Below are 72089 nucleotides of genomic sequence, written 5' to 3' on the forward strand. Positions count from 1 at the left end.
AGGGGATGAAGAAGAAGAATGGTTGAAATTAAAAGATAGATAGAAAGACTCTTACTTCTACTAAGTGATTAACAAAAGATATTGTATCAAACCATCAATCACACCTCACCAATAGAAGCTCAAACCTTCCTCTTAGGTGGACCAAGGGAATTCACACTCCTTACAACCCACCTTTCTTGCCAATTTATCAACACAAGTGAAATCCATTAATTGTGCTAACCCTAATTTGGTTTCTCTCTCTTAAGGAGAAGGGGAATACTACAAGCTAACACTAATATTACAATCTAAAAATTCACTTAATTCATTATGTCAAAAACTAAGGAAATAAGAGCTAAGGTGCCTATTTATACTATTACAAAATAAAGACTAAAATACCCTTAATGAAGGGTGCTCCTTTGGAGTGTAAAAAGAAAGTCTTAAAGGACCATAATAGCACTAACAATGGGCGCCTCTTGAGTGTCCAATTATAGTGTGCAAGGTCCATTTTGTCTTTCAAGTAAGGCGTCTCTTGAGTGTAATGGTTCCCTTCTCCTCCTTCAACTTGCCAAGGCTTTAAAAGGCTCCAAACACTTGCCAATTTTGAAGCTTGAACCTTTGACAATACCTTGTACTCTTTTATGCTCTTCATGCTTGTATCATCCTCTCCATCTTGAAAGGAATTTGTCCTCGAATTCGCACCTTGCAAAATAAAAGAGAAGTAAAGACAAGCACACAATCCTCGTGATAGGAGGTTTAGCATTAGTACCACAAATTAGGTGAACATGCCAGGGGGTACACTTTTGGAATATTACCAACTATCCCTCTTTATGATCATAAAACACCTACCACAAGCATAAAAAAGGACACGGCTAAGGCAAACATCAAGAGGTACGACAACTACAAAGGTCCACAAAAGCCATATAGCATTGTAACTCCAAGTGGACTAATAAACAAATATCCTACCCCTACATAAATCAAATCCAAGAACAGCATGGATATCATCATAAGCAAAGCGGTAGTATAAGAACGCATCAAGTGTAAAGGCATTATCCAAGGTGCTATCATCTATAAGAATACCAATTGGTTCAATAGTTTTAGCGCATAAGCTTGGAATCAAGTCATTTAAACACATATGGCTTCCTTCTTTCAAGTAAAACATCAACTTGGCATCCACAAGTTGGGATTCATTCAATTCAAGCACAAGTGTGTCAAGCAAGGATGCACATTTAGAAGCATTATCCCAAGACGACAATGACATATTTACCCTCGGGTTTTCAAGAATAATACCTTGCTTGTCATGTAGACCAAGCAACAAGTTAGGTGTGCCAGGATCGTCATATCCACATTTGGCACCAGGGTTAAATGGAAAGAGTGGCCTTAGACATGGATCTAGACAACACTCTTTTTCCCTATAGGCTTCGCCCCATCTAAAAGACATACTCTCTATAATAGCATACATATCATCAAATCCAAATAGAGAGTAGAGAAAGTTGTCACACAAATCAACTTCAACTATGGTGCCCTTATGCAAGTACTCACTAGTTCTAAGTTCATCACCACTAGGATGCTCAACATAAGAAACACACAAAGAAGAAATAGATAGAATCTCTAAGCATGCCCCACTTCCTATTTCAAGAGAGTAATTTTTCCATAGATATAAGTCACCATGAGCAGCAAAGGGATCACACATAAAAACATGTTCACAAGAACAATCACAATTCGAGTCTCTTACATATTCAAGCAATTCAAGGTCACCTTCATCCGATTATGCCTTTTCTTGGTTTCTTTGAGCAAATCTATCAATATGGATTTCATAATACAATATACTTAAAGAATCATCTCCAATCCTATGATCAAATCTATCAACATCATTACTAACTTGAGACTTATTAAACACACCACACATATGCTCAAGTAGTGGACTACACTCGGGAGTAGGTTGATCATTATTCACATCCCCACTAGTTGTTGGCAACTCACATACCAGCGTAGACTCACCTCGGCTTTTACAAGGGTTAACTAGTGTGTGAATACTCTTGTCACTTGGTAAGGGAAACTCATTCAAGTCATAAGTTCTAGCACTAGATGGATACAAATCATTCTTACAAAAAGAATTGATTTTGTCATCTAAAGGATCAACTAGTGCTTGCATACTCACAATAAGAGTTTGGCCCTTATGCAACCTAAAAACACCAAGAGTATCACAAAAGGAATATTCACACACTTCTTCATTAAGCAAATCCGAAACTACACCACTTTGGCTACTACTAGCCACATCACAATAATTCAAGTTTCTAGGTGTGTAGAAGATAGCTTTGTTACCTTGTAGATCATGGGAAGTGTGTTCTTCACTTGGTTTTGCATTAGGGCAGCCTTCATGCTCCATATTACAAGGGAATATGTCAAGGTTTCCCTTTGGACTCACTTTTCAAAATTGGGATTTAGTGCACTAAGCATTTGGCGCATATCTTCAATGAAGCTATCACAATCGTCCTTGATGCGATCAAACGTGGCATCAAAACTATAGGCGGCCATGGTACCTAAAAGAAATAAACAAGCCTACAAAACTAACAAACAAGTTAGTTCAAAAAGAGCCTCACCACCCTCCTCTCATTTCTTACCTTATGCTTGGTTTCACAAGTGTTGAAAGCTTGGCTTCTTGACAAGTGAATTGAGTGGTGAATATGCCTTGGTCTGGAATTGATTTTTGTTTGATAAGATTAAAAAAAAATATATACGGACTTGAACCAACAAGTTACTATGACTTAAAAACGATAAAAGCACAAAAGGTACGTAGACACGAAACAAAGAACTCTAGACTAATTATCAACCTAGTAGGTAATTACTATTTTGGTAATTAGTGGTAGAATCAACACAAACGCAACTATAAACAACAAATAGAAACTTAGAAATCTAATTTAGAACTCAATTTGGTCGTTTGTATAAGTGATGATGTGGCAGCTTGTGATTGGACGTCACTTTTCAAAATTTTTAAATCCCAATTCACTTATTTCGGCCAAAAATACTTAGAAGAAGAAGAAATTTTTTTTTGGAGGGAAAAATTCTTGGAGCCCTTTTGGAGCTTCAAATGAATTCAAAATGGATTGGTCCCCCCTTGTACTTTCAATTGTACTTGATTATTCCCTTTGTCTCTTCTTTCTTTTGGATGACAATGAATATGCCAAGGAATATTCTTTCATAAACACCAACTACACTATCTTCTTCTCCTTTTTTGGATCAAACACACTCTTTGAATATTCTTCTTCAACAAGCTATGAAGATGGTGAAGAACAATATGAATATTCAAGAGTTGACCGAAGTTTGACCACAAGGCAAATGAACTCTAACTTCAATTTTTCTTTTGGATCTAGGTTCCTTGGGCTAAGACAAGCTCAAATAACACAAAATCAGCCACAAACACACCACAAAATGATATGCACCACGAGATCCCACCTTAAAAAGCTTCAAACAAAGCACAACAATGGTGGATCTAGCTCAAAAACAACCAAATCTTGTTCCAAATGTAGATATAGACTCCCTAGGTTCTAGGGAACAAGAATCTAGCACTTGAACCAACACAAAAACACAAAACATGAAGATCTAAGACTTTAAAATCTGCCCAAACACAAAAACGGGTTTACATTTTTTTTTTTTGTGAAATTTTCGATTTTCTACACTATTTTTTGTTGAGATTTTCTTAGATCCAAGACTTAGGGTTGTAGGAACAACCTTAAAACATGGCTCTGATACCATATGATACAAGATAAGACTAGGAATTCACGAAATGGACATATAAGATGCAAAAATCAGCAAGCACATAAAGAGAATAACAACACAAAGAAAGGGGATGAAGAAGAAGAATGCTTGAAATTAAAGGATAGATAGAAAGACCCTTACTTCTACCAAGTGATTAACAAAAGATGGTCTATCAAACCATCAATCACACCTCACCAATAGAAGCTCAAACCTTTCTCTTAGGTGGACCAAGGGAATTCACACTCCTCATAACCCACCTTTCTTGCCAATTTGTCAACACAAGTGAAATCTATCAATTGTGCTAACCCTAATTTGGTTTCTCTCTCTTAAGGAGAAGGATAATACTACAAGCTAACACTAATATTACAATCTAAAAATTCACTCAATTCATTATGTCAAAAACTAAGGAAAATAAGAGCTAAGGTGTCTATTTATACTATTACAAAACAAAGACTAAAATACCCTTAATGAAGGGTGCTCCTTTGGAGTGTAAAAAAAAAGTCTTAAAGGACCATAATAGCCCTAACAATGGGCGCCTCTTGAGTGTCCAATTATAGTGTGCAAGGTCCATCTTGTCTTTCAAGTAAGACGTGTCTTGAGTGTAATGGTTCCCCTCTCCTCCTTTAACTTGCCAAGGCTTTAAAAGGCTCCAAACACTTGCCAATTCCGAAGCTTGAACCTTTGAAAATACCTTGTACTCTTTTATGCTCTTCATGCTTGTATCAAAACGAATCCTGAAATATTTGCCAAGTCATGGGAGTTGTATTCTTCCCTCTACTTTTCTTCCACATCACCACCCAATCGTATGCAGCATTCTTCAGCCTATAGGATGCGAGTTCTACACTCTTTTATTTGGAAACATGATTAATTCGGGTGATTTTCTTCAACTCATCTAGATACAAATATGGGTCCTCACCTGTCTTCAACCCAAAGAACTCTGGCGGGTTCATTCTCCTAAATTCTTAAATTCTGGCTGTGGCTAAGTCCCCATCTTGCTAAAGTGGGGCTGCAGCCTGACGGTTATCCTGAACATTAGCTATCACAGCTTGGGCTAGTGCTTAAAAGGTAGCCCGAAACTCTGCTATGACACATTCTCATTCAAAGGATCTACGGGCTGAGATGGCTGGTTATCGTTTCTACGTGCTCAACTAGGAGGCATTTTTTGTCACATAAATGCATGAGTTAGAAGCAGATAGAGACACTGAATGCACGATAGATCATGAAAGAATAGATGATTTTCTAAAATGCTCCATAGCCTCTAGCTCATAGATGTGGCGTATTTCACACCGATAATCAAGACTCTACGTTACGCAGCTTGTCTGACTCCCTAGGACTCTCTAAACCTTAGGCTCTGATACCAAGTTTGTAATGCCCTAAAATCTAATTTTTGGGATGCCACACAGTGCTCTGAACTACAAGTAGTCCTGAGCTAACCCTAGCTGCTTTCTACTATATCTGAATGTCAATATAGGGGAAGTATGAATATGAAAACATAATAAATGCGAAAATCTTATCTGAAACATACTGATCTCACAAGTCTCGATAGAACAATACTGAAAAATCTGAATACTAAATCAAAATTCTAAAACTAAATCTAGTAGTCCACAAGCCTCTACTAACCGAATCTAGAGAGTCGCTGGGACAAGCCTCAACTGACTAAAACTGTCTGAAATGAATAATAAAGCGTCTACTAATAACTAAAAATATGACTAACTAAGTCCCCGAACTATACAGACTTACCAACTGTAGAGATATAGATGAGATGCTCGAAAATCACTCACGCTGCTTAGACTGAGCACCTGAGCCTACATTATGAAACAATGTAGCACATAGATGTATATGTGGATCAGTACTTTGATGATGTACTGAGTATATAGGGGTGAATGTAATAAGTAAGCAATGTCATCACAATTTATAAAATCATGCATGCTAAATGTAAATGACTCACATAGGCTTGAGAAATCTGAAAATTGAAGATCATAATTCATAAACGATAAAGCATATAGTATAGATTGTGAGCCATTACATTCAGTTCTAAAATCTGTTCCTTTCTGAAGAATACTACATTATCTTATCAATTGTAAGGGGAATAATTCATCTCAAGACTTTAAGAATCTTAAAACCATAGTTTACAAAACACATGCTTTTATCTTAAGGCTTTAAGCCAATCGACAGTTTTAAGAGTAAGGGATATCTTTTGGGAGGTTCTTCTAATGACATACACCTTGGGAGCATTCATGGAGTCCCACGTCTTGCCCCCGTTGGGTAGGGTTGTTCTACCCTTGCCATCGGAATGACCAAAGTACCCTCCCTTAATCTTTGAAATGGAACTGAAAAAATAAACTTTTTGCAAACTGGCTGACCACTGTGATGCGCCACTATCGCGGTGGATCACTAGAAATGGATGAGCAGGAACTAGGCTTTCACCGCAATGTGCCACAATCATGGAGCCCCTTTAGTTTGTCATTTTGGTCACTGGCGCAACGCGCCAGTATTGCAAGGTCTCACTAGAAATTTCCTAACGGAAAACATGGCCTCTCCACAATGCCCCAAAATCATAGAGTCTCACTCAAAATTGACAATTATTATTTTATTCTTCTCTGTGATGCGCTAAGGGCCCAAATCATGGTGTTTTATGACTGGAACTTAAAATAGCCATAACTCTTTCACCGAGTGTCAGATTTAGACGAATTTGGTATCAATGGAAAGCTTATTCGATTTCCCACGCAATGGGAAGTCTGAATCTTAAGAATTCCACACTAAATAAATAGTATTCATTTTGGAAGCTATCCCTTAACATTCTAAGGACGAATTCAAGCTAGGAAAAATCTGGGGGTATTACAATATATGAGTATAATATATATTTACGTATGTGAGTATAATATCGTGTGAAAAGTATCTTAAACCATGATTTTAAATTAGAACATGAGCCATGGAAAAATCATAGAAAATAACTTAAATAGATAAAAATATGAGGTAAATCACAATGGCTAAAATAGACATAAAAAGTTTTTCATGAGTACATAGATAATAATTTCATAAGGTTTACACATGTGGGGAGTTTTTTATAACTGAAAATCACCATGTGAGGTCATGATGTCCAATATCTTACATCCACGCTAGACGAGTTGTCCCAACCTGCCAAAATAAAGAACCATGAACATGCGGATAAACTAAGCCTCTTGGACTAATCCGATGGTGGTAATTTATTATGGGGCATGTGCTATATGAAATTATACCCTCTTGATGCTAAATAATTCTCCCAAAACTATATATGTTTATATCATATCATGTGACATAGCTGAAATTAAAGTTTGTCTTTACTTAACATGTATGTAAAATTATGTTGAGGTTACCCAATGCTCAACCTTATATAATAAATCATATGTTGAATTGTAACATCAAAAACATAGATATTCTTTGATATACATAATTTCATAAAGAAATCTTAAATATAAATAAATTTTGAATCATAAATTAGGAAGTAACATAATATTCATACGATTTTAAAATCAATATAAAAATTCTTTCATAAGAATCAAGCTAAACATATAAAGGAATTAACTGTATTGATCTGGGCCATAAACCTTAGCTTCAAACATAATTGAAATAACGTTAAAAATACTTGGATGTGAGCATAAAATGAATCTATCACTGAATTTTTGCATACTTAAAAAGAATGGATGAACTTGGTGGAGAATCTAAAATGGCCTTGCTTGAAATCCTAGGCACTTGATTTGCTTAAAGGACATGTCCTTGACTTAATCGGAGAAATAACAGGATAATTAACTTAACGATATGATATTTATACCTTTTATAAATTAAAACATCATGGGATGTGGTTATAAGATAAAGAAAATATGAAAACACCCTTTCAAATATGTTCTTGAAAATTTTAGGACTACCATCCATGGACCATTTCATGAACCATAGTTTCACCCCCATGTCGTGGTTTGACCTGTAGTGTCCTAGAAGCTTTTTTAAGGTTTTAGGAATGAACTCATGGGTTGATGCAATAATGGATAGAACCAATTATGATGCCCATTTTGATCTCACAATAAGGATACGAAGAGAAGTTTGGATAGATCTTGTTGAGAAACAAAGGAATGGCTTCCACATATGGATGATTGCTTAGAACGCGGAAAAAGCTATGTTCATAGAAGAGAAGCATAGGAGAGTGATGGACATATTGCCTACTTTGGTAATGACGAAGACCATCACCAAAGTGAACATCATCTCGCCCCATGTTTGGTGACCAAGGGAAAGATTTTTAAAAGAATCTTTCTTTCTCTCTTTTTTTCTTTCTACCAAGTTTGGTGAGCAAGAGTCCATATTGGCGATCCAACGACACTATGGTGATCAACAATGACCCTTGGAGGGTTATATTTTAAATAGACACCTTGGGGTTATGTATGTAAAGGCAATACTATAAATACATGCCTTAGTCTTATCATCCTTTAGTTTTTGAATATTGAATTGAGAATTGTCATGAAAGATTTGTAGTTGATAATTTAGCTTGAGCTTTGGGTGGGTTGCCAGTTACCTTAGATTAGTTGGTAGATTCCTAATTTGGTAGATTATTCTATTAGGTGAATTCCTAATAGTACTATTGGGTGTAATCTAATAGTTTAGTTAAGCCATTTGTGGTGGATTCTCTTAATTGCATGCTAACTTATTTTTCTAGATTAATCATATAGATTCATCCTCGATTTTGATTCTAATTTGTCCAAATAGGATCTAATCATTAGGTATGAAAGCTAAGGCTTAAAAGTTGTTCCAACAAGGCCCCCACGCCGATAAATGAGGTTTCTAGTATCGGTCCCCTGGGACCTCCACCTTCCATGATGAGATACACAACCCCCTTTAAGCCCAAATTAAAACATTTACACAAAACCCATCCATTTAACCAAGGATTCATCTATTTAGGCATTTACCGAATGGTATCATCATACCAATTATATTTTGCATGCAAGCCAATTCCATTATGCCATACAAAACCAATTAGCCATAAGACTCCAAAATTCTAATTTAAAATTGATCCATGGCCGCCAAATCCCTTTAAAACCATTTATATTCCTTTAGCCTTTTTATGCAATGCAATAGTTTTAAAAGGGGTTAAATTATGCTTATGGCCATGTTTCAAAGCCAACTTCACAAGGTGGGTTGAGGTTATTACCAATTCCAATACCAAATTCCATAAGTTTGGGAGAATCTACGACCCCCATTCTATTTACCATGCCCATGCACCCAATGAGTCCTAAAATCCATCAATAAAGCATAAACAAATGCATGTAAACCATAGAAATACCATTTAGACAATAACCATCCAAAACCCTCAACCCAAATTCCATTACCAAACATGAAAACCACGTGACTATCAAACCATTGCATACCATGATAAAATACAAGTTTAGGAAAGAGATACATACCTGAAAATATCAAGAATTTGGAGAAGAAACCATACTTTGAGCTCTAGATGACCAAACCTTAGAAACCCTAGCTTTCTTGATTTGGGAATTTGAGAGAGAAGAGAGTGTTTATGTTATGTTTAATGGGTGGAAGTAGGGCTAAGGAAATGTTTTATGTCATGCAAATAGTGTAAGAGAAGGGAAAAGACCGAATTACCCTTAATGAAAAACATGTAGGAAAATAACTACCAATCGCTACGGGTCAGGTAACGACTCGTGGTCACTAGTCATGAGTCATCACCAAGACTCGTCTCCTGGGTAGAAACTTGGGGCCTTCTTACTGGTTTGGTCACGTGTCCCACCCTATGACTCGTGACCTCACCCTACGGCTCATGGAGTCTAGTCATTACCAAGACATCAACCTTGGGAAATCTCACTATTAAGGTCACGAGTACCTCACCATTACTCGTGACATTATCTTACACTCGTAAGGTCCCAATCGTACTCAAGGTAGAAATATTCGACCATCTCACTAGTTAGACCATGATTCACAATCATTGAGAAAAAATTAGAATCCAAAACTTAGGGTATTACATTACCCCCTCCCCCACTCCGAGGATTATTCGTCCCTAAATGAGGAGTTAAGACACCCTTTTGCATGAATACAAGACAGAAAGCAACCACAAAACCATGAACAACACCTGAAAATCAATTAGAATAAGAGAAGCACATACCTTAAGAATGATCATCCAACCTAAAGAACAAAAATGAATACTTGACCCTCATATCCTCTTTAGCTTCCTAAGTAGCTTTCTCTATCTTTTGATTTATCCAAAGAACCTTCATCGAAGCCACATCCTGAGTCCTCAACTGACGGACTTGCCTATCCAATATCTCCAGAGGGACCTCCTCATATGATAAGGAATCCAAAATACCAACATTCTCAATAGGCACAATTAAAGAAGGATCACCCACCCTAGAAATGGAAGGAGAAATGGAAGAATTAGTGAGGTTAGTGTTAAAACAATAAGCCAAAAGTAACATAGGCGTGTCCTCATCATGATCCACGAAGATTTCCTTCTTTCTAACCAACATCACCATGTTTTCCTTCCCCTTTGATATTGAGGCAGCCTTGGATACCCCTACTGCCCCACCTACGGGTTCCCCCTTTTTTTTCTTCCTTTTCAGATTTTTTTCCCTTTTTCCTTCAATTCTCTCATCTTTTGATGCCACTCATTTACTTGAGAAGGCAAAAGAGGATGAAGTGTGACCTTTCAGCCATCCTTCTCTAGTGTATATCTATTGGACCTCCCATAGTGTTTGGTATACCTATCATATTGCCAAGGTCTACCTAACAACAAGTGACATGCTTGCATTGGTATCACATCACAAAGCACTTCATCGTGGTAGTTTCCCACCTTAAACCGTATCACACATTGCCTTGTGACCTTTAATTCACCACATTCATTCAACCAGTGCAACTTGTAAGGACTAGTATGCGGTGTAGTTGGCAACTTTAAAAAGTTTACCATAGCAACACTAACAATATTTGCACAACTACCACTATCGATCACCAAAGTGCAAACACTCCCCTTTATAAGACATTTAGTATGGAATAGATTTTGCCTTTGACTTGGGTCATCTATTGCCTTACTAATCATGACGCGCCTAACTACAAAGTTTGGAGCCACACACTCCCCTTCTTGCAGATAAACATCTTCACCAACATCATCATCATCATCAGGAGGTCCATTCTCGGGTTCCTCTCTATCTTAAGACTCGACCTCATCCTCCTCTTTTTTAAGACCCACCTCTTCACCAAGGTAATACAATCTCCCTTCCCATAGAATTACGTTGCGTCGGTTTGGACATTCATTGGCTTTATGTCCCCAACCTTGGAACTTGAAACATTGGAATCCCTTTGGGTTAGGATACTTATGAACTTCTTGCTTTGGAGAAATTTTGTGGACTGTTTTAGGCTCGGGCAGCCTTGTAGTGGTGGTTTGGTCCTTGTTTTTAGGCCAACCCAAAGAGTATTGAGCCATCTCCTTGCTTCTAGGCCAACCCGAGGTAGATTTTCCCCTTGCCTTGAACGACGACCTCTCTTTAAGTTCCCTTTTAATCTCAAGAGCTGCTTGAAAAAAACTCTCAATGGTATCAAACTTGTGAAGTGTTAAATGAGTGGAGATCTCTTTGTTCAACCCATACTTGAACCGGATGATGTCATGACTGATTTGTTCCCCACTATGATCAAGCTTCAATATGAGTTGTTGAAACTCACCATAATACGCCATCACACTTTTGTTACCTTGATGCAAGTTTTACAATCTAGCAAGCAACTCATGGAGATAACGCTCGGGAAGGTACCATTGTCTCATCAAGTTTCTCAACCGAAACCAAGATTGTGGCTGCCCATCAACTAATTCATTACTAAACCGCTTGACGTACTCCCACCAAGTGTTAGCATAACCCTCAAAATGAGCTATGGCATAACAACTTTTCTTTTCTTCTGAGATATCATTAACCTGGAAAACTTTATCACAAGCCGATTCCCAAGCTAAGTAGACCTCGGGGTCACTTTCACCTTTAAAGATTGGTAGGCTCAACTTGATGGTGTTGATGCCTAAATCTCTCTCTTGGTGTCAGTTTTCCCTTTCTCTATACCCTTGATATCTTCTTTGATCTCCACGACCTCCTCTCATCTCTTCCTCCCTCATGTAAGCATCCTCAAAGGCTCCATATCCTTTATCCCTCTCTACCATATTCCTCAAAGTGGGCTGGACAGTTTTGGACATTTTGAACTTGATTTGGAGGATTTGGATTTTATGGAGGTGGTGGTCTTTGGTTTAATAGAGCTTGGAAGGGAGGGTTCGGATTTAACAGAAGTACTTGACGTCCAAGTCCCTCTTGGGGAACTTGAGAAGTTTGGAAATGTATTGGTCTAGTGGGGTCATGGTTTAGAGGGAAAGAAGTAGTTTGGCTTACAGAATTTAGTAGAGCTTGGGGTAGGTTTAGCATTTGGTGCACTATTTCGGGAGTGATGGTTGTGGATGAAGTTCTATCATGCCCACTTGAAGAAACATGTAGAGGAGTAGAAGGGCAAAAGTTTCTTTGACCCTCCACTTGTTCTAATCTCCCACTAATAGCCGACACATCTCCCTTTATTGTTGTCAAATCCCCTCTCACAGCGCAACTTCCATATTCAACCTTTCAAGTGCTCGGGTAATGGCCTCAAGAGTGGCCCTCATAGAGTCAAGAGCATTAGTATCCATATTTTGGGATGTAGTCCCCTCCATTGTCAAGGTATTACCTACAAAATCAGCAAACAAGTTAGTGAAAAAAAAATCCTCTCTTCACTTACACTCTTTGGATCACCTTACACTTTAGTTCCACAAGTGTTGTAGATTGGCTAGTAACCCGTGAATCCTAAGGTATAAGTAAGCTCTTATCCGGAGTGGATTCATTTTTGAAGACTTAAATAATTCTCGTTGGACTAGAACCAAGAAGAAGCAACGTATTCAAAAGATAAAAGCACCCAAGTGATCATTTACACGAACAAACGAATTCAAAGGACTAATTGACAACCTAGTAAGAGTGTACTAGTTTGTTAATTTGTTCTAGAACCAAGAAAGGAAACCAAGAATCAACAATAGAAACTAGAAAATATCCAAATTTGAGCTTATTAGTGATGTGGCAGTAGCAATGGTGACGTGGCAGCATGTAATTCGTCTTGGTCCCACACAATAATTTTTTGCGACAATTCTGAAATTTCAATATTCACATAACTTGTAATGGATGACAGTTGGTTTTGGAAAGAAAGTCAAAGTCTTGTACTCTTTTTAACTTTTTAAACTCAAAAAGGTGAGATTTGACTATACTAATCCCACAAAACAAGGTCCCTTGATTTAAGGAAAAGTGGTTGTCAAGTCTAGGAAGTGATGTGTGCAAGTCTTCTTACCAAAAACTTTATAACTTTTGTCTTACAACCTTTTGGATCTATTCTACACCTTTGTTGTCTTAAGTTGTAAGAATAGATGAAGAAAAAGATGAACACCACAACAACCTTCAAGAAAATAATATCAACTTCTTCAAGAACACAACACAAACCACTAATTGTCATCAACAAGGTACAACCTACAGCCCACTTCAAGTTGCCACAACAATGGTCAATATTATAAGCTTAACTTTAGATCTAGACACTTTTAGTGTTGGTGAGAAAGAAACCAACACTAGAAACACACTAAACAAGTAAAATAACACCTAGATCTAAACACACAAACACCAATCTAGGCCAAGACAACAAGATGGATAACACCTAGATCTAAACAAACAAACACCAATCTTGGCCAAGACATCAAGATGGACAGATTTTTTTTTTCTTTTTTTCTGGAATTTTCAGATTTCAACAATTTTTTTTTATTTTTTTTTTCGAATTTTCGTCCAAGAGAGCCCAATATTGATAGTGTAGGAAAACAACCAGACTTGCTTTGATACCAAATGATAAAATATCAAGTCCACAATGCAAGAATCCAGTAAGAACAACAAAATGAACAAACTAACAACAAAAATAACAAGTTGAACAACAAGTCCTAGTGAATCGAAATAGGCCACACATGGCTTCACAAGGCTTTAAGAATCACGTTTTTAGAACAAGATGATGAAGTTTTCAACAAGAACCAGCAAGTCAACAAGGTGCTAGTGAATCAAAAAAGCCCCACACGGCTTCACTAGACTTCAAGATTACAAAACATAATCTTAACAAGATTACAAGAAGATTGTAACTTAACATGTAATATTCAAGAGTCTAAAAACCCTAACAACAAGAGAGGACCCTAAGACTAAATAATATTAACATCAAGTTCTTACTTGGACCAAGAGGAACTCTATGACCTCAAGATCCTTGTTTCTAGCCAAGATACACCACAAGTATCACTCTACTTGTGAGTTTTCAGATTTGGGGCTTCTCTAATGGAAGAGTGAGAAGTTCCTCAATATTACAAGTGTTTATGTCCCAAAAAATTATGAAAGAACTAGCTGCCGAATAACCCTAATATTGTCTATTTATATTACACCATAAATAAAGTAGAAAATGACCAGATTGCCCTTTTCATGGGGTGGCCTTGGTGTGTAAGTTTATTACACTTCAAGACCCTTTTTCACACTTAAAAACATTTAGAACATTAGGTGGATCAATTACCAACTCACAAACGGCCATTTGCATGACCAAGGCTTGGAGTTTTTATAACTCTCGAGCTTGGCTACGTGTGAATGGTCATGAACTTATTGGACAACTCGCTACACCCGTATCATTATATGTGCCAGATGTGGATGGATTATAGAAAAAAATCCTTGATGAGTCTCACACTTCAAGGTATGTTGTTCACCTAGGCTCTACTAAGATGTACCATAATCTTAAAACTATATATTGGTGAAATAATATGAAGCGTGATATGGATGACTTTGTTTCCAAGTGTTTGAATTGCCAACAAGTTAAAGTGGAACATTTGAGGCCAGGAGGTACTTCCCAAGAGATAGCTTTGCCTTTATAAAAATGGGAGATGATTAATATGGATTCCATCATAGGACTTTCAAAGTTCCAAGACCAGTATAATTCAATTTTGATAATTATTGACCGGCTGACCAAGCCAGCCCACTTTTTGCTTGTGAGGACTAACAATTTGGGAGATGATTATGTTTAGCTGTACATTGAAAAAATAGTTCGTTTTTATGGAGTACCGGTAACTATTATATCCGATCTACCTACACAATTCTCATCATAGTTTTGGAGATCTTTTTAGAGGGGTTTAGGTACCCAAGTAAACCTGAGCACTACATTCCACCCCCAGATGGATGGACAAGTTGAATGTACCATTTAGACCCTTGAGGACATGATAAGAGCCTGTGTAATTGACTTCAAGGGTAGTTGGATAGACTACTTGCCATTGATAGAGTTTGCTTACAATAATAACTACCATGCCATTATTATGATAGCTCCTTTTGAAGCACTTTATGGGAGAAGATATAGATCACCAATTGGATGGTATAAAGTGGGTGAGACATGGTTGGTTGAGCCTGATCTTATTCATTAGGCAATGGAGAAGGTGAAAATCATTAAAGAACAACTCAAGATAGCTCAGAGCCATCAGAGGTCCTATGCCGATGTTAGAAGAAGGGAGTTGGAATTTGAAATTGGTGATTGGGTGTTTCTAAAAATCTCCCCTATGAAGGGAGTCATGCGATTCAGAAAGAAAGGGAAGATAAGTCCTTGCTATATTAGACCATATCAGATTGTGATAAGGATAGGAGGGGTCGCTTATGAGTTAGAGTTACCCGAAAGTCTAGATTCTGTCCATTCCGTATTTTATGTGTCCATATTAAAGAAGTGTATTGGAGATCATTCCCTAGTATTGCCTGTAGATAAGATCAAGGTGACAAACTCCTTATCATATGAAGAAGAGCCTATTGCAATCTTGGATCACCAAGTTAGAAAGTTGAGGAGTAAGAAATAATTTTGGTCAAGGTATTGTGGAAGAATCAAAAGGAAGAGGAAGCTACTTGGGAATTAGAAGATGACATGCGAACTAGATACCCAGACCTTTTTGAGTTGGGGGTGACGACATGGAAGGTGCCACTCTTGTACTCTCTCTATATCCCTTTTCCTTTGCTTTTCTTGGTATATTCTAAATAGTGTTTGTCTGTATTCTAACCCATCATTTGGGGATGAATGGTCCCAAAAGGGGGATAATGTAACACCCGGTGATGTCCTCGACCAAATACCTCATTTCGTAGTATGTTAAGTGGGTTAATGATCTAAAAATATTCTAAGTATAAAAAGGGACTTAGTCACTTTTGAACTCCTAAACTTGGATGTTTTTATTTTTAACCTTCTTAACCTCGAAAAGTTAATTTGTAAGTTGATTCATGATCGGGGGTATCAAGGGTACAACCCGAGTAAGTTTTGAAACTTTTGAACTAGCGTAAGGGTAAGTTTGGATGTCCAAAATAGTAAGGTCTTATGATAGGCTCATGTCGCGAGGGCCAATTAACCCAGATAGGTGTCACATTGCAAGGGTGATTCGAGATTGGTGAGACTAGGTTGATGGTCCTGATTTGGTTCACCAAGCCATGAAAAAGGTAAAGGTGATTAGAGAGACTTAAGACTGCTCAGAGTCACCAAAAGTCCTATCTAGATATAAGGCAAAGGGAGTTAAGGTTTGAAGTAGTTTATTGGGTGTTCTTGAAAGTCTCTCTTATGAAAGGTGTGAAGAGGTTTGAGAAGGAAAGCTCAATTTCTGTTATGTTGGTCTGTATTAGATTTTGAGATGAATTGGAAATATTGCTTATGATTTGGATTTGCCTCTGAGCCTGGGTTCCATTCATCCAATTTTCCATGTGTCGACGTTGAAGAAGTGTGTGGGTGTTCCATCTTTGGTTGTCCATGTGGAGAATGTCAGTATTTTGGATTCTTCATCTTATGAGAAAGTCCTGGTCGAGATTTTGGATAGGCAAGGCGTAGGTTAAGGACTAAGGATGTAGCTTCGTGAAGGTCCTTTGGAGGAATCAAAAGGTGGATGAAGCTACTTGGGAAGATGAAGAGGACATGAAGTCCATATATCCATTCATATTCCCCGTGTTGGATAAAAATTCTTGAGGTATGGTTTACACTCTCTTTCTAGTGGCCATTCGAATTGATCATTTGGGTATATGTGTATTCTTTCTTGTTATCATGCTAATGGGTGTCTTAACTCCTCATTCGGGGGAGAATGATCCTAAGGGGGTAATGTAATACCCCAGGTTTCAAACTCCAAAACTTTCTTGAATTTTACCCTTACTTTTTGGAGTATGGCTCAGGTGATGAGTCATAAGCCCTTAATATGAGTCGTATAGTTTCTCTCATAGTCCAACCAGTGATACAAGCACAAGGAGCATCAAAAGCAGAAAGTATGGTCTAAGAGTCAAGGCTTTGGAATTAGCAAGAAATTGAAGACTTTTCAAAGTATTTTGAAGCCTTGGTCAAGAGAAGGAAGGAATGGAACTTATACACTCAAGAGGCAACTCAAGTGAAGGGCACTAAAGTGATTATGCACTCCAAAACAACATTCAATAGGCACCCCAAATTCCCTCCCCCATTAAGGGCATTTTTGTCCATTAAATGTAATAGTATAAATAGACCATTTTACTTCTCTTTTCATTAGACTTTTGATGATATTAAGCTTAATCCTATATTGTATTTTTTAGTCTTATAGTGAGAGGTAGAATCCAAAATATGACATTTGAAGTTAGGGTTTCACTTGTCTTGGATGTTTTGGCAAGAAAGGTGTGCTTGAGGAAGAGTGTTTCCTTTAGATCACCTAAGAGGGTGGTTTGCACTTACTGGTGATGTGTGTTTGAAGGTTTGATATACCTTCTAGTGCTATTCATTAGTGGAAGTAAGGGTCACTCTATTATCCTTACTTTTTATGCATTCTTCTCTTTCATGTCCTTTCTTTGTATGTTGTTTTTCTTTGATGTGCTTGCTGGAAATTGCATCTTTTGATTCTATTTTTGTTAGTTCATAACCTTAGGCTATCAACCAGTAAGATTGGCTAATGTTTATATTTGGATCAGCCCTCAAAAGTCATAAAGTGAGGTCACGATCATAGAGTGGGACTCGTGACCATTCTAGTGAGGTAGCCCTGAGTATTTCCCGGTCTACGAGTCGTGGTGATGACTCGTGACCAATGACCATGAGTCATTACCTAACCCATAGTGACTGGACATTTTTTTCCTGCCCTTTTTTATTAAGGGCCTTGTGGTTTTTTACTCTTAGCCCACTATTTCCCACAATTTAAAACCCTTCTTTTAACCTTATTTCACTAGTTAACATATCATTAATATCATTCTCTCCTCTCAAACTTCAAAGTCAAGAAAATCTAGGGTTTTAAGGGATTGATTATCCAAACTTCAATTGGTAATTTCTTTTCCAAAATTCTTGGTGTCTTCAGGCATGTATCTTTTTCCTAAATTATTTTTATACAAAGCATGTGTTTAATTGTTGTCCATGTGGTTTTAATTATTGGATTTTGAATGTGGGCTGAGGGATAGTTATTATATGAACTGATTTCCCCATGGTTTTGAATTAGTTATTTATGTTTTATCTTGAGGTTTTGAATTGAATAAATGCATGGGTGGAGGAATTGGAATGGAGACCATGGATTTCCCCAAAAATTTATGGTTTAATGGTTTGAAATTGGCTTTACCCTCAACCCAACTTGGCTAGTTGGTTTCAAAACATGGATACATGCATAATTGAACTCACTTTTAGAACCTTACATTGCATAAAAGGTTAATGGAGCTTAAAATGTTTTTTGAAAGGCCTTGGTGGCCATGGATTGGATTTTAATTGGAAACTTTGAAGTCAATTTGGCTAATTGGTTTTGGAATGACAAATGGAATTAGCTTGCAAGCTTAACTTTATTTGGAATGACGATACCAACGGTGACTGCCTAATTGAAAGAATCTTTGATTAATAGATGGAAATATGTAAATGGTTTTAATTTGGGCTTAAAAAGGGTTTTTTAGCTCACCATGGAAGGTGGGGGTCCCAGGGGGACCGATACTAGAAACCACATTTGCCGGCATGGGGGTCATGGTAACTGTGTGTATAGTTCATACTATATATATAAACATATATATATATATATATGTTTATATATTGGAATGGCTGGGGTTGTGGATTCCCTAGCCCTTCCTCAGATTTTCCTAGTTCGTGCGGCTAACACGCGTTGGAACCCTTTCAGCAAGGGGAGCTAAAGCCATATAATTTGTGGGTGTCCTTAGGATGGTTAGAGATACACAGACCAGGATAATGATTTTAAATCTCATGGTTAAACCTTGTTTCCTATCTCGGCATCTTATATATATATATATATATATATATATATATGCATATGGTTTTTGAATAATTTTAGATTGATTTGATTATGGCATTATCATATCCTTTTCTTAAGTTACATGCTAGTGCTCATCCCACTAATCGTCCACAAATGTTGCATCATTTCATAATGTAGGGTCCTAGGGGTTCTTTGATTATTTGTGCAGAGTTAGGTGGTTCTGGTTTATTCGTTGGCCAGCTTAAAATGGTGAGCCTCCATCTTCCAAAAGTCCGAATATTTCACTGCTTTCTTTATGTTTTTAGAAATCCTATCGATTTCTTTTCATACTTTTCGATTGTCTTTGGCCATGGCCGGGGGCATCTCCCAACCTAACTTGGTATTTCGGTTTAAAGACTTTTGTGGACAAGGTGTGGGTGGTTACTATTTATTGACTCTTAGTTCCTATTGAGTTATCTATCTTTCGCATTATGTTTGGGTTGCTTCCGTTATTATTACTTATTGTGCTCAGGTGACTAGGCAAAGGGGATGGTCTCAGGCCCTCTGTAACTTGAGATACCCATCGCAACTAGGCCCGAGGTCGGGTTGTGACACAATTGATGTCTTCCTTAATGATGAAGGATGCTTAATTTTCTTATTTTTCATAGATAATTGATTGATGGTACCATAATTCTAGCCATCAATAAAAACTAGTATTTTTCACTTTTTCGCCCGTATAATCAAGATATCCGAAAATCATCTCCCTTTGGATTCTTGGTAATCTCAAAATTTCCAAAGTATGGAGCGGCCTCTCTTGCTTCCTGCAAGATAAGTTATTTAAACTATCCAAGTGGTAAAATTTAGAAAGGGGTAAACAGGGAAAAGACTTAAACTGTGATCCTTAATTCCTTAGCTTTTTAGTCATTTGTTGAGGGAATGAATTACTAGGTGCGCTCCTTGAATTACTAGGTGGGCTCCTTCTCAATCGTAGAATCTAGGAGTGATTGGACCCCAAACTTCAAAGTCAATGTCGTCCCAAGAAGGGACCTAGTGAGGAGTTGAATGGAACCTAAGAGATTTAATAAAGGGGTAAATAAAAAACAAAAGACATTAGAAAGAATAATTTATGATTAAAATTACATGATTTAGGAAATTAGTATTTGAGATAATATCTACGGATCGGGTGAATGAATATATATCTTCTACCCATACCCAAATGGAATTGTCAAGGCTGACAAATGTACTTCACTTCCCTTAAGGTATAATTGCCACTATCCCTTGCGGACGACTGGAGGGAGGATCTAAAGTAAAATGAGGTGATTGATGGTTTGCAAGCCCATTTCGCTATCTAAAACTCAAATGCAGGCCACATCTTTTCAGACCGTAAAGGAAACTTTCCCTAGTTCCTAGGCTAATCTAGTAGTTGTTGTAGAATTGGATCATGGTGTTGCCAATAGCAGGATATTTGAACCCTATGTAAAGTGGTATGTATAAATTCTAAACCAAATAGGCTTTGAAGTAATAATATTCTTCTCGATCGAAGGGGAATAAACTTTGAACCTCTTCTGACCACTAGCAGACACTCTTAATGAAGGGAATATCATTTCTTAAATTGAGAAACGTAAAACTCCATGAATTGATATCTGAGGTCTCCATAAGGACCAATGAATGAAGCATTCTTACAGTCCCAATGGAACATAGGCTTATTTATGGAAATATAGGATGCAACTAAGGGCTTAATCTTCTCCGTCCTAAAAAATAATCTCTATGGAGACCGCTCAAAGAATAAATTTTTTTGGGAAACGGAAGTTGAAGCCTTCAAGACCTCATATGAAGATTTGGTGATGATATTTTGGGGAAAAAAATGTGTAAATGTCTATTAAAGAATGATACAAGCCAAATGGCCATCTTAGCTTTTTATGACATCATGCAAGGCCAACATATGAAGAATCCAACTGCGGGCACATTGGGACAGGAACACGTATGGGGGACCCATTTTGAGCCCACAAAAGATCAATTTTGTGTGTGGAAGGTTGCTTGGTAGCTTGCCTTGATGAGACACCCGAGAGACTCCAAGTGATGAAGAATAATCGTGAAGGCCAAGATGACACAAGGTATTGCATATGTTGAAGTGTGAAGAAGAGCATTAAAGACTCTATGACCGCCCCTTCTTCACATTCTAAGGCAGCCCACTCATTAAGGGTGTCTTGTTCATTTTATGTCCCTTCTTTTCACTCTATAGGCGCCTCACTCATTAAGGTTACCTTGGTCATTTTTTTCTTCATCTTGTAATAGGCTATAAATAGAATATTTTAGGGTTATTTCACTTAGTTGTTGTTTGGTATTGAAAGACACATCTCTTGAGATAGAGTATGGTAATCGTAAGTAGGGTAGCATTAGTGTGGAATCACTAGTGTTGCAAGTTTTCTAGAAATGTTGGTGCTTGAGTGGTGGATTCCCTCTTATGTCCACGTAAAAGCTTGGTGTTTGATTATATGGGTTGTAGGGGTCTTGAGGTTTGATACACATCTTGGTTCTTAGAATTTGTATCTTCTTATGTCAAGTTAACTATCTTTATTTTCATTGAATTTGTTATATTTGTATCTTGTTCTTATTCTCATTTTCTTGTGTTGTTGTCATGGGTTAAAATTCCAGCTTGTGTTTCGGCTTGTGTCTTATGTTGTTGACTGTTTTCGTGTGTTTCGTAGTCATATCGTTATCATTTGGTATCAGAGAAAGGATTGATTTCGTTTCTAAAATATCAATCTTTGGCTTGTTATCTTGAAAATAAAAAAAAAGTGACTGAAAAATCGAAAATCCAAAAGAGAAAGAATCTTTCCTATTTTGGGTGTTTTGGCCAAAATTTGTATCCTAAATTTAGGAGATTTTTATGTGTTTTGGTTGTTTTAGTGTTAGCCCCTTTTTCACTAATACTAAGTGAGACTAGATACAAATTTTGATCCATTTTCGAGTTGTTCTTGGAATTTGAAGGTTGTTGTTTCTTTAAGGATTGGTGGCTTGAAAATGTGTTATTGATGTTATTGTTGAAGATGTGGGCTTGAAAATGTGTTGTTGTTGTTGTGGATTTCAACGTGAACTAAAATAAACAAAAATCATTCAATTTGGAGTTCATTTGGTTTGGTTTCCATTCTTGAATGTTCTTGTTGTTCTTCAGGTTGTGTTGAAGAAGAATCCTCAAAGGAGGTTGTTTGATCTAAAAATCAAGTGAAAGACAGAGTGGTCTTTGTTTGTCTTGGAAATATTTTCAAGACAACACAAAAGGAGAAAGTAGACAATAGGTCTTTCAAAAAGCCTATTGCCAAAAAGGAGAGAGGGCATTTTTTCAAGGTTGACAAAATAGGAAAGGAGACAAGACCCTCAAAAAGGTTGCCTTGCCAAAAAGGTGCAAGAAAATCAAAGCCTCTTGAATTTTGAAAAAGGGATCCAAAGTTTTATTTAGCCTACTATAGCCAAAAATCCGCTCTTCCAAATTGGAGATTGAACAATTCAAGTTGAAAAACAAAAAAAATCTAAATTTCAACAACTCCCAACGCCCAATTCGAGGATGCCACGTGGCTGCCTCGTCACCACCCTCCAAAAATGACCTAAGGCTCAAAATTTCAGATTTCTTAGTTTCCTTTTTCTTGTTCCTTTAGTTTCATTTGTTGGTTCTAGTACTAATTTACAAGCTAGTAATCACCTACTAGATTGTGAGTTGGTTTTGAGTCTGTTTCTTTGTGTTTACATTCCTTGTGTGCCTTTCATCTTTATGATTCGTTGTAAATCCTTGGCACAAGTCCGAACTAGATTTCATTTGAGTCTTTCAAACGAAAATCCACTCCAGACAAGAGTAGAGCTCACCCTTCAACGTCTCACGGGATACAAGCCAACTTACAATACTTATGAGACCAAGTGTGAGGTATCCAAAGAGAGGAGAGTGTGAGGATAATTTTGAGCTAACTTGTTTGTTGTTTTATCTTTGTTGTTGTCTTTCTTGGTACCATGGGTGATACTTTCAAGGATACTTGTGAAGATTTTAAACAGAACCTTGAAAAGTTACGCCAATTGATATCCACACATAGACCACCAAATCCAATTCCTCTTGTCCAAGTGCCACTTAATTGGAAACTCCATTGTGATGAGAACTCCCCAAAGAAGAAAGTGGGCTACCATGACACACTCAAAGGTGAAGACCGAAACTCATGTGAGCTATAAGGTAAAAATGTTATCTCCAAAACTCCTATAAACTTAGAATGTTGTGATGTGGATAGTAGTATCCAAGTGAATGTAATTGGTGGATTGCCTAGAGGAGAATGGCGTGAGTCTTCCCTTTGTAATACTCTTAATATTGCTAGGTTGTAAGAAGATCCAATTCTTGTTGTAAGTAAGCAAGCACTAGTTGATCTTATAGATAACAAAATTGATTCTTGTAAGAATGATTTGTGTCCACCTAGTGCTAGCATTTGTAACATGAATGAGGTTCCATTGCCGAGTAATGAGAGTATTCACGGACTAGTTGACCCTTGTAAAAACCAAGATGAGTCTACGTTGGTATGTGAGTTTCCAACAACTAGTGAGGGTGTGCAAAATGATCAATTGGGTAAAGATGACCTTGATTTGCTTGAATGTTTAGGAAACCCGAATTGTGATTGTTCTTGTGAAAATGGATTTGATTGTGATCCCTTTGTTGTCGGTGGTAATTTGTATCTATGTGGGGATTACTCTTGTAAAAGAGATGGTGGTGCGTGTTTAGAAATTCCATCTACTTTTTCTTTATGTGTTTCTTATGTTAGACATACTCCTAGTGGAGATCTTGGAACTAGTAGTAAGTGCATGCATAAGAGCTCTATATTTGAAGATTTATGAAATGCCTTTCTCAACCCTCTTTTTGCTCATGATATTTCCAATGGTGATAAAGAGGGTATGCTTACTTTTGAGGATGGCACCTAAGGGGAAAGTGAGAAGGGCGGAGACTTAAGCCCTTGGCTACTTCTCCTATTTGACCCCGATAATCTCTTGGGATATGGAAATTGTTATACATCCAACTTGTTGCTTGGTCTACACAACAAGCAAGGCTTGAATGAGGATGATGGTATCCTTCCCTATAATGGAAACTCTTTCTTGAGGATTTGTATCCACTTGAGGGGCCCACATCGTGCAAGGAAAAGAACCCCGACTAAGATGAAGGGTTAAAGAAGGGGAGTCATGAAAGGCTCCAAGAGGGTTCACCATTGTGTGTTTCCAATCTTGACCAAGGTTTTATCACTTGTAGGTCAAGAAGAGAGTCTTCTCTTGAAACTACTTTAAATCAACCTATTTGTGTGATACCCTTCTTATATATGTGTGTAGAGATGGTGGCTTCCATAGCCAACTCCTTCATGCATTTTTCAATAGATTTCTAATGTTTAATACGAAGGATCCTTGGCTATATTTCAAGTATGTACCACCTAGGCATGATGATATTTGCATTAACCCTCACCCTCATGCCATAGGGATGTTTTGCTTGTTTATTCTTTCTTTGGTGTTGCAAGGTATGGATTCGAGGTCGAATCCTTTTGAAGAAGGAAAGGATGATACGAGCCAAACGGCCATCTTAGCTTTTGATGACATCATGCTAGGCCAACACACATGAAGAATCCGGTTGTAGGCACATTGAGGGCACGAGAACACGCATGGGGGACCCATTTTGAGCCCACAAAAGATCAATTTCGTGTGTGAAGGTTGCATGAGAGCTTTCCTTGATGAGATAACCGAGAGAGTCCAAGTGACAAAGAATAATCATGAAGGCCAAGATGACACAAGGGATTGCATATGTTGAAGTGTGAAGAAGAGCTTTAAACACTCCATGACCGTCCCTTCTTCACACTCCAAGGCGCCCCGCTCATTAAAGGCACCTTGGTTATTTTGTCTCCATTTTGTAATAGGTTATAAATAGAGCATTTTAGGATTACTTCACTCGGTTGTTGTTTGATATTGAAAGACTCATCTCTTGAGAAGGAGTGTGGTAACCGTAACTAGGGTAGCATTAGTGTGGAATCACTAGTGTTGCAATTTGGCTAGAAACGTTGGTGCTTGAATGGTGGATTCCCTCGTGTCTAGTAAGAGCTTGGTGTTTGATTATATGAGTTGTACGGGTCTTGATGTTTAATACACATCTTGGTTCTTAAAATTTGTCTTCTTATTTTCATTGCATTTGTTGTGTTTGTATCTTGTTCTTGTTCTTGTTTTCTTGTGTTATTGCCGTGGGTTGAAATTCCAACTTGTGTCTTGTGTTGTTGACTGTTTTCATGTTTTTCGTAGTCGTATCATTATCAAAGAAGATATGAGTACGAAGATTTGAAGATCTAAAAAGCAAGAAAAGATAGGTACGGATGAATTTCGAGAAGACTCGAAGTCTGAACAAGCCCGCTAGAAAGGTATTTCTGGGGGAAAATGGATCATGATGGCTTTTGATATGATCTGGTGTATCCATAACTACAATCAAGCGAAATGTGGCTAAGCCATTTAATACGAAAGAGTGTGAGGCTATTCGCAAGTCTCCTCGGTGTTCTCACCATAGTACTTCACTTTCTTTTTTCCCGCTTTACAGCTTCGATTGACATCACATCCGAGAAGTAAGGTAAATATAGTTTGAACATAAATATAGTTTGAACACCTGACAACCGGAGAAGACACGTGATGGCTAGGGCACATGGCAAAGAGGCCCAAGAGAAATGAGATATTTACAAGATCACCTTTCCAAAGAAGTAACCTCAATGAAGAAAGAGAAGTCCTCCCTAGAAACATACAAGGAATGTGTAAGCCAAAGAAGAAAGGCCGTAATCTAGTGGTGCGGCCAAAGAGACAAAAATAATATATAGGCGAACATCATCTTACAGATCCACCTATGTGTGTCATGAATATTGGCTAACACCCCTAGTGACACTACCACATGCCCTACGTTCATTGATATTAGTACTTTAGGGCTAGCTTTCCCACTGGATTATATCCCGTCCTTGAAACATATAAATAGTTTATTTCCTTCATTTGTAAAGGCATCTTGAATTCCAAGCAATACAATATCAACACTCAGTATGAGTATCAAGTTTCTATCATTTGACTAAGCTTTCTGTACTCTAAATGTACTTTCTACTTTGAATCATCGCCAGAGCTAAGAGCTCAGACCGAGATCTTCAGACAAAGAGCTTACTGCCTCATTAGAGCCTGAAGCTTCATAACACGGTCTCATACTTATTTTACTTGCATTTTTATTTACTAATCACGCAATATTCAACTGCTAATAACTGGATCCAACACTATGCCTGGCCTCATACAAATTTAACTGAACCATTTTTCTAGTGAAACAATATAGGGTACAAGGTTACTGAGAATCCCTAATGGATCATCAAGCTTATGTCCAGATTGTGTAATACTATCAATTAGAAAACTTTGGAAAGAAATGCTGCCAGACAAAATAAAAAACGCCTAAATACATGTCCCTCAAGCAGTATTCAATCTTCCCTTAGAAGCAGCTTGGTTGATCAGCAAAGGACACTTATCAATATAAAGGAGATTAACCGTCATGCCTGACTATTGGACCAACTTGAAACATGCCTCGCAGCTCATTCTTTCCTTTCTCACTTCCATTCACCAACAGAGAGGAAAGAATCTGAGGTAGGGAGGATGTATGAACAAAGCAATAACCGCTTCCATCTACTTAGCTCACTGTTCATCCAAAAGAAGGAATGGGCTTCGCTTAGTTGACCTTCCTCTGAACGGATGTCACTTTCTCTTCTCTCAATTATACAACAAACGAGTGGGCTGAGATTTCTTAGAGACTGTAGCTTATTAAATTACATTGGCATACAACTCTCGTTTTGCTAATGCCACTGGCTCATTAGTGGCACTAAGGGACTTCCATCCAATGCCGAATGGATCGGTCAATCCCACAAGACACAAATGTAGCTTCTACCGGGGAATGCTCAAGCCAACGGGGTGCACCAATATGGTTGGAGGGCCATCTAGCCACTTTTTCTGTAGTCAGAGCATCCCATGCAACAATCTGTGACCAACGCCCAAATTAATCTCGGTAATGTTACCTAGGTACATATTAAAGAAAGCCAAACTTACCTCATTTAGAGATTCATCAATAGATAATACAAATTCTTCTGTATCATTGAAAACAGCCTGCGTCGAACACATTTTTCAATGGTCAATTGTCAACAAGAATGTGAGAGCAAAACATAAGTAGAAATATCAAAGCTCATAGTCAAAACAAAACCAGAAACACTTTGATTGGTGCATATATCCTAATTACAGAAGATGAGCATGAAGATATACGAAATCCATGCGGAGCACTTTCATTAGGTGTTCTCTCTGACTATCACATCTCAAAATCACATGAACTCCAAGCAAGAAATTAACATAATTTTCGAGAGTCGTACATCTTTTGCGAAAAACTATTTTTTGATTTCCATGTGTTGAAATATTGGATTAAGACGAGTCTAAATGGGATACATGGATAGTGAAGATTCATATAGATGACCCACTAACTTCGGATTGAACCGTAGCTATTATTGTTATTCTGATACTTCAAATATGTAAGCTTCTATTATTAATGCAATTCCATAATGATCATGAGCTGCGGCATCGAACAAGCAATTTGGAATCTAAGTAGAAGCTTTCACAAGAATGATAAACTAAAGCCAGCATTCTTGCCATATGAGGCCAAGTATCACACATTCCATGATAAAAAGAAAGCGATATTGCATAAATATGTAACTCCCGATTTTTGCTTCTGTTTAAGCCTATATAAGCTCAACTACAGGTAGTAGACAAATTAGGCTTTGCTATATAGATCCAAAAAAATTGGGACGTGAAATATGAACTCTTCAAAGCAAGCCAAGTGAGCCTGCATACCTGGCAGCGCAAATGTGTATGTGTGGCTCCAAGATATTGTTTGACCAATCTTCCTGTGCCAACTTCCCAAAGCTTCACCGAAGAGTCTTTTGCCGAAGAGAGAATATATCTAGGACATGTTTGAAATAAGCAAAAGCTTGAGTAGGCATCTCAAGCCCCATAAACTACTCCCTCCGTCTCAACTTATATGTCATTTTTTTGCTTTACACACCCTTTAAGAAAATTAATCAAGAAGGGTTTTGACTACTTTAACCTTATTTATATCTAAAAGCTATAATCTATCTTAATTAAATGTCTACTCAATTTATGGGTCATCTCCATTAATGAGTAATTGAGTATGCAATTACCAAAATCTCCTTGCCACATATCAATACAAATGAGTAGAAAATCTAATAGACACTTGAGAAAAATTTAAATTAACAACTTCAACAAGTAATAACACCCCATAATTAAGGACTTTGTAGTCTTCAAGAAAAACAACACTACAGGTAAAATGGGGAAAAATAATAAATTTTGCCTTGAACTTCTAAAACGACAAATAATTTGAGACACCTACTTCCAAAAAAACGACAGATAATTTGAGATGGAGGGAGTATCAAGAATATCTCACATCGAAAGTAAAGCAAGTTCCAAGTGGCTATAAGAAATGAAACCTGATGTGAAATAGAACACATGGTTGCAAATAACAATTTGATACAAAGATGAATATCATTCTCTTTGTCTAAGAGCATGAGCAGTATACCATATAAACATGGTAATCAAGCAGGCTATTACTGGAACTGCTTTCTGACAACATGACGAGAAGCTTCTCATTGGCAGCTCTTTTCACAAGTTCCCCACCCTCTACTCAATGTTATGAAGAAACAAAAACCCTATTTAATTCTAGGCAGTGGTTTAAGTGAATAAACCTCTTCATGTTCTTTTTTCTTTCTTTTGTCTTCTTTTCTCTAATTAAACAAAAGGTCAGTGGTACTAAATAACAATTTGATACAAAGATGAATATCATTCTCTTTGTCTAAGAGCATGAGCAGTATACCATATAAACATGGTAATCAAGCAGGCTATTACTGGAACTGCTTTCTGACAACATGACAAGAAGCTTCTCATTGGCAGCTCTTTTCACAAGTTCCCCACCCTCTACACATTTTTATGAAGAAACAAAAACCCTATTTAATTCTAGGCAGTGGTTTAAGTGAATAAACCTCTTCTTGTTCTTTTTTCTTTCTTTTGTCTTCTTTTCTCTAATTAAACAAAAGGTTCCTGGTACTAAATTGTAAGATGTAACCATATGGGATCTCTAACCTTTGATCCTTTGTAAAATTTGCACTTGTGGCCTCCACCGCTCCATGTGCACCATCTATGGATCGCACACAACTAGCAGTTACCCCATCCCATAACTGAATTGCACCATCTTTGGATGCAGTTACATACATTCCACCAGTAGATGAATACCTAACCTGTAAGGAAATATACCGGTGAGTAAAGAATCCTCTGACCAAAGCATACTACACACCAAACTTACCTGATTAATAGCACCATTGAGACCCATCTCTTGGAAATTTGGTGGCAGGTAGCATTTGAAAGTGTTAATGTCATATAGGTGGGGAATTGGATGATCAGTTCCTGTAACAACCAACATTATCATGAGAAAAATTTAGCTAATCAGCAAGGTGCAAATCATGTTCAATACTGCTGCTGCTTCATCTGAATTAGTTAGCAGTAAATGATAAGAGGGACATATAGGAAAATAGACAATCTTATGATACAGAATCGAATAATTGGTTCGCTAACCAATTTTAACTTATTAGATTCCAAGTCTTAGAAGAAAGCATGCCACCAACTATGGTGGGAATTTTCATTAACAGTTTTGTACTTCATATCAAGTAGATACAACACCTCATGATCTATATTTCCGCTCAGTTGAAGTTCAGATCAATCGTCAACGAGCTGCCTCTCCAAAGCTTCATTTCCCTTTTAAGATTTAGAAACCAACATCACATGTTGATTCAGTCAACCAGGTATCATATCATAGAAGTTTTTTTTTTCTAATTGCCTTTAACATTTGGTTTAATTTTCATTTTGTGGATGACGAAAATGATATTTTGGACTTCATAGGCTCTGATACTTGTTACGGGGATGGCTCTACTCCTTTTTTTACTCACTGCACTCCCTGAATTTTGTAAATAATACAAAGTTACATTTCTTTGATCAGCGGTGAATAATGCAAGAATTAATTATTTAACCAAAATGCCGCCAAAATATCTAGTTAGAAGTAACTGCACAGAATGGATTAGCACATACACAGAATATATTGCATTACGAGATTTGATCATCAATACTGAAAGATGGACAAAAAGATTTTTACACTTAATCGCATAGGCATAGATTGCTTGTTTTATTCTGGTCTAAACCTGTAAAAGTATGACTTCCCTATTTCTCCAGTTTTTGGACAAAAGACATAGATAATTTTAGGGATAAAAAGTTGTCCAACATAGCATCATTGAATCAGCTTTAAATTCACCTCTGAAATAGCATCATCAAATTAGCTTTAAGTTCATCTAACTAGTACATAGCATCCCACAATCCAGTATCTAACTTAAAAGAAATTTACTTGCCTGCCAGAAGATAGTTCCCGGAAGGATGAAATGATACCGACCTTACATTATGTGTATCCTGTTGAAATATTTAATCCAAATCAAGTAGAATAGTTAGTATATATTTATTTATTTTTGATAAAGTAACAACTTGTATTTCTATTTCCAAAAAAAATGAAACCAGCCACAACATGTTACAGGTTCCTAATTACAAGAGAGGAGTATACTTGAAGATCTTCAACCCTATAGTTAAAACTACAAATAGCCTAAGACGTTCATAACTAATTCTAGATCTTCCATATACTCCTGTTTACACCAAAAATGAAACAACACCAAGCAATTCATCTTCAACTTCTGGATAGTGTTGCTCTTGTTCTGGAAACCTCTAAGGTTTCCTTCTTGCCACACTGACCACCATAAACAAGCTGGAATGATTTTCCATCTATCTTTATCTCCAGAGACGTTGGCATAACTACTCCATATCTTCAGGTCTGTGTTACTCTCCCTGGCATATAACTACTCCATATCTTCAGGTCTGTGTTACTCTCCCTGGCATCACCCAGTTTAGTCCCTTCATATTGATGAAAAGATCCCACAAAAGATTGGTAATCCTACAGTGAAGAAACAGGTGAGTAACAGTCTCAGCCTCTTCCCCACATAGGAAACATCTAGGACTCAAATGGAAACCCCTCTTCATGAGGTTTTCCTGAGTCAAAACAGCCTGTTTAGAAAGTAACCAGGTAAAGCAAGACACTTCATAGGGAATTTTGGCTTTCCAAATCAATTTCTAGGGCCACCCATTGATCTGACTGATACAAGGATTGAACTTCTTGTAAGCCCTTTGGACACTGAAATTACCTTGCTTGTGACACTGCCATTCCAAACAGTCTTGGACATTAATATCACCTCTGAATTGTTCCAAAGTTCTATAGAAATCTACTAATCTTTGGATCTCCCAATCATTTAAAGGTCTTCTATAGCTCAAATTCTATCGCCACGGAGGCCTTTTACTGTTGGTTGAGGTTAAATATATCTGGATAAAGGCTTTCAAAGAGCCCTGTTCCAGCCAAATATCTTCCCAGAAGGATACCTGCACACCATTTCCAATCTTGATTTTGTAGTTTCCTCTTAACTTTGGCTAAAGGTTTCTTATGGCTCTCCAAAGACTAGTTCTATGAGTGTTGGTAACCATTTTAGTGGACTAGTGGACTTCCATTTCATATTTTGATTGGATTACCTCCTTCCACAGTGCTTGTCATTTGATGCTACCTCCACACCCATTTCATCAATAAACATTGGTTCTGCGTTTTCAAATTTCTCACCCCCATACCCCCAACCTGTTTGCTCCCAGTCAAAACCTTTCATTTAACCAAATGGAATTTTTTTGGTTTCACTGTTTCCTTCCCAAAGGAAATTTCTTCTCATAGCATCTAGCCTCTCAATAACACCATTAGGAATATGAAAAAGGGACATCATGTAGGTGGGCATGGAATCTAGGACACTAATGATTAGCGTTAGCCCCCAACCCCTAAACCCCAACCCCCAACCCCACCCCCCAATGACAGGTATTGACTCTTCCAATTCACCAATCTTTTTTCACAGTTTTCAATCACTCCATTCCAAATACTTATAGACCTACTTTTAGCTCCAAGAGGCATCCCCAAATACGTAGTAGGGAGGTGACCAATTCTTCCACCAAGGATCCAGGCCAGAGTTGGTAGATTAGGGACTCCATTAATTGGATATAAGAAACTCTTGTTCTAATTGATATGAAGTCCAGATATTACTTCAAAAAGAATAAATATTACTCTCACAATCCGCAGTTGTTCTCTGTTGGCATCGCAGAAGATGAGAGTATCATCTGCATATTGTAAATGTGTGATCTCCAGTTCAAAGCCCATTCTATTTGATACTCTGAAACCCTTTAGCCAAAGGTTTTCTTGAGCAATCTTCAACATCTAATTTAGTCCTTCAATAGCAATGATGAAAAGAAAAGGAGATAGCGGGTCACCTTGTCTTAAACTTCTTTGAGCCGAGAAAAAGCCTGTCGGAGAGCCATTAATAAGAACTGAAAATTTGGGAGTTGTAATACAAAACTACTTCCATCTAAGCCACCTGCCACCAAAACCTCTTCTAGAGAGGGTTTCCAACAAAAACTGCCAATTAAGGTGATCGTATGCCTTCTGTATGTCCAGCTTACAAACAATACCTGGAGCATTGCTTCTGATTCTAGAATCTACACATTCATTTGCCATGAGGATGGCATCCATTATTTGTCTTCCTTCAATAAAGGCCAGCTGTTGAGTGTGCATCACCTTTTGATTCTTTCAATGAGCAATTTGGAGATGATCTTATACACACTGCCAATTAAACTGATTGGTCTGAAATCAGCGAGTTCCTTTGCACCCACCATTTTGGGAATTAAAGCCACAAAAGTAGAGTTGAAGCTTTTCTCAAGAACGCATCTCTCATGGAAATTCCTAATAGCAACAATCACCTTCACACCTATTACCTCCTGGCAAAGATTATAGAAGGCCAAGGTATAGCCATCAGGCCCAGGAGCTTTGTCTCCAGCACAAAGCTTCACGTTATCCCATATCTCTTGGTCTTCAAACTCCTTTTGTAGCATAAGATTATCTTGTTCAAAAAGTTTGTGCCCCTTCCTGCATCCACCTGAAGGTCTCCATATCTCAGTTTCAGGATATAATTTCTGGTAGAATTCCACTACTTCTTTCTTTATAACTTCAGGATCTTTGACAGTTTCTCCACCGACATTTAGCTGACAATATTGTTATGCCTTCTATGTGCATTGGTGGTTCTGTGAAAGAACTTGGTATTATTATCGCCCTGCTTCAACCACTTAACCCTTGATCTTCGTCTCCATGCTATCTATTCATACTTAGCTATGTTCTCAAACTCTAGGAGAAGTTCAGAGCTATGTTCTCAAACTCTAGGAGAAGTTCAGCCTTTGAGTACATCTCCTCTTTAGTTAGAGCTCTTTGGTCCTGGGTTTCCTCAATATTAGCAAGTTGATTGAGTATGTTCTGCTTCTGCAAGGCTACATTGCCCTGGTTTGACTTACACCAATCCCTCAATTTGGACTTCAATGCCTTAAGTTTGAAAGCTAAGACAAAATTAGGCCTTCCTCCATGGACTATAGAGGTCCACCACTCTTTGACCCTCTCCAAGAACCCCTCTGTATGTAACCACCAGTTTTGAATTTGAAGTAAGACCTCATAGAATCCCAATTTCCATATTGCAGCATTATAGGCATTTGATCAGATATTACCCTCTGTAAAACTGTAAAACTGATTGCTTAATGTTTGTGAAGCCTTCATCACATTCATTAGAAATTAGGAACTGATCAAGTCTAGCAGCAACATCATGTCTATCCCCTTTCCTCCAAGTATATTTACCACCAGCTAGCTGAGGGTCCAGCAGTTCCAGGTCTACAATAAATTCAGAAAAATCATTCATTGCTTTTGATATTCTGGAGCAATTCTTCTTTTCGGGAGGGTAACTAACTGTGTTAAAGTCTCCTCAAACCACCCAAGGACCATTGAACAAACCTCTTGCTGATCCAACCTCCCACCATACTTCTTCCTCTTTCTACTCTGTTATTTGGAGCATAAATGCCTGTAGATAGCCAAACAAAATCTTGATTCTTGGCCGTGAACTTGCAGGATATAGAATAAGCTCCTATGCTACTGACATCTCCATCCTAGACTTCCCCATCCCATAGAACTAAAATGCCCCCTCCGGTTCCACTAGCTTCAAGTTGACAAAATTTTACCCCTCGGTTGGCCCACAAGTCTTTAACATTGTTTCTAATACCTCCCTCAATTTTCGTCTCTTGAAAACAGTACACATCAGTTTTCCATCCATGAAGTTCTTGATAACACACCTCTTGTTTGCCTGGTTAAGGCCCCTCACATTCCATGTGATTATCTTCACTGTCATTGGATACATGGAGCAGTGTATCCCCCTTTGCTTCTTGCGTCGTTGCTTCTGAAATTGCTCCTACACTTTAAACTCTTCAATTCTTTTGACCCCTGGATTGATGGTGTTGATTTACTGATCCTCTTACTGATACTCTCCCGCTCATCAGTGGTATTTTTCCTCAAACTATAGATCTTCATGAATAATAATAAAGCTTCGTCTTTACACCCCTTGATGTCCACTCCAAAATCCTTGGCCAATTTGTTGATGTTCTTGTGGATCCAAATTGGAATTTCAAACTCTGGATCGTCTCCTTCCTCTGGGTTGTTCGTTTAAGGGCACAGCTTCCTCAAAAGTAGTCAAACTAGTGTTGACTGCTTCAATTCTCTGAGAACAATCTCCTGACATGCACATGTTCACCAGTGACAAAAATACCTCGAAGGCATCGGGATTAATTCCCTTCACTGTCTCTGTACTCTCTTTCACTGAGGTTTTTCTCTCCCTTGATAATATCACCTGCTTTGTTACGTTCTCCTCTATCTGATGTGGAGTTGTGGGGGAGGTAATTTAAATTAGTCTCAAGTTCCACAATAAGTGGGTCAGATAAAATAAAGAAAGAATTCTCTACCGGAAGCCCAGTTGAAATAAAAAGGACCAAAAGATCTGGCCCAAATTTTTCCCATCATTCAGAGACTTAAAAGGAATATTGTCATTAATCACTGGCACACGTGCTGGGATAGTCGGCCATTTTGAAATCTACAGATCGTACGAAGAACCCACGTACCCTATCACCTCAGTAGACCCTACAAGGCTATCTCCCCCCTTGTGATCGGTCTCTTCTTCGGACCATCGGATATTCATATGTTCTGGGTTACATTCGTCGGAGATCACTCTTGCCAGCGTCTCGACCCGTATCAGCACTTTAAAGGTAAAAACCTTCATGATTCAAGTCCACTGAGCTCGGTACCGATTCACCATCTCCACGCACCTTGAGTCTTGCCCATTTGAGGTGATTACGTAGTTCCGTCTCCTCTTCAGTTCGCATCCACCTTCCACAGAAATTTCCGATCTCACAGAAGACCTTTTGGTACCAAAATTGGAGGGGTAATCCAACTACTCTGATCCAGACTTGATCTAATCGCTAGTGAATGGCGGTTGAGGTCGGCGACCACCACTGAAGACTGAATTTGTAGGATTTCCAGAACCAATTTCCCTTTATTATGTGATCAGCAGTTGTTCTATTGGGAAACTTGAAAAGGAACGGTCACCCCCCAAATCGTAGATATTGATACCATGATAGTGTCTCCAGGTGCTGGCAACCCAAAGTCGAATCTCCAAGAAAGTGACACCTGAGATCTCCTCCGGGAGGGTACCGACGACGCTCTTTGCTAGTGACTGGTTCTGAGTAGTAGGAGTTGTTTCTGAGATAACGAGTGTATTCCCTTTTTGTTGAATCCTAGCACCATTTAATTCTCTTATAGACCATTTACTGCTCCTGACATTGTCTGAGAATAATAAACCCTCCTCCGTTTTCCTGTATGATGTTCCAATTGTCTTCTGGGATTTAGCATTTATGAAGACTGATATTTTGGTAGCTATGTCCATCCATCCAGAATTTAATGACCACTCAGGGATGATGATGACAGCTCTTCTCTTGTCCTGCAACTTTATAATGCTAATATAACGACCAAATTTGTTGTAGTTTCTTGAGCAGCAAAACTCTGCAAAGTGATCCCGGTGTTTCCATCGGCGTACAGCATACCCATGACTTTTCGATGCTTCCTGGAGAGTGTATACTAGCCACTCCATCGTCTTCTGGTTAAAACACAACCTTGTCACCATGTTGCGACCTCTCTCTACCCAGTCATACCATGTGCTCTGGAAGTTACCCTGGTGATGTCATAAGATTTGAAACCAACGGAGAAATAGATGGTGTCGTCCCCCATAGTATTGATGGAAATTAAAAAAAAAAAAAGGAGGTTTGAGAAAGAAAGGAAGGAGGTAGATTTTCTGGCAATGGTAGATCGCCGGAAGAAGGTTCTACCAGAAGGGGCCACTAAATGTTTTTCTTGGTCAAAGTGCCTGGGAGCATATGAGACTCATTTTAGGTAAAGAGTTTCATTATCACATCCATCATATAACTTCAATTTAGTTAGTATATTTTCTAAACTAAATTCAAGCTTAATGTTTGGTCTCAAAAGTTCCTGACCTGAATCACTCTAAATGCTCTCTTTGCTACTGTTTTGGAAAAATCAAAGAACCTGAAAGAATCCAAAAGGAAAGAGTAGTTAGGTCATATGGCAATGACAAACATATTAGGCAACTTCACAGTAAATAATAAGTTGTACTTGATGGTGCGATCTTTTGCTCCAGATATGAGTACTGTATTTTGCGGATGAAAGTCCACATCATTTATTGGCTGCAGTGATGTACACATTTTGGTTAAGAAGCAGGGAAAATCCTGAGACAGTCGCACCTAAGAGACTGAGATTCATAGGAATAAAGTGAGAGGATGTGCTATCAATAATGGAAGGGAAGCACACCAGCCACAGATAATTTGGCGTTCAACTTACTCAGCTATATACTCCCTTTAAACTAAAATGATAAAAGAGATATGGGTCCACTTTTTATTTCTTTTACCATTTTAAAAAGAATTGAGAGGAGCATCCACAGGCAAACCATCATACAAACAAGTCCAGTTAACTTTAATTTTGTTAAAAATAATCCAGAAACCTTCCTACTTAAATAGTGAATAACGAGAGATATTTTGAACCAATATTCAAATTAACTGACCTAGAAAAAGTTAATTCCGGGACACTGAATCAAGAAATGTAAGTATCACACTATCAAGATCTTACTTGTTGATGATCATAAAAAGTCCGTATAACAGGCCTCACTGGGTCATCCCTAGCGTCTGGCTGCATCATTTGCTTAACTTTTGCAATCTGCAGAAGTTAACGATTTCGTTTGAGAAGTAGAAGGATGAAAGTTAAGAGTTCTAAAGAAATAATACGATACCTCAAACAATTTAATTGATGCGTCCGCACTTCCAGTAGCAAGAAATCTTCCATCAGGACTAAATCTGGCACACCTTGCAACGTTCTAACAGGAAATTCTTGTGTTACAATTTAATGCCTGAAATCGGCAATTGAAACAAAGATGAGAGCTCAAACAACCTACAGTTTGTTTAAGATATAACCTTGTGCTCGGAAATATGTCGTGACTCGTGCTTTGGGATATTTTTTGACGGCCCTTTTGTATCATTCACGCTACTGTTGCAAAGCAAATTGAATTAACAACTCCACCAAATGACAAGCTTAACATCACTCATAAATTTGTTTCAAGAAAGAAAGAGATATTTATCACACACATCCAGATAGAGCCAGGAAATGGTCTTTTCTGGGAGGGTTGAAATGGACAGATAAGTTTGGGAATCCTGAAATCTGCAAGTGGGTCCACTCTGTAAATCTTGAGACATTCTTATTAGGTCAATGATCATGAGATGCATTTTGATGGCTCACTATAGTGTATAAGCCACTGCTAGATCTCTTGATGCACGAATCAAAAGGATCTTAAGAAGGGTCAGACATACAGTGTCCACACAGAAGAGTTCTATGATTGACATGACTTGGCTCAAAATGAAAGTTGTTACAGAACAAAGGTTCACCCTCATGCATAAATTTAGAATAGAACTTAATTAATAAACAGTGTGTGTTATGGCCCCTAGTTCTGGATCGAGTCGCTAGACGACTAACTTGAAAGTCAGACCTAACGTTTTGGTCTAAGCCCTTGTTTTTGTTTCGTGACTTATCTATGATTGCTGAATTTTGCAGTTCATTCAGGGAACTGCAGACCTAGGAACTTGTTTGAGAAAGTTCCGACTCTCTTGATAAAATCCAACTTTTTTTATTAATAACATCAACAACAACAACAACAACAACAAACCCAGTATATTCCCACATAGTGGGGTCTGGGGAGGGTAGAATGTACGCAGTAGAGAGGCTGTTTCCGATAGACCTCCGGCTCAAGACAAAAGACATTAAACAGAAACATCAAAATCGTAGAACATGATACAAATAAAATAGGTACGACACTCGCAATTAGAGAAAAGAAAAAAGAAATACATACGTAAATCAATAACTATAGCCATAAATAAATAGATAAATACATAAATTTGCCAACAAACAACAGCAAGTCCACCTACTTACTGACTACTACTCCTCCGCACCCTTAGCCCTCTACTCTAATGCTTTTCCTCCATAACTTTCTATCCAGGATCATGTCCTCAATCAGCTGTAACTGCTCCATGTCACGTTTAATCATTTCTCTCCAGAGTTTTTTCGGTCTACCCCTATCCCGCTTGAAACCTTCCAAGGCCAACCTCTCACACCTACGAACTGGGGCATCCATGCCCCTCCTCATCACATGACCAAACCATCTCAACCTCACTTCCCGAATTTTATCCTCCACCGACACCACTCCCACCTTCTCTCGAATAATTTCATTCCTAACCCTATCCGCCCTAGTGAATCGACACATCCAGCGTAACATTCTCATTTCCGCCACCTTCAACTTTTGGATATGAGAACTCTTAACCGGCCAACACTCTGCTCCATACAACATAGCAGGCCGGACTGCAACTCTATAGAATTTGCCTTTCAGTTTGAGGGGCACCTTCTTATCGCATAAAATTCCCGAAGCAAGCCTCCATTTCATCCAACCTGCCCCATGCGGTGAGATACATCCTCATATATCTCTCCATTCCCCTGAATCGTAGACCCGAGATACTTAAAACTATCCCTCTTGCAAACCACCTGAGAATCCAACTTTACTACCACCTCCTCCTCTTGCCTCGAGTCACTGAACTTGCACTCCAAATACTCCGTTTTGGTCCTACTCAACCGAAAACCTTTAGACTCCAGGGTCTCTCCAAATCTCCAGCTTATCATTAACCCCTTGTCGCGATTCATCGATCAGAACTATATCATCCGCGAAAAGCATACACCAAGGCACCTCGCCTTGTATATTCCACGTCAGCACATCCATTACCAAAGCGAATAAAATCGGACTAAGAGTTGATCCCTGGTGCAACTGTATCAAGACTGGGAAACGCTTAGAATCTCCTCACTTCCTTACCCGAGTCTTCGCTCCCTCATACATGTCCCTAATCGCTCTGATATACGCCACCGGAACCCCCCTCTCCTCCAAGCAACTCCAAAGAACCTCCCTAGGAACCTTGTCATACGCCTTTTCCAGGTCTATAAACACCATGTGAAGATCCCTCTTCCTCTCTCTATACTGCTCCACCAGTCTCCTCACAAGTCTCCGCACAAGGTGAATTGCCTTAGTCGTGGAGCGACCAGGCATAAAACCAAATTGGTTCGCCGAAATAGACACAATCTTCCTCAACCTCCGCTCCACCACCCTCTCCCAAATCTTCATCGTGTGACTCAACAACTTAATACCCCGGTAGTTGTTGCAACTCTGAACGTCACCCTTGTTCTTTTATTAATAACATCAACTCTCTTAAATGGTAACAAACTAGAAATAGAAAAAGCCCTATAAAACTGAATTAACAAGAGTTCTAATCCACTAAGGAAAGTTTTATTCTACTAACAAAATTATTTAGAAAAAAAACATCATTATCAATCCTATTAATTCTTGCGTTGGGAATATTGTTTTCCGACAAAAGCATCAATAACATTATCCCCTTCCTGGAGAAAAAGCTTGTCCTCAAGCTTGAAGTTTGGAAAGGCAGATTTGAAATGATGCACTGTCTCCCAAGTGGAGTCCTCAACAGATAGGCCGCACCACTGCACCAAAACTTCCCAATTACCACGATTCAGACGCGATTTAAGCACGAAGCAAGGGGTGGGAACAACACGTCCTTCTTCAATTGGTGGAAGAGTAGGTAGAGTTGTAGGTACCTCACCCTTAAATGGCTTAAGAAGTTACAAATGAAACACATCATGAAGCAACCTGCAGGTAAACCAAGCTGATAAGCAACAGACCCAATGCGCTTCAAGACTGCAAAAGGACCATAATATTTTGGTGCAAGCTTATGATGGGCGCGACTAGTCAAAGTTTTTTGGCTATATGGATGTAGATTTAAATAGACATAAGATTCTGGAGAAAATTCCACATCACGATGTCCCTAATCATAAACTGCTTTCATCTTGTGTTGCGCCTGTTGGAGCTTAGCTCGAAAATCCTGTAAGGCAACATCTCGATCAATTAATGCTCGGTCTACAACATCAACTCAAGATGAACCAGCCATGTAGGACTGCAACCGAGGAGGCTCACGACCATAAACAACTTGAAATGGGGATGCGTGAAGTGCTGAATTAAGAAGTGTTGTAGCAAAATTCAGCCCAGGGAATCCAGTTTGTCCATTTTGTAGGACGATCACCTACCAAGCATCGCAAATACATCTCTATCATGCAATTAACAACCTCAGTTTGACCTTCCGATTGTGGATGATAAGCAAATGAAAAGTTTAATTTCGTCCCACATAAACGAAACAATTCTTTTCAGAAAGTACTAGTGAAGAGGGCATCTCGATCACTAACAATTAATTCCGGTATCCCATGTAAACGGACAATATTCTTAAAGAAAATCTTTGCTATAGAAGATGCGTTATATGGATGAGCATTATATGGATGAGCAAGGGGGATAAAATGTGCATATTTAGAGAATCTGCCCACAACCACCAATAACATTGTTTTTCCACCTGATTTTGGTAGGCCATCCATAAAATCCATTGAGATATCCGATCAAATTTGATTAGGCAGTTGTAAAGGTTGTAACAGTCCCGCAGGACTCAAATTGACAGCCTTATTACGCTAGCAAACTGAACAGGCAGCAACATAATCCTTGATAGTTGTCTTCATAACAGGCCAATAAAAATCCTTGTGAATACGTAGCATGGTCTTCTAAATGCCTTCATGGGTGCTATCATGAATCCCCGACAAGACAGAATTTACCAATGGTGAGTTGGTCGAGAGATAGACCTTATCTTTGAAGACAACAACCCATCTCGAAACACCCAATCGTTATTCATCTCTCCCTGTTCAATTTTAGCTCGAAGTTCCTGAAGAATTGGTGATTGCTTGACATCTGCCCGGACTTCCTCGAATATCAAAACTTTCGACTGACAAATAACAAATAACATATCTCCAACCTTTTCTCACAGTGATAATGCATCTGCTGCAGTATTCAATCTCCCAACCTTGTATCCACTCGAAAATCGAACCTCATCAACTTGCTAAGCCAACGTTGTTGAGAAGTAGTAAGATGTTGATCTAGCAGGTATTTAAGGTTGTAATGATCTGTTCGAATTAGAAAGGCTCGACCCAAGAGATAGGCCTCCATTGTTAAACTACCTTTGTCAAGCCTATCAATTCACATTCATAAGCTGGAAGTTTCAAGTGTTGATCAGCTAGCTTACAACTAAAAAAAAGCAATGGGGTGCCCTTGTTGTTGAAGGATTGCTCCTATTCCAACACCCGATGCATCACACTCAACAAATTCTTCTATGAAGTTTGGTAACTGTAACACTGGGGCAGCAACTAATGCCTTTTTAAGAATTTCGAAAGAAGCAAGTGCATCGTCATTCCACTTAAAAGCATGTCGCTTAAGCATACTTATTAAGGGGGCAACAATCAAACTGTAATTCTTGATGAATTTACGATAATATCCTGTCAAGCCTAAGAATCCCCGCAACACTGTTGTTGACTGTGGTCGAGGCCAGTACATTACGGCCTCAATTTTGCCAGCATCAACTGACACACCTATGTTGGAGACTGTGTAGCCCAAATAAGCTACTTGATTTTCGCCAAAGGAACATTTGAATTTTTTTAAATAGAGGCGATGAGCTTGCAACAACTCAAAGATGAGTCGGATGTGTACCAGATGATCCTTCCAACTCTTGTTATACACAAAGATGTCATCAAAAAATACAAGTACAAACTAACATAGGTACCTTCGAAATACCTCATTCATTAATGCTTGAAAGGTAGAAGGAGCATTAGTCAATCTGAATGGCATGACAAGGAACTCAAAATGACCATGATGAGTTCTGAAAGCTGTCTTCTCAACATATGCAGAGTCCATGCGGACTTGATGATAACCCGAGCGAAGATCAAGCTTCGTGAAAAATTGTGTCATGCAACTCTTCAAGTAATTCCCCCACCACTAGAATTGGGACTTTGTCCTTTACTGTTTTGGCATTTAGCTCCCTATAATCCACACAAAAACGCCATGTTTCATCACGTTTTCAGACCAGCAGTATAGGTGATGAGAATGGGAAATGACTGGGTCGAATAATGCCTTGCTGGAGCATTTGATCACACTGTTTCTCAATCTCATCTTTCTGCCACCGGATCAGTTCCTGGTAGTAAACATATGCGATGATCACAAGAACGCCTAGTAGGCAAACCTGCAGGTTCTTGGAACAGCTCATCAAATTAGGCTAATACTTTCTCCAGCTCACCTTGCTTATAATCCTGCAGAAGATGTAGGTGTGGCTAAAATAATTGTTATTGTCCATGTAGAATGATTTGCTTCCCTTTTACTTGAAAGCTCATGGTTAATAACGCAAAATCCCACAGAATAGGGTCGAGTGTTTGCAACCACTTGATACCTAGGACAATGTCAAAAGCATCCAAAGGAATCACATATAAATCAACATTGAAGGAATGGTTAGCTACAGAAAATTGCACTACCATGCAAATGCCCAAACTGGAAATTTTCTCTCCATTTGCCACTGATGCATAGAGATTTCTTCGACGTTGGATAGGCAAATCTAAACGTTGGGCAGCCGTAGAGCTAATAAAATTATGTGTACTGCCTGAACCAACTAAGCTAAGCAACAACTTCTTATCAATTACAGCCTGCAACTGCATAGCATCTACATGTTGTTTGCGTGTGATAGCATGGAGTGAGATGGCAGGCTCTCCACTATTCGTTGGTACATCTTCAGATTCCAAACGGCTTGCAATGTATATTATCTACAAGATGTTTGTTTGTGATGGCATGGAGTGAGATGGAAGGCTCTCCACTTTCTGTTGTACGTCTTCAAATTTTGCATTCTGTATTTCGAGCCAAAGTAGCTTTTTGCACTGATGGCCTTGAACATAAGTATCATCATAGTTGTAGCACAACCCCTTTGCTCGTCGGGCAGCCATCTCAGCACGAATCAACCTTTTCACAGAACGATTAGTAGCAATTACCTTAGCCCCCGGAGTTACTGCTGCAGCGGTAGTCTTTGAGGTTGAATTATAAGCCCCTTTGTGTGCCAGAAGAAATTTGTATCTTCTTCTCGAATGCTCTCGCCAAACTCATTGCTTGTACTAGGTTAGATGGGTTTTGTAATTCAACATCGAGACGAATCAAATCAACTAAACCAGTTGTATACACATACAAATGATGCATGAGCCAACATCCTTTGGAAGTCCCTCTGATAATTTTCATCAGAACCAGTTTGTTTCAAGTTGATCAATTACCCTAATGGATTGCTTTTCATTGGTAGGCCAAATCGAAGAGTATAATATTCTTTGAAGAACCCCATGTTAAATTTGGTTCCTCCAGTTCTAGCTGATAAACCCACAATTGCGCCTCCCCTACCATGTGAAAAACAGCTATGCCTACTTTTTCTTGTTGTCGGTACGCTGGTTAGCGAAAAATTTCTCACAACTATGAAGCCAAATAACAGGATCTTGTCGTCCATCATAAGTAGGAAAGTCTAATTTAATCTATCTGGGAACTATACCTTTTCCTGCATTGTTGTCGTCTGTTGTTGTTTCTTCCTCCTAGATGCACGTCCAGTTGTTCGCTTGTGTTACTGGTTTGTTGGATAGAAGCAGCACTATTGTTTCCAACTTCAACTCCCTTTGCATCTGCCATGGTGCAGATGAAGGTTTCAATTTGTTGCGATAGTTGCTGGAATTTGGTGTCAATCCTTGCTTCCGAAGCTGCTACTTTTGCTTCGATCTGAGTTTGGGCTTCCAGTAACAGACTTTGCAGCCTTGTTTCTATAGTACTCTCGTCCATGGTGACAAGCTCTGCTACCAAATTGTTATAGCCCCTAGTTCTGGATCGAGTCGCTGGACGACTAACTTGAAAGTCAGACCGAACGTTATGGTCTAAGCCCTTGTTTAAGTTTCGTGACTTACCTATGACTGCTGAATTTTACAGTTCATTCAGGGAACTGCAGACCTGGGAACTTGTTTGAGAAAGTTTCGACTCTCTTGATAAAATCCAACTTGTTTTATTAATAACATCAACTCTCTTAAATAGAGGTTTACAGTAGCAAAGAGTCCTAATAAACTAAAAATAGAAAAAGCCCTATAAAATGACTTAACAAGAGTTCTAATCCACTAAAGGAAAGTTCTATTCTACTAACATCTTGCGTTTGGAATATTGTTTTCCGACAAAAGCATCAATAACAGAGTGTTGATTTGTGAATACCTAACTAGGATAGGGTCTGATTTTGTAGGATCTAAATTGATCTGATATACTACTAAGAAGTTTAGAAAATTAGATCAAATAAAATCATCCTTGATTCTCAAATCACATAGAATCAAAGGATATGATTAATAGTTTGTTTGTTTTTCTCTTTATATTTGTACCTCTACAGATGAATAAAATGTACATTTTTGGTACCAAAACTAACATGGTATCAGAGCAGCTTTATTCTTGTGTTACTTATGAATAAAACAGCACCTCCTGGGCTACGTTACCAAGTAGGATCAATAGAAGCTGAGAATTCTGTTGACAAAGTTCTGATCAAAACAACAATGAAGTCGTGGTGTAATTTTCGCAAAAAACACGAGCAAACTCGTGAGACTTGCTGGAATATCCATGGGAAATCGCCTAGCAGGAATAAAAAAAGTGCAAACAGCCATGGCAGCCAAACCTTTCAGTGTACCAGTGAAGAACCAGGGCTGCAATCTTCTTCAAAAATGTCATCATTCACCAAGGAGCAATTAAAGCTACCGCCCACACTTCTCCAATCTTATCTCCAAACCAGTAAACATGGACTTTCTACTCCCACTTGTTCTTTTTCCCAAACAGGTAACGTACCAACTATTTTTTGAGAACCGATTCAAGTAGTATAAATTCTCGGATCACAGATCCAGGGTCCAGCGATCACGACATGGAATTCGTCTTTTCTAGACTTACACTCCTTCAGCAGGAAATTAAAAAGTTAAAGTTGTTAGATGGTTCCTTCTCAGCAATTGCTGGAGAAGGGACAGTCAAACTAACCCCCTTTTTAACTCTTTTTAATGTCCTTGTTCCAAAATTGTCTCATAATCTTTTGTCCATCAGCAAATTGACTCAAAACCTCAATTGTCGTGCTATCTTTGACTCTCTTTGAGGTATATTTCAAGACAAGGTCTCGGAGAAGATGATTGGCAATGGTAGAGAGTCTGAAGGTTTCTATTTTCAAGAAAATGGTCACAATTCAGTAATTTATAGTTCAACCTGTTTGAACTCTATTCTAGTTGATAATGAAATCATGTTATGGAACTTTATACTTGGTCATCCTAGTTTTCATTACTTAAAACTCTTGTTACCTCAGTTGTTTATGAATAAAAGTACACCTCTTTCCAGTGTGAATTTTATAAAATGGCTAAACACAGACGTTCATCTTTTTCTTTCAAAAATTACCATGCCACAAAACCCTTTAAGTTAATCCATAGCAATGATTGGGGACATTCTAGAGTTGCAACTGTAAATGGTAAAAGATGGTTTGAGAGTTTCATAGATGATCACACTAGACTAACTTGGATGTATCAATTGAAAGACAAAAGGGGAAGTAAAACATGTATTAGAGGTTTTTTTATGTTATGGTTGAGACACAATTTCACAAGAAGATCCAAATATTTCGGAGTGATAATGGGAGAGAGTTTTTTAATGACCATCTAGGCAATTTTTTCACTTCCAAGGGAATAGTGCACCAAAGTTCATGCCCTGATACACCCCAACAAAATGGAGTAGCTGAGAGAAAAAATAGACATCTTATGGAGGTAACTAGAGCTTAATATTCACAAGTGGAGTCCCTAAATTTCTTTGGGGAGAAGCTCTTTTGACATCCACCTAGCTCTTTTAACATCCACCTATCTTATCAATAAGATGTCTTCCCGTGTTCTGGGTTTTAAAACCCCTTCCAGTAAGTTCAAGACAATACTTTCCTACTTTTAGATTGACCACAAATCTATCTTTGAAAGTCTTTGGGTATAGCGTATTTGTTCATGTTCATGATCATAATAAGATTAAACTTGATCCACGTGCTAAAAATGTTTTTTTGTTGGCTATGCCCCTTAGTCAAAACGGATACAAGTGTTATGACCCAAATACTATGAAGGCTATTGTCACAATGGATGTCACCTTTTCTAAATCTCAATTGTTTTTCAGAACTCATCTTCAGGGGGAGAAACATAGTGAACAGACGTGGGATAATAAGGATCCTCATGATCTCACATGTCAGAAACAAAAGGATTCAGGTTTTATAATAGATATAGGATATAGTACTTTTGATAATAACATCCTCGATAAGGTAAGAGATCCCAACTCAAATAGTGAAAATAAGGAAATTAAGACGATAGAGCGTTTTCATGATATAATTAATGACAAAGACAGAGAACAAACAAAGGAATTACAGGTTAACATAAGAAGAAACCGGAATAAAGAAAAAGAGACTAAGGACTCTCATCGGAACCAAGTTTCCACCCCGCAAGATCTCACTGATATACAAGGTAATTCTCCATAACCTAATTCTAATTTACCCCTTGTTTCTTTAGACCTTGACCTACCAATTGTCAAACATAAAAGGGTAAGAAAAGTCAAACTATCCATTGTCAAGTTTTGTGTCATATAGGAAACTTATCCCCTTCCTGTATAGCTTTCTTTCTCAATTACTAGGAATGGAGATACCGACAAATGTGCAGGATGCTTTAAACGTTCCTGAGTGGAAAGAGGCAATTCTAGAGGAGATGAATGCTCTTGAGAGAAATGAAACCTGAAAAATGGGGGAACTACCACATGGAAAGAGAACAGTGGGCTGCAAATAGGTTCAGATAGGCCATTAGAGAGGTATAAGGCACGTTTGGTAGCAAAAGCAGACCTACGAGATTGACTATCTTAAGACATTCGCTCCAGTTGCCAAGTTGAATTCAACTAGGGTTCTTCTAACCATTGTTGTCAACCTTGATTGGCCCCTTCAACAACTTGATGTGAAGAATACATTCATGAATGGGAAACTCGAAGAGAAAGTCTACATGGATAAAGAAAAGTAGAGTGCGCAAGCTAAAGAAATCTCTCTACGAGCTCAAACAATCTCCAAGAGCTTGGTTTGAGAGGTTTACATAGTTTGTAAAAAGACAAGGGTACACTTAAGGGCAAGCAAATCATACCATGTTCTTTCGACATCATCTTGAGGGAAAGATGACTATCCTGATAGTGGATGTCGATGATATCATACTTATAGGAAATGACTGGTCCAAAAAAAAGAATTTAAAAGAACAGTTGGCCTTATAGTTCGCAATCAAAGATTTGGGTCAGTTGAAATAATTTATTGGCATGGAAGTAGCGAGATCAAAGAAAGGTGTTATGGTGTCACAAAGGAAGTATGTACTGGATCTTCTAAAAGAGGTCGTCCAACGAAACACCTATGATTCGAATATAAAATCCCAAAACAAAGAAGGAAATTTAGTTGACCAAAGTCAATATCAGAGAGTAGTAGGGAAGTTGATCTACTTGTCACACACTCGGCCTGATAAAGCTTTTGTTGTAAGCTTGGTCAGTCACGCGAGCACCAAGAAGTGGTCTACAAGCGGTCTATAGGATTCTAAGATATCTAAGAAATTCACCAGGTAAAGGATTATTTTTCAAAAAGAGTAACATAGGGGCATTGAAAGCTTTACAGATGCAGATTAGGTAGGTTCTACTACTTACGGAAGGTCTACGCTAGCATATTGTACATTTATATGGGCAAATCTTGTGACTTGGAGTAGTAAAAAGCAGAAAGTTATAGCCCGTAGCAGTGCTGAAGCTGAATCCCGGTCTATTGCTCATGGGATATGTGAAGTGATTTGGCTCAAGAGGATGATGGGAGAACTGAAAAGCCCGTTCTCTACCAAAGAAGTTGTAGAGTGACAACAAGGCCGCCATAAGTATTGCTCACAATCTAGTTCAGCATGATTGCTCACAATCTACACACTTCATAAAAGAAAAGATTGAAGAATGAAGTGTATTCATGCCCTACGCCCCAACAAGTCAGCAAATTGCGGATATTTTCGCAAAAGCTTGTTTAAACCAAAATTTGAAATTCTTGTAAGCAAGTTAGGCATGACAAATATTTACATGCCAACTTGAGGGAAAGTGTTGATTTGTGAATATCTAACTAGGATAGGGTCTGATTTTGTATGACCTAAATTGATCTGATCAAATCTGGTATACTACTAAGTAGTTTAGGAAATTAGATCAGATAAAATCATCCCTTGATTCTCAAATCAGCTAGAATTAAGAGATAAGGTTGCTAGTTTGTTTGCTTTTCTCTACTATATATTTGTATCTCTACAGATGAATAAAATGTACATTTTTGGTACCAAAACTAACACAGAGTAAAGTTGTGATTGGTTCAAAAGGTGCAGCTGCTAATCAGTTATTGGAAGATGTAAATAATGAAAAAAGGAAAAGGAAAAAGGATATTCAATCGGATACTCTATTTTTTGGAAACAAAAGATATTCAATTGGACACCCTAATTTTCTACACATGGTAACAGGCAAATCATTCCATGTAAGTTATTACTCTACATTATAGAAAATTAATATTCAACTATCCAAAATATTTCCCACAATCACCAGATAACTTCCTCCTCTTTATGCAGTAGAACTTGTCAACTGCAGACATCAGCATGGCACAAGGATTTTAAACTCTTGGTCATGCAACGACCCATTAATTGCACTTTAACAATCCACTTATAAAAGAGAACTTTTAAACCCTTTAGGAGGTTAAAAAGAAAGTGTGATGGGAGATAAATTGCCTGAAATCAACAGATGCTGCCCGAGGGGTTGGGATTGAGCCATATCCAGTTATGATTGGATCAAAAGGTACAGCTGTAGAAACCCCCCCTCTCACCGTCTCCTCTTTCTCCACTGCAAGACCCTGTTAATGGCATAGAGTGATAAAGAAGCTTTTATATATCTATTTCTTAGCCCATGTTGAGACGCTGAAAATCAGTAAGTACAACAATAGCAAACGTTACCAACTGATACGAACCTTTGCGACCAATTCAAGTAGCTTGTTGGGACGAGCTTCAACATTCATTGGTGTCATTGTAGCTGAAGCTACAGCACTTGCAGCCTGTCATACATGCATAGAGGAATTCATCAAAACCTCTAATAACTTAGCTTAGTCACATACCATTTTCTATTCAAAACATGTATAAGACACACAGGTTGATGTGCTCAACTTTGGTTTTTGAATCCCATCATAGTGTTAGACCAAACAGTTAAACCGAGAAATGCTTACGAGACCTCTCACTTGCATCCCATATGTTATTACAGATTCGCTATGGAAGGTATCCACATCAACCAGAGACAGAAAGAAACATCCAGCACAATGACCAAGGAAAACCAAAGAACACATATGCTGGTCTCCGCAAAGAAAGTTTAAGGTCATATTTTGTGGAGTTCTTGTAGAAATTTCCTTGTTCAAGGGGATAATTGCAGAGCGAACTCTAGAATTTTGTGAAATTCTGATGCAAGGAGACTAAGATAGTCACAGGAGACTCCTCTTAATTGAAACAAAAAAAAAAAACAAGGGGGGCTTGAACATACAAAAACTTGGATATCCAATATAGCTATAAATTCAAAATGCCTTGACAGCAACCATGATCGAAGTTCAATCACGAATAGATATTACAAGAAGCGTCAAGTCTGTTTAGAAAAAAAATTCTCTTATGGTCTAAGAGGTATGATAAACATGCCAATAGAGGACAAATAAGAGCAGCACTTTCCTAAGCTACCAAGCCTTCATAGTTTATATGTAAAAGCTCTCTACAAATAAGAGGTAATTACAATTGCAATGAGACAACGAGAATTGTAGTATTTGAGGTACAGTTTAAAGATACTTTCTTCTAAAAGACAGTAAAGTTGCGATACCAAATATTAGGGTACATTCGAGTCCCTTTATTTAAAAGCATCCAATTGTTGGTAATTGCAATGTCTGAACTGAACTGAGTCACTCGATCATCTAACACTTTAAAACCTCTCATGAAATAGGGATACCCTTGACAACCTACTAAATGAATAAAGATTAAGGCACAAATCTCCAATTCCCCCGCTGCCAATCCCCACCCCGGATTAAAGAAGGAATATGTTCTTAATGACGCTCAAGGGTGTGGCCTAGTGGTCGATAGAGTGGTCGATAGAGTGGGTTGAGAATCATGAAGTCTCAGGTTCAAATCTCAAAGAAAGCAAAACAGTAGGTGATTTCTTCTCATTTGTCCAAGCCTTGGTGGATAGAGTTACATGATACTTGTGGTGGGTGGGAGGTAGCAAGTGCCCCGTGGAATTAGCCAAGGTGCACGAAAGCTGGCCCAGCCACCACGGTTATCCAAAGAAATTTTATGATACTGTCAATTCAATGTTTGAACACTCTAAATTCTAATCTCCTCCAAATGATGATAATATGAATAAACCTCAAATAAAACAAACCTATATGTATACAAGTACAGATCAATGCATAAATCACCTCAAGAAGAATAATCCTACCGTTTCTTCTACCCTTTCCCTCACCATTTCCTCCTTTCTTTCAAGGATGCCATACTCAATTGTCTTTCTTGGCTCTTAATCAAACAACGTTCTTAACCTGAGCAACTATAAACAGAAAATAACTCCTTGTAGAGCATGATTTGATGCACGACCTTGTCTACACTATAATTTAATTTAGTTCAAGGGTTAACTGGAACTTCCTTTCTTTTAACATTCACTAGCTTGTGGGCTATCAAGTTAGGAAATGGTTATTAAAAAATTTTCTAACTTGATGCCCCAAAATAAAGCCTAATCTCTCACACATTCTCTTAAGTTGCTCACCCATCGAGCACCCAAGAGTGCGGCATAGTGGTTAATGAAGTGGGTTAAGAACCATGAGGTCTAAGGTTCAAATCCCAGCAGTGACAAAACAATAGGTGATTTCTTCCCGTCTATCCTAGTCTGGACAGACAGAGTTACCCGACATCTGTTCTTGATGGACAGTGACATATCTCTTTAGGAATTAGTTGAGGTGCGCGCAAGCTTGCCCAGACACTACAGTTTGAAAAAAAAACTTGCTTGTTCATTGGTCTAACAATGGCTCCAACAATATTGTGAAGAATATATTAAACAAATAAAACTTTGTTGTCTCTAACAGTATAAGCTTTTAGATGAAATAGTCACACACATCAATATGATATCAGAGCAGGCAGAGGTCCTGGGATTGAATCTCACTAAGGGTGGCAAATGGACGGGTCAAAAATAAGTCGATGAAAATGGATAAAATATCCGACCTACCCATTTTTTATATGGACAAAAAGTGGGTAAACCAACGGATAATATGGATATCCATATGTCCATTCCTCCTTATTATGTAAAGAAATAAGTACTCCAAGTTACATGCATTGTTTCTCTTTTTTTTTTTTCTCCTTTTAGGATGTGTTTTAGATAAGAAAAAAAATGTTTTTATAGAAAATACATTTTTGGAAAATAAGTCGTCTCGTGTTAGGAACAAGAGTTAGGTCCTGGGTAGGGATCAAAATTTGGGTCTCAGGTTATTCTGATCTTGAATTGGGGTCGGGTCAAGTCCTGAGTTAGGGTCCCAGTGTACAGTGAAGCATGATGCGGAAAAAAGCGACAAGGTTCTGCATCACGCATTATGCGATGCGTGATGCGATGCGACTGCATCATTGAAATGATGCGCAATTTAATTAAAAAAAATACCTATAGAGCTTTCAAATAGTAAGTTAAAACTGAAAAGACCACAACAACTATATAATCAACAATGAAGACAATATATTTAAGCAAAAGTTCTAATGAAACACCAACAAATCAGTTCAAAGCAAAACAAACCCAAAAAAAAAAAAGAAAAATCAAATCTAAATTAATAATGGTTCAATCTAAAGCTCTTCTAGTTCATTAAGATTGTTCAATTCTTTTATTCCTCGAGTATCAATTCTTCTATTTCGGTCTTTTCTTAAACTTCTGACTCTTTTTTTAAAATTTAAAAATTACCCATACAAAAAATTCACTTCCAACCCTTTTTTTTAATTTAAAAATTGCAAAAAAATAAAAAAAATCCATAATGCGCTCGCATCGCATCGCATCGCCGTCCGCATCGCATCACGCAACAGAGCTTGATGCACCCGCAATTCTCAGATTGCTGGGAGCCCGCATCGCATCAGCGCATAATGCGATGATGCGATCGTATTTTTGAACACTGTGGGGTCGAGGTCGAGGTGTCGAGTCCTGAGTTGGGTCGAAGTAGAGGTCAGAAATTGGATCCCAATCTGGGTTGGGGTCATAGACGAGAGTTAGGTCGGGTCGTAGGTGAGGTCGAACATCATGTCCTAGGTCTAGGGTTGGAATTAGGGTTGAAAGCCAGTCCTGTTTCGGGTGGTGAGGTTTAAGGAAAGTTTTGAAAAATATTTTCCTACTTTAAGGAAGATTTGAATGGTAGTTTCCTTACTTTATGTAGGAAAGTCATTTTCCTTGAAGTGGAGGAAAATAAGTCCTGCCGAAAAATATTTTCCAATGCATTTAAGTCAATCAAACATCAGAAAATTAGAAAATATTTTTCTTTATACCAAACATACCCTTAATAAGTATACTTTATAGAGGCTTATAGAGGTCTCTACACCCTTACATACATTAAGGCGAGTGCAATTAGTGGATACCCATGGGTTATCCATATGATGAATAACATGGGTTGATCCATATTTGACCCACTTTTAAATGATCGGATACCCAATCCATTTAAAATTGGTTGAGTCGGGTGGATACCCATAATTTTTATCTATTTTGCCACTTCTAAATCTCACTACTATCTATTATCAAAAACAATTTCCACGTGTTTGGCCATGAAAAAAAAAATAAACCCGCACGTGAGTGGACATATTGAGAATATAATTAGATAAATAAAAGGTTGCTCTCTCTACCAACTTAAATTTTTTGGTGAGATTCACACACTTTAACAAGTGCAACATCATAAGACTCCTATATATATTACAAAATAAATAAATAAACATATATATATGCCTCAATCCCAAACTACTTGGAATGCCTGTATGAATCGTGGTATCATAGTTTGACTATCTTCTACATTGTAATCAACTCCAACCCTCCTCATTTACTTGGTATAATTGTTGGAAAAATTACTACTATAGTGTAACTTAATAGAAATAAGACAGTGACTACTTATCAAAACAAATGTTGTCATGGCAGACTACTGCCTAGAAAGCGATTTCAGTCCAATTAGGGTGCAGATCATTCTAACCAATCGTTCCCCAAGTTTCCACTGCACTTCCAAACATATGCACTCATGACTGTAAGTTTAGAATTTGTAGAAAATGAATTTCCCAGAAAAAACAAAAAGAGAAGAACAGATTTGGAGAAGAGAGCATTTTTCAGTAGAGGAAAAAGCTCAAACAAAATGGTCTACTCGTATAGATCAATTTCTGGAGTTGTTACAAAGGGGACAAAATGAGTTGTTACATAATTAAAATAGATACTTTGAGAGTGATAATATTGTTACAAAGTTTATTCTAGTAATATATTTGTACATATTCTTGTAAGTGCGTATTTGGACACTATCAGGTAGGCTGAAAAAAGTGATGCTTTTTTCAATTTTGCTTCAAGCCCATTTCTCATGTGCATGACGCCACTCTCTTTCACTAACTCTTTACAAGCCCAACAAAGAACAATTCAATATAAGGAGAAGAAAAGAATTCTTCCAATCAATGAGAGACTTTTGTCTCTCACATAATGCACGGAAGTAGAAAAGAATTCTTCCTAATTAATGAGGGACTTTTGTCTTTCACATAAAACATGGAACTAGTTATGGAAAATGGACCCAAAAGCATTCTTTTTAACTCTTTTGATATAAAGTATGAAGAATTCTTTTTTTGGTTGCATCATTAAGAAAGGAATAACGCCAATGAAAAGAAAAAATTCCCACAATCCCCACTAATGCAAAAGTAAAGAATAAGCACATATTTAAGTGTCAATATCTTTTGATTTGAATTGACACAGAGTGAAGTGAAGCAACAACCAATATGCACAAAGTGAAATATTCTTGAACTGAATGGACCTCAATTAATAATTCCACAACACTTGCCATATCCTTAATTTTAAACGCTGCGATACTAAAAAAGTGCTTTTACGGCCATGCACACACGTTGGTTCTCTTGAATTCTCTAGAAAGATGACCCAAGTTTTTCATAGAAGGCAACAACACTCCATTGAGTCTATGTCAACACAGATCACCATAAGTCTCTGGAGTCATTAAGAGCAAAATAAGCTCAACCTACAAAGCACTACCAAATGCCACATGAGTAGGAAATGTACCGCATATTGAGGGCTTATATGGCTTCATTTGACCACAAATGGAATCCGTCATACTACCTCAATCAATGAGCTTTAGCCCTAATCCTCTTGACGTTTCAAGGATTATTTTTCCTAAAGTCTGCTGAATTTCTTTCGGACCTTACATATGCATTGAAGCTTCAATAATTGTCAAACTATATCTAATACGAATGTAGATATCTCTTTTTTTCATTGTACACACTATTTCTTGGAAATTCCAATTGGCACCTATGAGTCACAATGTAAAGAGACTATGAGTCGCAATGTCGAGAGACCGATAAAGCTTGTCTTCTCCGCAAAGGCACATTTGCCTACAGATTTCTCAACCACTTGGTTGCTTGCTCTATCAACTAAAGAGCAATGAATTCAGATTTCATGTTAGACTAGGTTATACAAGTTTATTTGGAAGACTTACATGAAATAGAACATGCACCCAAAGTAAACACATAGCCAGTAGAGTGATGTGTTAAATATTTATACAAATTGTATAATAGAGGGTAAAGTTGATCCTTTTTACATAATAATGGGGCAAATTTGACCCATTTCCCAAATATCAAAGTAATCAATGTCTGCCTTTTGATTAAAATCCCTAATCACAAATCTAGTCTTGTATTTCTCAATTACACCATCAGGTCTCAATTTCTTCTTAAATATCCACTTGACACTTCAGAGTTCACAACCTTTAGGCAAATCGTACAAGTTTCAAGTATGGTTAGAAATTATAGAGTCTAATTCACGTTTTACCGCCTCTTTTCAAAATATAGCATTTATTTACCTCTATTCTTTATCATAATTCTTCTATCAAATAGATAGACACTAATTCATCATTTAAACATTAGTGTCAAAATTCCTAGTAAAAAAGGTAGTGATAACAAAAGATACAACACCCTAAACTCATACTAACCTTCTACCCTAATCCGCCTTCTCCACAACTTCCTATCTAGGGTCATGTCCTCGGTAAGCTGGAGTTACTCCATGTCATGTCTAATCATCTCCCTCCAATTTTTCTTCGGTCTACCTCTAGCTCGCTTGAATCTATCCCTAGCCAACCTCTCACACCTCTGCACTGGGGCATTCGTGCCCCTTCTCATCACATGACCGACCATCTCAACCTCGCTTCCCTCATCCTAGCTCCCACTTCTACTTTGAGTTCTTTTAAATATATACTTTTAGCTTCATCCTCTTACAGAAGATTTAACATATTGTATCTAGAAATATCATTAAGAAAGATGCAATGTACAACTTCATTTTACCTTTGCTAACTGTGCTTTTGAAATCAATTATGCTTGAATGTTTAGTTCAGACAACTAATTTCTTCAACTAGTAATATGCTTAAATGGTTTCTTAGTATGTTTTGCTTCTACGCACACAAGACACTTAGAAAAATCATCAACATTTATCACATGGATTAATTCTATTTTCTAGGTCTTCTATTAAAAACAATATTAACAATGTAGTCTACCATGCAATAAATTAATAGACTCAATAATATAAGAAGAACTAGAAGTACTTGCATTATTGACAATCTCTTGAACAATATTTCATATAAATAACCCTCCACGGAGGTACACTTTCTCAACCAAGTGTCCTCCATGAGAAATAAATTGCATTATCAACTTCAAAACAAGAAGGAGAGCTTTAAAGTAACTGGTCAAGTTGTTGTCACGTGACCAGAAGATCACGGATTCAAGCCTTGCAAAAATGCAATGTACCGCTACATCCAATAGACCCTTCTAGTCGGGCACTTCCTCAAACCCAATGCATAGCGGGATCTTTAATGCACTAAGCTGTCCTTTATCAGCTTTAAAACAAGTTTAAGGTATGCTTTGCTGAAAAGTTCTCCAAAAACTAAATGTTCGCAAAGGGAGGGAGCATATAAAATACTGTTCAAGGACAAGGGCTTTTCCAGAATCTAACTTAAGAAAAAAATTTCTTTACTTACCCATGTAGCCACACTCGCCATTGATAGACTCCTCAAAGTCATGAAACAGCTCCTTATTGATGCAGAGGTGTCCTGAGGTCTCTAAGTCCAATACTCAATCAGTTTTGTTAGCTACTGAGTTTGCCTCAACGACTACGACAACAATATCTTCATTACCCTCAACAAAGTGAGCTTGGATAGAAGCTTGTCTTTCCTGCTTCCAGGTTTGCCATTATCTTTAATGGCACTAGGCAGCCTTTGCACAAAATTTATTCTTATTCTTTACCTTTGCATTAGTGGTTGTTAGAATTATTCCCTTCATTACCCTCAACAAGTTGAGCTTGGATAAAAGCTCATCTTCCTTGATTCGAGTTTTACCTTTGTCTTTAATAGCATTATCCCGCCTTTGCCCAAGATTTGTTCATCTTTACCTTTGCATTAGTGGGGGTTTGTTAGGATTATTATTTTCTTTGGCATTAGTTCTTTTTTTAATAGTGGAAAGAATAAAGAATTTTTGTAGGTCCATTTTCCCCTAACTAATTTTTTGTCTTATGAGAAAGACAAAAGTCCCTCATTAATGAGGAAGAGATCCTTTTTCTCTTCTTATATTGAGGTGTTCTTTATTGCTCTTGTAAAGAGCTAGTACAAATAAGTGTCGCACACATGAGAAGTGACTTGAAGGCAAAACTGGTGATATATATGAGGCGTAATTCAAATTTGGTTTTGAGAAAAATATTTTTGACTTATTGAGTTTATTAGGAAAGTGTCCAAGTACATTCTTACAAGAATATATCCCAATAAATTACCAAAATAAATTCTCTAACAACATTCAATCACTATTAACTTGTAACAACCAAGTTAATTGTGACAATCAACTTAATTTTGTAACAGCTCACTAAGCCCCGACTTTAACACCTTCAGAAATTAGCATATATAAGCAGAACATTTTTGAGCTTTTTCCTAAACCAAAAATATTCTCTTTGCTTCTCCAAACTTGATCTTGTCTTTCTGTTTTTTTTCTAGGTCATTCAGTTTTTGTGAACTCCGAAAATTCCATTCGCGAGTGATGCGTTTGGAAGTACTGCAGAACCTTGGAGAGCAACAGTTCACAACTATCTGCATCCTAATAGGACAGAAATCACTCTCAAGGCAGTGGCATGCCAAGACATAACATTGTTTTGATAAGTTGTTACTATTTTTTCTGTTAAGTTTCAATATTGGAGCAATTTTTCCAAGAAATACAAGGAAGGTAAATAGTTTCAAAAGGTTAAATGACTGCATAAAACAAAAGAATTGAATAAAGAGTACCTGATTGAGATTGTTATCGCGAAGATGAGCAACTATGAGAGCATTAACATGACGGTACAATTTCCCGTCTTGCAATGTTTGCTCCAAACTATTATTGCTCTCCATTTAACTATTTGAATAAAACAATACCCCAGAATCTTTCGTAAATTTGGATAAACAATTTCCTAGCAAACCCTTTTCTTTAAGTTCGTATAGATTTGAAACTTGAAACTACTGCTAGATATTTTGAAAAAGGTGAAACTCAAGTACTATGAACTTCTAAACTCTACTGTCGCCATTCGAGTACCCTTCCTCGACCCCACAATGCTTCTTGCACCCCAATTTGGTTTTGCTGTAGAAATTGATTTTGAAAGAAGTTAATTTAGGTTTTTCTTTTCCCCTTTGGTCACGTGACATAAAATTATTTGAAATAATGAACTGAAAGTAATGTTTGCGGAGTAACCAAAGGTTGACACAAATAAATTAAAGCATAAACTTAGACAATTTCCTGCGTTGAAAATACCTCACACTTCATTTCTTCTAAACCTTAGGCGGCGCATACAAAAAACATCCATTATTTCAACACTTTTTCAATCAAAATGGCCTCTTTATCCGATGAGAATATCCCATCGAAGGATTCTTTGAAGCATGCTGTGGAAGGGGAATCTAAAGATAAAGTTACTGATATGCTGATTTATTAAAACCTAAACCTTATTTGCATGAGAATATTAAGTTAAATACTACGGCTGTGGTAATGCTGCACGGTGAACCTAGCATCACATAGAAAGCTTCTGAGGTTCAAAACATGATAATTTAGGAGAATCTTCAGTATGTTGGAAAAATCTCATATGGTAAACCAGATGTTATTGAGCTACGAAAAGTAATTCCAAATCAATGTGGAATCAAAGGGGATTGCATAATAGGAGTACTTGACACAAGACACATTTTAATACGTTTGAATCAGATGGAAGCGAAGGAAAGGTTGTGGCAAATGCAGACACTCAAGTGGGATCCTTGGTTTGAACCAGATGTTGAAACCACTATAGGAGTTGCATGGATATCATTGCCTGATTTACCTCTAAATTTTTTGCAAATGAGGCTATTTTCTCCATTGCTGCTACAGTAGGTAAGCCCTTAACTATAGATATAGCCACAAAAAATCATACAAGACCAAGTTGTGCAAGAATCAAGGTGGAAGTAGATTTGATAGCTAAATTGTCTCACAGAGTTAAGATTAATGAGGAAGATGACAAAACTGGAACTATTAAGTCGAAATGGATACACATACAGTATGATTATAAACCAAAATACTGTAAAGTGTGCTACTTACAAGGACATGATGAGGCTACTTATTTGAATGAACATCCAGAATTATTTGAGCAAGAAAAAACAAATAAAGAAGATAGAGGCAAAAATAAGGAGGTAGTGAACAAGAAAGAAACAAAACAAGATGAAACAGTAGCTGAAGAAATGAAAACCAATCCTTATCAATAGTTGCTAAGAAAGAATAAGTACAGAAAGGACAAGTATGGTCATATCTTAGGAGAGAAAACAGACAAGGATGCAGAAGTTCAGACATCAAATGCTTTTGATGCTTTGAAACAAGTTGAAGCAGATGAACAGAATAGTACCAGTAAGGGACAGATACAGAAAAGTACAAAGGACTCGATTACTAAAAGTTTTGAGAGTTCAGAAAATGAGGTAGAAGCAAAGAACTAAATCAGCAACAAAGGAGATGAAGAGCAACAATAGGTGAATGATATAGACAGTAAGAATAAAAAAAGGGAATCATAGTTGCAAGAAGCAAAAACATCAGATACAACATCTTAGAAAGAGTAGGAGCATCAGGCAATACCAGTTCTACAGGATAAGGTAGAACACATGGATGATACAAACAAGCAATTGGTCATAATGAAAGACAGAGAGAGAAAAGACCAAGATGTGCTGGAAGATATTGTTCTATTGGCAATTGAAGCAGGGAGTATGATTGAGAATGTAAATAACAAAAAAATTGATTTGGATGATGAAGATGTGGGGGATAATATTGACAATGCTGCAATTGAAGGAAATTTGTCCCCAAAGTAGATTAATGTTTTAAAGACAAAGCAGGGAAAGCACAACAAAAAGGGAAGAAATAAAGCTAGTAATACAGTAGCAAGCTCAATAAGGACAAGAAGTAATATTGACAAATCAGTGTCCAAATGAATGCATTAATTTGGAACATTAGATCTATTAATACACAGAAAGCTTTTACAAGGTTAATAACAATGCACAAGAAGTTTCAGTCTGGATTCATAGGTATTATGGAGCCATTTCAAGAAAGTTATTGTATTGAAGAGTATAAAAGAAGTCTTGGAATACAGCGTGTTATTTCTAATACATCAGGAAAATATAGGTCTTTATGGACTCAATTATGACTTTTAGTGTTGTTAGAGATGAAGAGCCATAACTCAAACTTAAGTTGAAGAATTAGCAAGCAGGAGTTATAGTCAAGGTGACTCTGGTTTATGCTAAATGCAGTCAAAATGAGAAGATGCAATTATGGGAATCATTAGAAGATATGTAAATGGAAAATTAAGATCCGTGGTTGGTAGGGGGAGATTTCAATGTCATAAGAAATGAAGAGGAGAAGTTAGGAGGTTTACCAGTCATGGTAGAGGAGACAACTAATTTAACCAATGCATTAATATATGTAATTGGAAGAGATTGCTTTTAAAGGTAGTAAATTTACTTGGTGGAATAACAGAATTGATGGAGATTGTATATTTAAAAAAACTGGATAGGGTAATGGTGAATGCTAGAATGCAGGAAATGTTTCCAATTATAGAAAGGAAGAATTTGATTAGAAGTGGTTCAGATCATACACCAATGTTGATGCAACTTAGTACTCGGCAGGTAAACTTGATTAAACCCTTCAGATTCCTTAATTTCTGGCTGAAAGAGGAATCATGTTTAGAAGTGATTGGACAGAATTGGAATAGTGACATAGGTGGAAATACTTTTATCATATTCCATCAAAAACTAAAGAAGACTAAAGCTGCACTCACTCAATGGAGTAAGCAAAATTCTAGAAATATCTTTCAAGAGATTGCTACTCTTCATGAGGTAATAAAGGTAAGGGAAAAATAGTTTGAAGAAGATCCTTCTGGAATGAATAGGGCTAATCTATTCAAAGCTCAAACTGAGCTAACCATGCAACTAAAAAGAGAGGAGAAATTCTGGAGATAAAATGCTGGATTTGAGGGGTTCAAAGATAGGGAGAGAAACACTAAATTCTTTTTGATGTAGTCAAAGGAAGAAGATCAAGGCTTAAGATTCAGAGAATTCAGAATGGGGAAGGGGATTGGCTAGATAATAAAGATGAAATAGCTGAGGTTGCAACTAATTTTTATCAGTATTAATTCAAGAAGCAAGAGAATGCTGAGGATTTTTCTATGCTGGATGTCTTGCCATGGATAGTGACAAATGAGAAGAATGTGGAATTGAAAAGAATTCTAATTATTGATAAAGTTAAGAAGGTAGTAATGGGTCTGATTAAGGAAAGTGCAACAAGTCCTAATAGTATAACAGGTGCTTTCTTTCGGGATGCTTGGGAAATATTAGTAAATGATTTATATCATATGGTAATAGCATTTTTCTGTGGGGGAGAGCTGCCCAGGTTTATCACTCATACAAATTTAGTACTGTTGTGTAAGAAACTGGTGGTGATCAATTTTTCAAATTTGAGACCTATCTCACTCAGTAATTTGTGAACAAGATTTTCTCTAGAATCATTCATGAAAGGATCAAGAGTATTCTACCTAATATAGTTTCTAAGAGTAGGCTGGTTTTGTTCAAGGCAGAAGCATAGCAAAAAATATTTTGGTTGTACAAGAGATAGTGGCTAAAATCAGAAAAAAAGGTAAACCTCCAAACATGGTAATCAAGCTGGATATGATGAAGGCTTATGACAGAGTTAAGTGGCTGTTTTTGACAAAGGTGTTAAGAAGTCTAGGTTTCTGTGAAGAAATTATTGACATGGTGTTCAAATTATTGTCTAACAATTGGTATTCAATTCTGATAAATAGACAACCTAAGGGTTTCTTTAAATCCTCAAGAGGTCTCAAACAAGGAAATCCATTATCTCCCACACTATTCATCATTGCAGCTGAAGTGCTATCTAGAAGTTTGAAGGAGTTAATGAGGAGGAAAGAATTTAAACTATTTGGGATGCCTAGAGGTAGTCCAAAAATCAATCATCTTACTTTTGCAGATGATATGATCATTATGTGCAAAGTTGAGTTAGTAACTATGCAATTAGTGACTACTACTTTGGAAAAGTATGAGAGGGTATCTGGACAAAAGATCAATAAGGACAAGAGTGCATTATATTTGTATGAATCTGTGTCTAATGGTGTAATGGTCATGACAGAAGTGGCTACAGGTATATTAAGATAGGAATTCCCCTTTAATTACTTAGGGTGTCCTATATTCTATAAAAGAAAGAAAAAGATGTATTACCAGCAACTAATGAACAGAATAACACAAGTTACAAACTTGGAAAGGTAAACTTTTATCTTTTGGGGGAAGGGCTGTTTTGATAAAAACATATTTTACAAAGCATTCCAATTCACTGTCTATCTGTGATGAATCCTACAAAAAATATCCTATCTACTATTCAGAGATTTTTTGCTAAATTTTTTTGGAGTAGTACAATAGGAGAAAGGGGTAGACATTAGATTGCTTGGTCAAAATTGTGCTTACTAGAAAAAGAAGGGGGATTGGGGTTTAGACTATTGCAGGATGTATCCACAACCTTGTTTTGTAAATTATGGTGGAATTTTAGAACTAAAAAATCTATATGGAGTGAGTACATAATGAATAAGTATTGCAGGAAATCACACCTCAAGGAAGTTATGTGGAAGAATGGGGGGGTCCCAAGTGTGGAAGAAGATGTTGCAAGTAAGGGATCTCATAGATCATCTGATAACATGGAGGATTAAAGAAGGGGAATGCTCACATCTGGTATGACAACTAGATAGGCATTGGAGATTTATATACTATCATGCAAGATAGTAAGGAGTGGGATGATAATCAGGAGAAGGTCAGGGATTTAATGCTTAATAGACAATGGAATAATGAGTTATTAACAGAGTTGTTTCCAATGGAGATAGTAGAGCACATTCAACAAACTGTAACACCTTCTCATTAGTTAGACTAATCTGACAATGCAGTATAGAGTATAGATTCAAAAGAAAATTTTAGTGTGAGCACAGCTTGGCAATTTGTGAGGTACAAAGAGCATCCTAATGAGATATACAAGCAGATATGGATAAAAGAAATGCCTTTCAAGATTTGTTTTTTCATGTGGAGAATATGAAAAGGCAAAATCTCAGTTGATCCAACTATTAGAAGATGGGGAATAGAGGGGCCATCCAAATGTTGGTGTTGCCAAACCCTACTTAGGAGACTGTGTCTCATGTTCTGCTGAGATCTTATACTTCTAACAGGACTTAGTCCTATTTTTATTCTGGTGCAGGTATTAACATACAAAAATTGAGTTTGAGAAATACAATTCTAGCATGGTGGGAGACACAAGTGAAAACAAGAGATAAAATCAGCCCCACACGGCTTCACTAAGTTACTGCAAAGTTTCAAGAGTATAAAATGAAAGATAGTAACTTGGCACAAAGATATCTTAGAATCTATGAACCCTAACTTGAAGAAAGGACCCTAAGACCAAAAGATTTCAGTACCAAGTTCTTACTTAGACCAAGAGAAACTCATGAACCTCAAGATGTTAAGTTTTTAGCCAAGAAATAACATAAGTGTAACTACACTTGTTGGACAGATTTCAGGTTCTACTCTCAAGAACAAGAGAGAGAGAAATATTTAATATTACAAGACGTTGTTGTGAAATATGAAGAATGAACTAAGTGCTGAAAATAACCCTAATAGCATCTATTTATATTACACACAAAATGAAGGACAAATGACCTTCCTACCCTTCAGTCATGGGGTGCCCTTAGAGTGTAATTTATTACACTTCAAGGCTCATTTTCACACTTAAAAACGTTGAAGCTCTTTGGCGGATCAAGTACCAACTCACACGCAGCCATTTGCATGAACATGGCTGTACCAACTCACACACAGCCATTTGTATGAACATAACTTGTAGTTTTTGTAACTCCCCAGCTTGGCTTTGTGTGAATGGTTGAGAACGTATTGGACAACTTTGTACACCCGTATCAAATGAACTCCAATTTAGAAACCCTACTTTTTTTTATTTCCTTTTTCAAACGGACCGGGTCAGTAGGTGGACGACCCAATTATGTGTTGGATCAGTTTTTGTATTTTGTATAGATGGGTTGGTCCATTCATGTGTGGATTATGTTGAATAATTTATAAAAATCCATATTAAACAAAAAAAGAACTAAAGTTAAAATTTTATTTTATTTTAGTATATAATTTAGAGCCCGTTTGAAATTATTGTTAGAAAACTGCTTATTTGAGAAAATTTTTCATAAAATAATCTTTTAAATTTATTATTTTTAAAATAATTTGTATTTGATAAATTTATTTGAAAAGTGATTTTGATAAACAGATTATGTTTCAATAATCTTTTTTAAGAAGTGCTTTTGAGAGACAAATGATCAAAAATAATATTTATTAATAGATTTTTACTACTAAAATCATTTTATAGAAATTTTTATTTTACATATCTATTATAATATCTTTCATTAAAATTTTACTTTTATTCAATTAAAAAATACTTACTATAAAATATTCAATTAATATTTTTATACATAAATACATTTAAAATATTAAATAATGATATATTACTTAAATAATTTAAAGATTATTTAAAAATATCAAACAAAAATGAATTTAAAAATTATTCCATAAATTAAATCAGTACATGTGAAAAAATTCACCACATGGTAAAAAATATGTCACTTTTTATGGTTTTATTTAAAATTAATATCCGAGAAAAAATTTACAAGTTTTGCCAAAATACCATTTGATCTTGCAATGTGATTCATTTGTTATTTATTATTATAATAAGAGATAATGCATCAAAATCCCCCTAAACTTGTCACTCCAACTCACTTTAGCACTTAAACTTAACACGCATTTATTACCCCCTTAACATCTTTAAAGTGAATTAATTTCACCCCTAGTGCTGACGTGGCATTTTAAAAAAAACTAAAAAAACTCGTGATTTTATTTTAAAAACTTACACACACACACACACACACACACACACACATATATATATATATATATATATATTAAAAAAAAACCCTCCTTTTCTTCTTACCCCCACCCCCATTACACCCCACTCTAATTCTCTTCCCAACCCGTCACCCCCCATAACTAAATCCACCACCAGCAGCCCCCCAACCTTAACCCCAATTACTCCTCTAATTTACCAAATTTGTTACCTTCACCTCCAAATTTTTCTTCTTCAACAACTTAGATCAATAAAAAAAATAAAATTGATTTTGAAAATCAAAAAATTGACATGATTTGGATGTTTGGTTGTTGATTTTAGAGAATTTGTTGTTGATTTTGATAGAATTTATAAGGTGAGTTGAATTTTTAGTCACTGATTTATGATGTTAAAGTCAACAATTGAAAAATCTCCAATTCTTCAATCTTCTTTTCCTTTAAAAAAATAAAATTACGTGTTTCATTCAAATTTTGATGGGTGGAGAAATTGGTGGTGATAGTATATATATATATATATATATATATATATATTATATGGTGGTGGTAAGGTGATGTGGTGGTGTGGTTGGTGGACAGCGGGGGAGAGGTAGCGGCAGTTTTTATAAATGGAAGTAGGGGTGTTTGCAGAGGTTGGGGGGAGAAGAGGATGGGTGGTTGTGAAGAAGATGGAAAATGGGGGGTGGGGTTAATTTTCTTAATTTAATTTTATATATATTTAAAAATATGTATATATATTATGTGGTGGTGGTTAGGTGATGTGGTGGTGTGGTTGGTGGACGGCGGGGGAGGAGTGACGATAGTTTTTATATACGGGGGTGGGGGTGTTTGCAAGGGTTGGGAGGAGAGGATGGGTGGTTGTGAAGAAGATGAAAAATGGGGTGGGGGGTGGGGGTAATTTTCTAAATTTAATTTTATATATATTTAAAAATATATGTGTGTGTATATATATATATATTAAATACTTTATTTACGTGGCTCCGACGTGGCGCTGATATGTCAGTGAGTGTGATGTACTCTCCCTCATGAGAGTGGTATTATATATTAAAGGGTGAAATTAATTCACTTTAAAGATGTTAAGGGGGTATATAAATGAAAGGTTAGTTTAAGTGCTAAAGTAAGTTGTCGGGACAAGTTTAAGGGTTTTTGATGTATTACTCTTATAATAATAATAATAATAATAATAGTAATAATAAAAATAAAAATAAAAAGTTATATTCTTCGATCATCATCATCAATGATATTTTCAATTTTATTTAAACAACATAAGTGAAAAATAAAATCATAATATATAATCATAGAATGAAATAAAAAAAATTATGATGTAAATATGAATGAAGTATAAAATTTTAAAATCAAATTTATAAGATATGTTAATTAATCAATAAGAGATATATATGTGTGTGTATATATGTATATATGTATATGTATATATGCATATATGTGCATAAATGATAAGGATATTATTGTCATAAAAAAATAATTTTCTGCTTTTTATGAAAAACAAAAATTTTCTGCTTCTTTCCAAAAGCAGAAAACTGTTTTTGCTTCTTCTTAAAAGCACTTTTGCAAGTTTACCAAACACTCTTCGTTTTTAAAAAAATATTTTTTCTCAAAAAAGTATTTTTTTTAGAAAACAAAACAATCTCAAACAGATTATTAAACTTCTCTATTATCTGTTTCTCTTCAACATAAAAAATCATAAGTTTGTGAAAATTATCAAAATTGTTCAATTCTTTATACAATCTTACCAAATAAGCAAGAGTTTCTAACAAAAAGTATTGGACTTCTCTGTTGTATGTTTTTTGTAAACATAAACTCATAAGTAGCGAAAACTATTAAAATTTTTCAGTTCTTTATAAAACCAAACCAAATAAGCAAAAGTATAATACATTATTACAACGCTATTCTAAAACTATATAATATTTATTGATCAAACTTTATTTCAATAAAAAAAATGGAAAATGAGTGGTAGTGTGATGCTTTTTAATATAATCCTCTCCTATAGTATGGACAATGTCCTCACGTTGAGTTTGCATTTCTCAATAAAATGATCTAGAAGACTAACTAGCATTGTTAAAGAAGTTGGTTTGAAGTATTAAAAAAACTTTGAAAAAAGGCCTAAAATGCACTTCACCTATTAAAAATGGTGCAAAAATGTCCTTTATCCACCTTTTGGCTCTATAATACTCTTCACATCCACATTTGGGCTCGAAAATGTCTTTCACGTCAACTTTTGGACTCTAAAATACCCTTTATTTAATATTTTCAATATTAAATAAATAAATAAATATTTCATTAATGACGTTCCACATTTCCAATTAGTTCGCATTTTATTAATTAAAAAAATAAAAACCTTAACTCACAATGCCTTATTTTGAAATTCACGATCTAATACTTTTTTGTGGGTTCAAATTCATGTGATAAATAACTAAAAACTTGTTGTACACTCATCAAATATGTCGCGGTTCGTATAATAGAACAATGCTCACCTGCAATTTTACAAACTGAGATTCTAGTTATGTGAGCTTTAGTTTTACAAATCTTTTGGAGCATACAAAAGAAATGTTTTTCGTGGTGAACTACAATGCTATAGTGCATGTAAATGAAAAAGGGGTTTAAAAATTTGTTGTAGTAGACCAGTAGATGATTCTATGTGTCTTCATTAATTCTAGAATTCTAAATAATATTTACTAAAGTGATATCAATGACACTAAATACATCAACACCCGCCTACTGAAATGTGTTGTGAATGCTATTACAATAGAAGTAGTAGTGGTATTATTACTTTAAATCCAAATGTATCAAAGTAATCTGTCATACATTTGGTCATAAGGTTCAGTAAATCTCATTTCACATTTCACACATAAAATAGGGCATGGTAATTTACCTCTAAAGCAGAGACCAATAAGCAAATTTTGACTTCATTTCACAGACTCTAAAGGAAGAAAGTATCTTATAGTGTAATCCTTAGAAAGAATACCGGACACATATATTCATTCTCATAAAAGAAAGATACACACATTGATATGATTTCACAACAAAAGTACTAAAACATTAATATATTAACATTGATCATCGGGTATAGATGAGGTAGGTGTTGTGGGTTAGAATTTTTCTTTTAAGTAATAAAATAGGGACTAATGGAAATGTGTCACTTCATTAATGAAATGTTTTTTATTTATTTAATATTGAAACTGTTAAATAAAGGGCATTTTGGAGTTGAAAGGTAGATGTGAAGGGCATTTTGAAGTCGAAAGGTAGATGTGAAGGGCATTCTAAAGCCCAAAGATAGATATGAAGGGCAATATAGGTCCAAAAGATGGATAAAAGGTATTTTTGCACTATTTTCAATAGGTGAAGGACATTTTTGGCCTTTTTTTCACTTTTAACATATGGCACGGATGAGCCATTTGTAATAGTTCGATGTCATATTTCTGGATTGCTCACCTATACGTATATTGTTACACTAATAATCTAATTTGCTAGATCATATTTAGGTGGTTATTTACCCACGCTATGCAGAAATTGGTCATTCTACTCCTCCTACATATTTCTGGATATTGGTTTTGGTCCTATACGAACTAGCAAATTCAAATCAATAATTTTTCTGCACAAAATAGGGAAAGAGAATGAACTATAGAACAAAGCGGATTTTATTGATATATAGATCTTATGAATTTATTTGTTTATTAGTATATGAGTTTCTAGTTCTTATTTAATTTGTTTGATTTCATTTTAGTGCGAAAATATGATAAATAGAAAAAGACGCATGAATGGAATGAAAGAGAAAAAAGTAAGAAAAAAAGTAATTTTTTTGTGACAATATTGTAATTTATTTTCTATATTTGCGAAACCAATTTGGGAATTTGTTGTAGATTTATAAGAAGATGAGCGAAAAAAAATTAAGATCAAAATAACAAATACAAATTAGTCGTTGAATGAAAGAAGTTAATTTTTTTTGGTAAAACAAAGAAGTTAAAAAATATGTTAAAAAAGATCAAATATATCTGTGAACTTTGTGATAAAGATAAAATATACCTAAATAAAAATTTTATTATAGTAAAAAGATAAATTTAAGATCAATTTTCACTCTGTTAATTGGAGAGGGTAAATTTAAGCCAACTCTGTAATAATAGAAATATATGTAAGTCATTCTTTGTCATGATCCAATTGGTTATGAATGACACCGAACCTAACTCTACAGTGGGAGAAGAACCATCTAACCTAACCCATAAACGATTATCAAAGGAACTACTCAATTTATCTTTAATAATTAACTAGTATTTAACTCACTAATACAATATTAGCAAAATGAGTTCATTATTAACTTACTTAATATTCAAAAAACAAATTAGAGTGCAGAAGTATCTCTAATTAATACAACTAAACATATAAAGATATCCAAAACAAAGTTTAGAATATTATCTAGAATACTAGATAAGGAGGTGCCACTATTCCAAAGTAAAGGAATACAACTAAACAAGCAAATGTACATTCATAACACTTCATCTCATCAGGAATACAGATATACAAGTATGTCAATTACACTTAGGCAAATTCTGTCAACAATATTCACCACAATATATATATATATATGTATGTATATGCGTGTGTATGTATATATATATATACACACATACATATATATATATACATATATAATGAAATGATTGCATGCATTCAAGATGTACGCACATACCAGAGTCAATAAGACTCTCAACTATGACCAGCAGGGGACGAGCTCAGTTCATGTTGTAATGACCCTCCATGTCATTTTATTGATTTGCATGCATTTCCAATACTTTGAGTCTTACCAGAGTGGCTACATGTTATTTATGAATTGTCAGAAATATCAGTTCGATTATCAGACAGTTCGTTTGGATTTTAGGCTCATTTTTTCTATTTTGGAGCTTTTGTTATTTAAGATTGGTCTCAAATTAGAAATCCTAGTAGATGAACTCAAATAATAATTTTAACAACTCCATCAGCTCCAGAACATTGATTTTAGGCTAGGTGGACCCTTGGTTCAGGCCCTGAGGCTTTTGAACTCATTTTGAGCTTTTAGGTGGATGATATAAAAAATGAAACTATAGGTGTGAGCCCCACATTTAGTTGAGACAATCTTGGATAAAATTTTTAATGATTATATTGGATTCAAAATGTGTTTTACAATCAAATTTTACTAGCGGATCATGTTTATAGGATTCCAAATGAGTTTCGAGGTTCAAAAATAAGTTTTTGACATTGCTGGTGCTGGCGTGTTCGCAGAAGCAAACCTTTGAACGTTTGACCGGATCCCTTAAGGGACCATTTGAACACTTAAGTGACATTTTGACCTTTTTAACAGGTCGTTTAAGCGATCAAAGTGTCGCTTATAAGTGACCATCGTGAAGTATAAGACCCAAAATCATATTTTTGATATTTTGGGAGCTAGTAAGCTCCGATTTTGATGATTTTTGATGTGTTTTTCTCGTAGAATCATTTTTTTTATCAATTTATAACTCTATTTTACCCATTTTTCAAGAACTTATATTTTATATTTCATGATTTTCACCCAAGTTGAGAATCAAAATCCCACATTTTTGGGGCTTGGGAGTACAAATTTGGGCGAATCCAAAGAAATTTCAAGGTTTCTTCCATGGATAAGTTTTTTTAATCTTATAATTATAATTTTACCCTACGTTTCATCTTCAAATCAACTTTAAATTCTCAATTTCAAAATAGGTTTTGGGGTTTTTACTAATAAAGCTTGAAAATGATTTTTCTTTGATTTGAACATCGTTTTTATCTCATTTTGGCTTGGATTTTCAGCCGTAGACTCCTATGAGTATGTGGAACATATTTATAAAATAAAATTATGATTTACCTCTTTTATTTTCAAATTTATTTTTGGGGTTTGTTTTTAGAACCGTCTTGAATAGAGTAATATAAGTCTCGTTTTACTCTAACGATGCGTGGATAATTATTTTGATAGTGTGATGATATTTTGGGATCGTAGATCAAGGTCAAAAAATTTATGGATAATTCAAGGTTGCAGTTTAGCATCGAGGTAAGCTTCTGTCTGCTCTTTTTTATGAAATGATGTTTTATATATGTTGCATATTAGATAGGAATGTTAGGATGTGATTTTGGGTGGAACATTGTGACTTAGCCTAATTTATGAGTTTGGGGACAAGAATTGTAATTGTCTCTTATTATGAAATGCTTATTATACTTCTATAATCTTATTACCTTCTTAATAGATTAAGCTAACACGTAGTATAATTATGATATCATTCTAAATATAGGATGAGATTTAGGTATTGAAAGCATGATTGATATGATTAGTCTTATTTATACTATTTAGACTACCTTGGAATCGTAATTTTGGTGGATTTAACTTAGTTGCTCATGTTTTAGGTAGAATTGATATCTTAGGGCTAAGAATGACTTATCTAACATCTAGAATTGAATTTGATACCTTAGCCTAGTCCGGAATGTAAATTTCCTAAATATGGATTTCGGGGTTTAGAAGTGGGTCCCTTCAGCCCGCCTTAGTCTAAGACTTGTGTTAGCATGTATGGACTTATTTATACGTGTTAGACATTGTTTAGACTAATGAACCTTAGTATAAGGTCACTTA

The 72089-nt window shown here is 36.7% G+C and overlaps 1 protein-coding gene across 2 annotated transcripts; it reads right to left on the reverse strand.

Annotated features, from left to right (window-relative positions):
• Positions 1-26278: 26278 nt before the first annotated feature.
• On the reverse strand, positions 26279-58690 carry LOC107850821 (cleavage stimulation factor subunit 50). Of its 2 annotated transcripts, none has more exons than XM_016695592.2 (14): positions 58277-58690; positions 49709-49792; positions 49473-49594; positions 37625-37694; positions 37444-37527; positions 37284-37370; positions 36774-36844; positions 36635-36686; positions 30508-30565; positions 29415-29515; positions 29195-29349; positions 27893-28001; positions 27104-27160; positions 26279-27035 (listed from the first exon to the last, which is right to left on the reverse strand). In XM_016695592.2, exons 1-14 carry the CDS (start codon positions 58379-58381, stop codon positions 26880-26882), a joined length of 1311 nt encoding a protein of 436 aa, XP_016551078.1. In that variant the 5' UTR covers positions 58382-58690; the 3' UTR covers positions 26279-26879. The 2 variants fall into 2 exon arrangements, with proteins under 2 accessions (XP_016551078.1, XP_016551077.1); XM_016695591.2 differs by having other exon boundaries at positions 37625-37697.
• Between the last annotated feature and the right edge of the window lie 13399 nt (positions 58691-72089).

This window comes from Capsicum annuum, chromosome 12, assembly GCF_002878395.1.
Source record: "Capsicum annuum cultivar UCD-10X-F1 chromosome 12, UCD10Xv1.1, whole genome shotgun sequence".
NCBI lineage: Eukaryota > Viridiplantae > Streptophyta > Magnoliopsida > Solanales > Solanaceae > Capsicum > Capsicum annuum.

Coding starts and splice junctions, on each gene's coding strand:
- LOC107850821 (XM_016695591.2), bottom strand. CDS start 58,381: ATGGAGAGCAATAATAGTTTGGAGCAAACATTGCAAGACGGGAAATTG. Junction 36,687..36,773: donor GCAAAAGATCGCACCATCAA/GTACAACTTATT, acceptor GGATTCTTTCAG/GTTCTTTGATTTTTCCAAAA. Junction 29,350..29,414: donor TCAATGGTGCTATTAATCAG/GTAAGTTTGGTG, acceptor ATTTCCTTACAG/GTTAGGTATTCATCTACTGG.